The following is a 72,089-nucleotide window of genomic DNA, read 5'->3' on the forward strand; positions in this document are numbered from 1 at the left end:
TTAATGTACAAAGTATCTCAAGAGATTGTCATTTTGTTGCCAAACAGTTCGGTAACATGGCAACATTGACCAAGTACAGACTCAGTGAGCACAGCCTGGCCATCGAGACAGGCCGCTACAAACAATCATGGCTCCCCAAAGAGGAGCGCTTCTGCCAGCTGTGCAAAAGAGATGAGGTCGAGACGGAGCTGCACTTCCTGACAGAATGCACATAACTGCAGCCAGTCCCAACTAAATATTTCCCCAAATTCAAACACCCGACATTTGACCAAATAACCAACATCAATAAAATGCCGATCTTGCTGGGAGAAGACCCAGAGAGCTGCAGTCTAGCAGCAGAATATGTCTTTACCTGCCACACTTTGAGGAACAGTGAGTGACACCCCCACACACACACACACACACAACTGTAATATTCTTGTTTTCATGTTGTTGCTGCTCCATCAGTTTTGTTCATATTGTTACATTATGTTGACATGATTGTTGCTTTTATACGAATGTTAACTTAATGTTTTATTGTCTGCATCCTACTGTACAACTGGATGTAAATATGTAACATGTTTCCCTGTGTATGTGCTTTAGCAATACTGTATGTCAATATGGTCATGCTAATAAAGCCTCTTTGAATTGAATTGAATTGAGAGGGAAAGCAACTTCCTATTGCTACTAGGGGTTAAGTGTCTTGCGCAGGGACACATTGGTTGATGTATCACAGTGGGAATCTAACCCGGCTCCCACACCAAAGGCGTGTGTCATATGCACTGCGCCATCACCACCCTATAGGTGTAGATATAGAGGAGGTGTTCCTTCAGCTCTAATCAAGCCTTCTTTGAGCTTTAATCACCACACCTGTTAATAATCAACATTATAACACACTGAGAACCAGGGTGACAGATCCCTTCAAAGAAGCCTTAATAAATCCAAAACACTACATGCTATCAATACAGTGACTTCACCGTCAGAGACACGAGGCCTTTGCGAACCTATTGGTATATAATTTTTGTAGATAAAAATAAAAAAATGACCTAAATCGCAGTTTCAAAATATTGTCCATTTACGTTTGGCTCACAAGAGAAAGAGGATAGATAACATTATGGTGAATGAGAGATTTACCGACGGTCTTGTCGCTCTGAGGCAGATCATTCAAAAACTATAAATGATAAAGCTTACCTGGGCACATTAGCTGAAAGTACACAAAAATACCTACGTTTTGATGTATATATTGTGTATGACAAGTAAATACTGTGGGTGTAAGTGCAATTTATAGAGAAGGGACAAAGATAATTCTTTAAGGCAACACACTCTAGTTGATGACATCACCCACTGTAAGTCACGCAATACACACCCATTATAAACACAGAAGAATCCTGAAACGAACACTAAACTTAAATAGCTTTTTCACAAAAACTGTAAAAGATATCAAACTGAAAAGCAATAGCCTAATACCTGAAGTTTTTGTGAATGGTTTAAAACGGAATAATAAAAAAATAAAGAACAGGATAACAATAGTTGGAATTATGCTGAATCAGCATTCCCACTAGATATTAATGTACATTGGTTGGGACGTTTTGCCTATCTTCTGTACTCATTGCCCCACTACTTGTTGAATGCCCCTCTGCCGTCTGATTTTGAATGAGGATATTTTATAATTAACTGACTGTAACCTGTCTTGGATTACATAACTCTATCCTGCTGGGAGACGTGTTATCAATAGTCACATTGTTACAACTGAAAAGTATTTTGCATATCTCAGCTGTCACTATATCCTGGTAAACTGCAAACATCACTATAAATACTTGTTAGGTGCAGAGTCAGAAATATTTCTCACATGTCAAATTTGAATTGAAGCAAAGTAGAATATTGCATTTTCATTTGCAGTCTTTAGAATATCTCAGCTGTCATCATTTTCTGGAAAACTGCCAACATCACTATAATACCTCTCAATGGAATAATATTGGCTCAGAACAAAATACATAATGATTTGTAAAGAAAATGCCCTAGATGTATGGACTCCTTCCTAAAATGTCTCAACAGTACTACTTTATTATTTATTGATGTCCTATTGATTGTGCATGCTCTCTCTCATCTAATTTCTTCTTTAATTCTTCCTTTACCCAGATTTAATTAAAAATACTGTATCTCTTTGCATGTTTCTTCTTTTAAGCCATTTTCTCAAATTGCTTTTTTACACAAATACATACTTATAATTCTCACAGTAAAACACCCAAATGAAATAACACACAATTGGTTTCAACACCTATACTGTTTTGCTACAGTAAAAGCTGTCTGCTTGATACAGTTTGCATATTCATTTTGACTGGTTGCAGTTCTTTTGTTCTTGTTAATAATATATTTTTCTAAGAAAAAAAGTTATATTTAACTTTTTTTTAATTAATGATTTATTTGTATGATTTAAATAAAAAACACAATGTGTAAGCCATTACATGTGTGAGGAAAATTAAAATAAATTGTTGAAAAGTGATAAGGGTATCTGTTTAATTTCTTGTGTCTCGCTGTGAGAGTACAGGCGTGGTAGAGGGTGTGGCGATGTCAATCTAGTGTAGCACTATGGTGGAAGATTATGCTACAAGGGCCCCTGGACACAGACATGTCAAAAGCCGGTCATTTTGAGCATCTTTGTAGTTGTTTTGTATCTCTTTGTGTTCAATTTGACGGAAACTTGTACCATAATCCATCCATGGCCCTCATCCTTGGCTCCAAGTTTGCAGTGCTCCACTAGATTGCCATCACCACACCCTCTACCATGCCTAATGATAATAATAATATTTTTAATTTATTTAATGTATTGTTTCTGTATGTTTTTTCTTTTCAGCTATTTTCTCAAACTGCTTTTTTATGTTTTACACAATCACATACTTCTCACAGTGAAACACCCAAATGAAATAACACATCATTGGTTTAAACTAGGGCTGTCAGCATTAACACTTTAATCATGATGCGATTAAGAGCCGAGCATAACGCGTTCATTTTGTTTTTAATCGCATTAATCACATGCCGCCATTAATTCGTTTATTTTACACTTCACTCAGCTTCGCGTCATGCCTAACAGGCTACTATTTCGACCCTGTGCCACACTGTTACTTATCATCAAGCTGCCATACTTCCTCGTAACAACTCCTGCTGCTGCAGGCATGATGGAGAAAGCAGCAACACAATTCTGAATGACAGTTTTTATTTTCCAAAACTCCCGAATGGCTTGAAGCCAAATTAAAATATCACGAAGCACGTCAAGCTTGAGCTACCACCTACAAGCTAATAAGCATAGTACAGTTAACGTGACTCAGTTTGATGCTAGTGGGCTCAGGCAAAGCACTATTTTGGAGAGTGCTACTCGCCGACCTGTTGATGAAACCAAATCCCAAAAAATTACTACAGCTCTTGCAAAATGGGTGGCAACTAACTGCAGACCTGTAGCATCGTAGAAGACCACGCACACACAGCCTACTCCACGGAGAAAGCAGCCCAACTGGAACTGCTGCAAAGTACAAACGCTGTCTCATTAACCTGTGATCACTGGACGTCAGTGAGTTATCAAAATTATTTAGAAGTTACTGCACACTATATTGACTGGTTAGTAGGGTTGGGTACCGAAACGCAGTGCCAATAGGCCACCGGTGCCGATGTAAACGGTAGTAACAAAACCGAATAAGGCCGGTTACACACTGGACGCTTCGCGCAAGTGTAGCGTTTCTGTTGCATCTCAGCTGCGTGTCAGCCTTCGTGGATTTTTCTGTGTCCTACACACCAGAAGCGTGTCTGATGCGGCGCTGCTCCTGCTGCTAGGTACAGGGAGGGCTGATCTCGGGACATAGCGCCGACAGATTCAAACTCTGAAAAATGGGAGTGGGCTGTCTGTTTATAACAACGTTGCGTAGCTGTAAAGAGCCTATATAGCCTAGCCAAAACCTGGAGACTTTCAAACATCAAGATGTCATTTATTAATATGCATTTGTGTCTAAATGACATAAACATATTTTCTTATTCTATTTTGCCTGGAAACGCTTCCAAAAATGACAACAAAATGGCTCGAGCCGCGCCTGAGACGTGCTTCTCACACAGGCAGTGTGTATGCTCTAACCTGTTAACATGGGAGCCGAAATATAAACTGACACACCACGCGGCTGACACGCTCGCGCAACACGTCCAGTGTGTAACCGGCCTAAGAATGAAAATTTTGGTGCCTGACTTTACACTACACCTGACAGCAGGTAACGTTAGCCTACCTTTAGCTAGCAGCTGGATTAAACACGGTTAAAATGCTGACAGCTTACGTTAAACAGTATAAAGTGTGACTGTATTTCACTGGAGAGGATTCCAACACCGGGACGTAACAGTCTGCTCTCCAGCGCAGCAGCTACCGTTGTCGGAATTAAACAGCACAGACGGTGCGTTCACTTAAAACAGGTAGCCTTGTGGTGCATTCACAGTAATTGTAAAATACCTTTTGACAGATTCACACATTTTTCTTTTGTTTACAGTAAATAAATAATAAACAAATACAAATCTTAAAGTCAAGTTCATAAAGTAACTTTCCTTGCATTCATTTGATTCCCAATAAAGATACACTGGTAAGAATTACTTTCCATTGTTAATATGTACTTAAAAACAGTTCTGAAATCATGTGATAAAACATGCGATTAGTCGCGATTAACTATAGCAATTCAGCGATTAATTGCGATAACTTTTTTATTTGACAGCCCTAGTTTAAACACCTGTTCTGTTCAGCTACAGTCCAAAGCTTGTTACAGTTTGCATATTCATTTCTATGACTGGTTGCAGTTCTAAGAAAAAAATCTAAGAAAACTGTTTCAAAATGTACCTTTAAAAGCTGCAAGACCACCTGAATGAGTTCCTTACACCAGTGTCTGATGTTCTGTCCTCTGCATTCAAACAGTCTACATTAAATATGGTGACATGCAGTCGGTTGATTGAAATCTACATCTCCTCTTTCAAGGAAGAGAGATAAAAATGGTCAGGCATGAATTTGCATTAGTCCTATGCATTACATTTGCGGTTGGTTAGGGTGAACAGAAGGTATTTCCATGCCTGCGCCGGTTTCATATCTTAGTTTTGCTATGCGCCATTGATGGGAGAAGAGGCGTGGTAGAGGGTGTGGTGTCAATCTAGTGGAGCACTGCAAACTTGGAGCCAAGGATGAGGGCTATGGATGGATTATGGTACAATGGGCCCCTGGACACAGTGTATCTGTGTTTCCTTATAGCCTTTTTTTGTCTCTTTGTAGTTGTTTTGATTGTCTGTGATTTTTTTTGCATCACATTTTGGCATTTATTAGTCTATTTGTAGCTGTTTGTGTCTCTTTGCAACTCTTTTGCCTCTCTTTGTGGTCATTTCGTTTCTCCTTGTAGTCATTCTATTGACTTTCCAGTAAGGGTTCCAACAATGTTAAAAATAACTTCAAATATAAGCTCATTTGTGTTGTATGAGTGGTGGGTCAAAATGGTTTTCTCCAGCTTAAAAAACTTTAGGCACTGTACTGAAGGTCCAATTTGTTACTAATATTTTGCAGCGTTAGTATTCTGCAGCACATTTTATATATTACTGGTAAATTAAATAAGGCACCAACTCAAGGTTTTGAATGTTTTATTGAAATACTGTATATTTAGAATGTGTCTTGTAGATGTTGCAACTACTGATTGTAGGACAGCCCTGTCAACCTAAGAGAAACACATACACTCAGCCACTAGTTTTGTTACTTAAACATGTGCTCAGTATGGTATAATCATTTCCTGATTTATTGAATGCAGGTTAACTCTAATATAATTTGAACCTCAGTCCTAATAATAAAAATAAACAAGTAATGTGTTGGGCTACGGGCACCGCGTTGGTGACCCCTGCTCTAGGGTGTTTCTCAATCTCAGGATGCAAAGAATGGACTTGTGTTCTTGGGCAGAACGTTCTTGCTGATTGTTCTTGGAAGAATTAACTTGCAAGTTCACTATCATACAAAACACTGTTGACAGTTTGAAACGATGCATTCTTGATGTTATTTTGCAACACCCCGAGCACAGATCCCGCCTGCAGTGCTTAAAAAAAACAGCCAAAAATAAGAATCACAACAATATAGCCACCTTACGTTTAAACAATCTCCGGACAAATAACGTTACCACTATTGCAACAATATTGAAAAATAAAACTTTATGATTTGGCTCAAAGATATGAGGGGCCATCAGGGGCAAAATTGACAATTACCTCATTCACATACAAGTGAAATGCTCTCACACACACTAATGAAATGCTTTCATATAAACTACTGAAGAATTATATGCTCACATACAATACTGAAACCTCACACATACAAGTGAAATGCTCTTACACACTATTGAAACACTCATTTACACCACTGAAATGCTCTCATAAACACTATCATGTATGTAACAGGGGAGGGGGTAAAATTCTACTGCTCAAAATATGGGGGCGTCAACGCCACCTAGGTTTTTGTCGTGAGGCCTAGGACCTGGAATTACGAGTTTCATACATGAGGGTTTTACCGTTCTTTTAAAAATAACACCAAATATCCATTCCAGTGATGCCCCTATTCACTCTCAAGGCATGTCAGACAGTTGCGTCTTATCTGGTAAAGTCAGTTGAACAGGTGAAGATCACGTTCTCGGTAGCATCCACATCCAGCCTTCTGTAGGTGTACTTATTCTTAGTTTTAAAAGAGGGAGGATTGTAGTGGGAGCACTAAGGTGTTAGTAACTGTGTCAAAGGCAAATGGCTCATGGGTCAGGTAAGAGGGCCCTTAAGCAGAATTTTGCTTAGGGCCCCATGGTCAGGACCGGCAGTGTCCACTGGGGATGGCGCTGTAGTCTCACATTGTTATCTCCATCTCCACAGCGCTGCGGAAGAAGGTCTGGCCCTTCCACACAACATTCCTGGATGGGAGAAAAACTTGCTCTGGGTTATTGCCATTTCTTTAAACCAATCACAGTAGTCTTGGACAACGCTGGAGCCCTGGATGCAGCTACTGTGGCTCTTCAATATGGTCTCAGGAAGGAACTTGAAAATCATTCCCCGAAAGAACCAAGCAGGCCTGCCTTGTTGCACGATCCAAATTTTCCTTAAAACTTGCCATTTTCAGCCTGTAACATTGCTCAGAGGTACTGGTTAATGTTGCTCGATCCGGAGTTTAAAGTTAACTCAAAAAAGCAGAAACAAGAACGAATCATGCACTTTCTACAGTTTTGTTGCAACCTTAATTTAATTTATTTTGATTATTAAAAGTCCCATGACATGGTGCTCTTTTGATGCTTTGATATGGGCCTTAGTGGTCCTCTAATACTGTATCTGAAGTCTCTTTTATATAGGCCTTAGTGGTCCCCTAATACTGTATCTGAAGTCTCTTTTATATAGACCTTAGTGGTCCCCTAATACTGTATCTGAAGTCTCTTTTATATAGACCTTAGTGGTCCCCTAATACTGTATCTGAAATCTCTTTTATATAGACCTTAGTGGTCCCCTAATACTGTATCTGAAGTCTCTTTCCTGAAATTCAGGCTTGGTGCAGAATTACAGCCACTAGAGCCAGTCCCACAAAGAGATTCCAGATCGGCCCATCTGAGCTTTCATTTTCTCAAAGGCAGAGCAGGATACCCAGGGCTCGTAAACCTAATTTATATGACAGTATACCTCATTTTTGAGTTTGAAAAAAACAGAAATTATTTATAATAATTTATAATTATTATTATACCCAGGGCTCGGTTTATACCTATCACCATTTCTAGCCACTGGGGGACCACAGGCAGGCTGGGGGAACACATATTAATGTTAAAAAACCTCATAAAGTGAAATTCTCATGCCATGGGACCTTAAATTTATTTTAGGCTATGCATATCTTTTTTTAATTCGTTCTTGTTTACTCTATTGTTAATGTGCCCTAAACGTGTCACCAACACACAGCATTTACACAACAGACCTATGCTGGTTGGCAACACAGGTACATACAGGTAGGTGCTGTAAAGGGGTATCTAGCTTTCTCACTTTTTTGAATAGTTGGTTTTTATAAACTACAATATTTGCCTACCTTATTTGCTATGGCCTGTGGTTTTGGTCTTAAAGCTACATTGTGTAACAATTACTCCCATCTAGTGTTGAGATCATATCTCGCAATCAACTCTCTCTCGCAGCTATGGTAGCCTTCACGCTTCAAAAAGCGAAGGTGTAAAGGCTGTCTATCAGCCGTCATTGTTGGAGTTCATGCGTTCTCTTAATACATCCATGAGTTCATGTCGGAGAGTGGCACGAGCGCCACCCGACGGAAAGGGGAGAGAAAGAAAAGGAGACTGCAGCGGTCCAGAGGATAATTAACTAGTTCGGATTTGGTGTGTGCCTCCAAAGCAGCTCCAATGTTCACTCTTTTTCCGGTCTGTTGCTCTTTTCAATATATTTTAATATTATTAATAATTTCAATATTTTCTTTTTCTGGGTGAAGAAGAAGACTCCTGTTCCTGAAATGTGGATTTTGAATATGTGTGGTCCTCCATGTTTCCTTTTTCAAACTTGCCGGGGCCGGGAAGCTACGATACCCATTAGCAGCAGCTGTGAGTTGAAAAGGCGAATGGTGGAGCAGTATGTCCTGTATGTCCCTTACCGGCTAATGGATTTCAAGGTGGCGCATCATTATGGAGCGTCTACCCCAGTTCATGCAAGCGCAAATGTAAAATTCCAAGCTAATAGGAATACTTGAAATTTATGGTGGTGGTCAATATTCATGAAAAAGTTTGTGAAGGGCAATACAGATTTTGATAATGAACAACTACAAACGTTACACACTGGTTGTCATGTTCCTGCTTTTATTGTGTTTTGTTTGTTCATTTGCACTTCCTGTTTTATTTTGAAATCATCAGTCACTCTTATCCCATGTCACTTTTCTTCCTCCCGTTGTTTACCGTCCCCGCCCCTAATGTGTTTCACCTGTTTGTTTTCAGCCTTCCCGTTCCCCATTCATAAATACTCACCAGTCCCACTTCCCAGTGCCAGATTGTAGTTGTACAAAAGTCACTCTCTCCAGCGTTTTTCCCCAGTGTTTGTTTTTTCCAGTGTTTCTAGACCTTTTGCCTTGGTTCTCGACTACGATTTTTGCCTGCCGTTTTTGTACCTCTGCCTGCATTTGTTCTCGGAACAATAAAGACTGTTACTTGTGATACCTCTCTGAGTCGTGCATTTGAGTCCGCCACTGTACCTTGACACTGGGGCTTTAAAGGAACACGCCGACTTATTGGGAATTTAGCTTATTCACCGTAACCCCTAGAGTAAGTCGATACATACCCTTCTCATCTCCATGCGTGCTGTAACGCTGTCTGACGGCTCCGGCATTAGCTTAGCCCAGCACAGATCCTGCAGGTAACTGGTTCCAACTAGCCTACTGCTCCGAATTGTGACAAAAGAGACAAAATAACTCCAACATGTTCCTATTTACATATTGTGATTTGTAGAGTCACAGTGTGTACAAAAAACAACGTAACATGAGACACAGCCATCTTCTAACCGTAAACAAACCGGGAACTATATTCTCAGACAGGCTTGCTGCGAGGATATCACTCCGCCCAAGTACTATATTCTTCCGCCTGAGAATTTAGTTCCCGGTTTGTTTTACGGTTAAAAAATGGTGTATCTCATGTTACGTTGTTTTTGTACCGACTCCTAAATACTATCTTAAATAAGGAACATATTGGCGTTATTTTGTCACTTATTGGGAGCAGTAGGATTACTGGAACCATTCACCTGCCTGTTCTGTGATGGGCTGATGCCGCTGGAGCCGTCAGACAGCTTTACAGCACACACGGAGATGAGAAGGGTATGTATGGACTTGTCTAACTCTGGGGGTTACGGTGAATAAGCTAAATTCCCAATAAGTCCGCGTGTTCCTTTAAGAAAACAAAAAAGTGTGATTAAAAATAAATATCAAGTTTCAACACCACCATAAAACAGAAACAATCTCAAAACATAAACTTAAAAATATAAATTCAGCAAGTGGCACTCCTCTGACATCTAGTAGAATTGGCAGGTATAGTGTCACCTTTAGACCCCAGCCGACACAAATATTGAGATGTTTTGAGATTAGGCTGTTTTTCGAAATACACAGTTTAAGATTCACACCACTGAACTGTGTCAGTGTTATCTTGGTCACTTGCACCCCCCTGTTGATGGACAATTGAGGCCGATAGTTTGCTGGCTCTGCGAGTGCCACAGATCGCCTGCTTATGGTTGCTCTCGCTATGGATCCATTAAACAGAAGGTGCATTTTATGCTCCCCTTAACAAATAGTAAAATTGAAAAGTGGTCCATGGAGTTTGTCTAATTTAAAGGGGTGATAGAATGATTATATAGGGTATTTCACACTGTTCCTTATGGTCTCCTAATGGGGTATGTAACATTGGTTGGGCTGAAAATGGCCTGGTTGATATTTTATTGGCCCTTATGCATCCCTGTGTTTTGGCCCTATTTGTAACAAGAGCTTTTCCTGCAAATATGGTATGGTCATGAATATTTAGATGAGCTGCGCGCTGATTGGTTGAGCGACTTGCCATACGCACACATTAGAGACTCGCGCTGATTGGTTGAGCGAATCCCCAATACACATACATTAGAGAAGCGACAGAATCTCATATTCCAGACACTGCAATGTTTCATTACCAAATTCACTTATGAGACTTTTTTAAGTGAGAAATCAACTATATAAAGCTGAAATATGGGCCGTTTTACAAAAATTGATGGCTAATTGCAAATTTGGTAAGACGTGTCGGACTTTAGGAGCTCCACACAGTCTGACGAGAAAGCGGCAGCCTGCTGGGCTCCATACCCAGGGCAAAGTCACCCTTTGTGGATACTGCACTACGGGGCTCCGCGGCCAGCTGCCGGCATAACTATAATATATTTACGGTTTGAATTTCCTCCGCCACTTATATAACATCATTCCCCAATGTCTTATAAAGCTAACAGTTGTGTCCGATTTGATTTGTAAAGGCATTTTTATGAACGCGAGGCGTCTTTGTAGGACGAGCAGCTGCTTGCTATATGTCCCATTCATTACAATGGGGAAATTCCGCAGCTAGCTAGCTACACTGTTGCCATAACTAAATTATATTTACAGTTTGAATTTCGTCACGGCACTTATATATCATCATTCCCCAATGTCTTATAAAGCTAACCGTTGTGTCCGATTTGATTTTAAGGCATTTTTATGAACGCAAGGCGTCTTTGTAGGACGAGCAGCTGCTTGCTAAATGTCCCATTCATTACAATGGGGAAATACAGCAGCTTGCTCACTTTCGCATAACTAAAGTATATTTACAGTTTGAATTTCGTCACGGCATGAATATTACAGGTTCCTCATGGTCTTACAAAGCTTAGCTAACACTTGTCCGATTTCGGATTTCAATTGAATGTATTTTTGTGAATGTCAGAGTTAGGAGGAGGCTAGCTAGCTCTCATTGATGGACTCAATCTCACCGCGGCTCTATCAATGAGACTCGCGGACAAGAGGCTTTATTTCCCCGATTGTTTGTTTAAATAACTCAACACACATACCCATTATAAGATTAACTGGAACCTGCGGGCTGCGGTAAAAGATTGCGGCGTAACACGCTTCGCTGACACTCGGTCAGGGCGGCGATGTACGAACCCAGGCAGCACCAACACCGGCACTAAACTCCGACACACAGTCGGAGAAAATTTGCAATTAGCCATCCATTTTCGTAAAGCGGCCCATATTTGAGCTTTATATGGTTGATTTCTTGCATAAAAAAGTTTCAGAAGTGAATTTTGTAATGGAATAGCAGAGATCTGCGTGACCTAGCTAGATTCAGAAAACTACCTGATCTCAGGTCAGCTGTGTAGCCTATGTAAATGTTGGGGCGTGTCCGTTCTCTTAATACACCCATGGCTGTGACAAAGGTTCCGGTTTTTGGGAGGTTGACGTCAACTTCCAGCTTTGTTGAGATTCGCCCGTTTTCAGCGGCAGTTTCAAAATATGAGATTTTCATAGTAAAGGGGTGTCAATGGGATTTTGAGCTATGAGAGGCCGTATAGGAGGTAATTCATACTTCTGTCTTACACACACTATCATAATCTTGCATATACACCACTATACTCATACACACACACTATTATAATCCTTTTACATGTATGTATGAGAGATTATAGTAGTGTGTGTGTGAGAGTATAGCATTGTATGTGAGATAGTATAGTAGTATATGTGAGAGAGTATAGTAGTGTATGTGAGAGAGTATAGTAGCCTAGTATATTTGAGAGAGTATAGTAGTGTATGTGAGAGAGTATAGTAGTATATGTGAGAGAGTATAGTAGTATATGTGAGAGAGTATAGTAGTATGTGTGAGAGAGTATTGTAGTATATGTGAGAGAGTATAGTAGTGTGTGTGAGAGAGTATAGTAGTGTATGTGAGAGAGTATAGTAGTATATGTGAGAGAGTATAGTAGTATGTGTGAGAGAGTATAGTAGTATATGTGAGAGAGTATAGTAGTATATGTGAGAGAGTATAGTGGTGTATGTGTGAGAGAGTATAGTAGTATATGAGAGAGTATAGTAGTATATGTGAGAGAGTATAGTGGTGTATGTAAGAGAGTATAGTAGTATATGTGAGAGAGTATAGTGGTGTGTGTGAGAGAGTATAGTAGTATATGTGAGAGAGTATAGTAGTATATGTGAGAGAGTATAGTAGTATATGTGAGAGAGTATAGTGGTGTGTGTGAGAGAGTATAGTAGTATATGTGAGAGAGTATAGTAGTATATGAGAGAGTATAGTAGTATATGTGAGAGAGTATAGTAGTATATGTGAGAGAGTATAGTAGTATATGAGAGAGTATAGTAGTATATGTGAGAGAGTATAGTAGTGTATGTGAGAGAGTATAGTAGTATGTGAGAGAGTATAGTAGTATATGTGAGAGAGTATAGTGGTGTATGTAAGAGAGTATAGTAGTATATGTGAGAGAGTATAGTGGTGTGTGTGAGAGAGTATAGTAGTATATGTGAGAGAGTATAGTAGTATATGTGAGAGTATAGTGGTGTGTGTGAGTATAGTAGTATATGTGAGAGAGAGTATAGTAGTATATGAGAGAGTATAGTAGTATATGTGGAGAGTATATGTATTGTAAGTATTGTGTAGTATATGTGAGAGAGTATAGTAGTGTATGTGAGAGAGTATAGTAGTAGTATGAGAGAGTATAGTAGTATATGTGAGAGAGTATAGTGGTGTATGTGAGAGAGTATAGTAGTATATGTGAGAGAGTATAGTGGTGTGTGTGAGAGAGTATAGTAGTATATGTGAGAGAGTATAGTAGTATATGAGAGAGTATAGTAGTATATGTGAGAGAGTATAGTAGTATATGTAAGAGAGTATAGTGGTGTATGTGAGAGAGTATAGTAGTGTGTGTGAGAGAGTATAGTTGAAAAGGAAGTTGGTTTGATCAATCAGGAAGACATTGGCTAAAGGGGCCATTTTAAATTATCATTATCTGGTGGGCTTGCTGCTTTGAAAGTACAGCTAGCACCAACTCAGAGGAACAAGGAACATTTAAATCAAGCAGCATAAACTTTAAGGAAAAAAACAACCTTTTTGGACGAAAACATTTATTCTTATTTTATTTAGTTTCTTTTTCAAGGTCAGTTTTTGGTTCATGGTAATGAGGAAAACATTACTATCTTTTTCACTGATACACTGCGGTGTGTTCAGAGAATTGTGAGGGAAACTGACAATTTGGGACATGACATTTTGGAAAGATTAATTTCTGAGCTCAATGGTTATAATTATAATAATAATAATAATACATAAGTTTTATATAGCGCTTTACATGGAACTCAAAGACGCTTTACAAACAAAAGAAACAAACAAACAAACATACTCGGACGATCTCTTTCTTGCTATTGATTAACCAGCAGTTTGAAGAGGATGACAATCAGGGAAGCTTTGGTGTAGAGCTGAAGATCTTTGACCGAACCCGACGGGACCCGACAGGACCTGACGGGACCTGACGGGACCCGACGGGACCCGACGGGACCCGACAGGACCTGACGGGACCTTAGTTTCTATCATTTTACACGGGCTCGCGATCCGAGTTGCGCGCAGCAGTGCAGAACATTTTAGTTAGGAGTGACAACGCTGAAATGAATGAAGTACATTTTGAGACTTCAATGTTGTTGTTCCAGAAAATGACTTTATTTTCAATTAAACAGTTATGAACAGAATTCTAGAAACTGTAGACCCACTAGCCAATGACGGTAACCATGGCATTCTATTATTTTTAGCCTAGTGATCTCTATCAGTGAGCAACTTCATTAGTGTCAAGGCAATTAATAAAGGGTTAATAAAAGGCCAGTGAAAAGTTTTCTTTTAGTCAAATGATTATTCTATTCCATTTTATAAATAGATTTTATTGATTGTTATCGAAATAGAACATAACCAACATACAAGTCAGAACAGGAAGGAAATAAACCACCATTCACCCCAAAATGACTTCAGGTAGCCGCGACTGTCCTTACCCCAACAAGTTAAAGAAGAGGAGAGAAAAGATAAATAAATTTAAAAATAAATAAATAAATAATAAAAATAATTAAATTAAAAAAATAACAGAAAAAACAAAAATTAAATAATACAAAATATATATATATATAAAATAAATAATAAATCAAAAATTAAAAAGGAAAAAAAAATACACATACATACGCACACACATATCCATATATATATATATATATATATATATATATATATACACATACATACATACAGATATACAAATAAACATATATATATACATACATACATATACACATAAACATGTATACCTACATACATACACATGTGAATTAAAAACCAAGTAAAAATAAAATCAGTCACCCTATACACATACCTTGCCTTCTCTCAACCATGTATAGTGGAGTTAAAATATAAATTTTACCAGTACACAAGACAATAGCAGGGGGGATGATTATTCCATTTTTAATTGTTTAAACAAGACATTAATAATGTATTAGGAAAGGGTGAGTTATTGACAACGATGCCTCTTCAATTTAGTCAAGTTCAACAGGCAACAGATTTTAATAATGTATATTAAGAGTGTTTTTTAATGCAAAATCCATAGTTTCCTTAAAATCCTCAAATTTTTTCAGGACTGGCAACCGCAGGCAGTTAATGCATGTGTTTGCGGTGGGTAAATGACGGCCTTGTCTGAGGGGCAGCTCATGGAGAAAAACCACTGAAGGTAGTGGGGAGAAGCCCAGGGGTGGAATATCATTTGCTCCCATCGTAAAGGCCAGGATACCCCCAAGTTGCAAGGGTCCCTCTTGCTCTGAAAAAGAAATACACCAAAAACAAAAATTAAACCTAGCATGTAGAAAACTTTTAAAAAGGAGGGAAAGACAAAGACAGACAGAAGGGCATATGAAAAGATTTTTATTCCATAACTAGCAATAATACTTACCCTCAACATCCAGCAGGTAGTCCCTCCAAAATGCAACCACACATTCCTCTGCCCTTCTTTTGTTGCTGCCCACTGCTGACAGTTCTAGTACATCCGCTGCGAGTGGGGATGGCTCGTGACAAAACAGCAGTCTGAAAGCATCTGGGTGCATTCTTATTGCATCAAGAACACCAAGAGTCTTCATCCCCACCCTGAACCTGTAAAAATGTATCATGAGAAGATACAAATATAATTTTTCAAATTGGATAAATTATCACACAGCACATGAAAGGGATGACTTATAAGACAGTTCAGTGTTTGTTGACTATGCAAAAAGGCCTTGTCTTTGACCACTATCTAAAACGTGATGTTCTTTAAGTTATTTTATATGATACATGCAAGCCTTTATTCAGAGTGTTTGGTTGTACATTGACTTTTAAAAATATGTTAAAATCTTTCATTATTCTTAATCCTTGTAAGCTGTTCAGGTCTGCGGGACCCGTTTTCAATGTTTGCTAAAATAAAAATGATGATTTATTATTTCTTCTAACTCAAACTCATTGGCCTTGGCTCATTTTCTTTGAAGAACATAAAAAATAACTTATTTTCAATTAGTGTACACGGTACACCCCCCTACACATAACTAATACAAATGAGGTGTTCGGGTCTACTAGACCCAAGTGTAATTATTACAGTGTAATAATTGTAGGTGCTATGAAACTTTGTACCTGCTATTCTCACACAAAGTTAAAAAAATTGTTACATTTCAAGTACTTTCACCTGTTCTGATTAAGTTCTAAGAAATAAGCACCAATAATGATTGATGATAATGAATGAAAAATCTTGTTTCTATTTTATTTATTTTTTTTACCTTTTTTATAATTGGAGTAAATGGCAAATATGAACCATAAATGATGTATCTATAATTGTTAATTGAGCTTAATTAAACCTCTGTTTAGTATTTTTATATACATGTTTATGGCTGTATTGATTTAAAAACCTAATAATGTGGTGGGTCCAACATTGGCTGTGGAACAAAAATATGAACACCTTAGAAGGGTTAATTATGTTTGCTAAAAAATGGAGTTACACAAACCTTTGAAGTGCTCCACTAACTCGATGAACCAGCTGAAACATGATGATATCCTCCACCAAGAGATCTTTGTCTTCTATGCGTTTCAAAGGCCTTAGACGCCCAGCATTGGTCAGATAATCTGTAATAAATCATTGTATAGTATGAACAACACAAGATTAGATATATTAAACAAACTGTTCTTTCCTGGAGGCCAGGCCTGTATGTGATGATGAAATTAGGTGATGCATGAATTTATATGAATGACATCTTTTATTTAACTCCTTTAATCACAGTAGTATATTTAGCACTGACCAAGCCTGGTTTAAACATTCATATGAAAGTCAGAAACAAATCACACAGATTGCAGAAATATAAAAACAAATATGTGGCTTCACCACACAAGAGTGACATTCTAAAATGCTTAATAAGCACTTGAGAGCCCTGCTTAGCAGTATTTAGATTATTATTCACTGTAATAAACATATGTAAACATGTATATTGCACTCTTTAATAATAATAATAATAATAATACTACAATTTATTTATATAGCGCTTTTCATGGTACTCAAAGACACACACAGGCTAAATATCGTCACCCAGTCAGATGATTGCAAGACCGAGCATTCTTATTTAACCTATCTTTGCTGTAAAACGCCTACGCCTACTCTCTCTTTACCCAAAGATAGGTGAAATCCAATAAATGCAGAACTACGTTGCAATAAGCTGCGCACTGATAACAAATTACAATGTGTTTGAAATGTAATAACAGGAGCGCAGCAATGGGTACTACAATTACCAGTATGCTTCCATAACTGCTGCTGCTAGCTGCTAGCTTTTTCTCCTAGTCAAAGTCAAATGTACATTGTACAGTAAAATATACTGTGGTTAATCAAAGGGCTTTACAGACAATGTGTCGTCTCTCTCATGTAAGCAGATTTAATTCGGAAACCTGATTTCTGAAATTATTTCACACAGCTTGATCAAACTTGCTTGATCATATTAACTAGCACTAGCTAGCTAGTGGAGATATTGCAAAGTTTTCAATGGAAAATGGCTAGCCCGTGTTATGTGGGTAGCAACTAGTTAGCAGCGCTAACGCCACGACCATGCTAACATGAATTTGGGGGAACACTGCAGATAGAATGACGTTAATAAAAAAGGGGTCCTATGTCAATGGTCCTTGGCTATTTTTATCATCAACTTACCTCTTCCTGGATTTCGACGACGATCCACCGAAACGCTGTCTCGTCTGGTAACGGGGTCCTCCGTGTTGCATTGAGCTAGCTAGAAGTAGCAGTGCTAGCCTGGAGCCAGGTCTGACTGGATTTGCAGTTCCACCCCTGAATAATCTCTGCATCTCCGAATCAGAGCTCTGTTGGACTTAATTTAATTGTCGAGACATCGTTGACAATAGCTCACCATTTCCTAAAATATTATTTAGCAGACCCACAGCTTCAGTTAGCCTCTTTCTATCCATTACAGCTCCACTTCAGCCAAACTATTATAATGACAGTGCCGGAATTTGACCGTCAAATACCGCTTCTTCTTTGTCAACCAATCAGGAGCTGAGTAATCAAACTGCCTTCCGTTTCAATCAAACTCCCTTCCGTTTCAATCAAACTCTCACACACACTACTATACTCTCTCACACACACTACTATACTCTCTCACACACACTACTATACTCTCACAACACTACTATACTCTCTCACACACACTACTATACTCTCTCACATATACTACTATACTCTCTCACATACACTACTATACTCTCTCACATATACTACTATACTCTCTCACATACTACTATACTCTCTCACATATACTACACCTCCTCTCACATACACTACTATACTCTCACATATACTACTATACCCTCTCTCACATATACTACTATACTCTCACATACACTACTATACTCTCTCACATATACTACTATACCCTCTCACATATACTACTATATCTCTCACACACTACTATACTCTCTCACATATACTACTATACCTCTCTCACATATACTACTCTCACATACACTACTATACTCTCACATACACTACTATATACTCTCACATACACTACTATACTCTCTCACATATACTACTATACCTCACATACACTACTATACTCTCTCACATACACTACTATACCTCTCACATACACTACTATACTCTCTCACATATACTACTATACTCTCACATACACTACTATACTCTCTCACACACACTACTATACTCTCTCACATATACTACTATACTCTCACATATACTACTATACCTCTCACATACACTACTATACCCTCTCACATATACTACTATACTCTCCTCACACACACTACATTCTCACATAAACTTATACCTCTCATATAGGCCTACTACTATACTCTCTCACATATACTACTATACTCTCTCACACACACTACTATACTCTCTCACACACACTACTATACTCTCTCACATATACTACTATACTCTCTCACATATACTACTATACTCTCTCACACACACTACTATACTCTCTCACATATACTACTATACTCTCTCACATACACTACTATACTCTCTCACATATACTAGGCTACTATACTCTCTCACATACACTACTATACTCTCTCACATATACTACTATACTATCTCACATACAATGCTATACTCTCACACACACACTACTATAATCTCTCATACATACATGTAAAAGGATTATAATAGTGTGTGTATGAGTATAGTGGTGTATATGCAAGATTATGATAGTGTGTGTAAGACAGAAGTATGAATTACCTCCTATACGGCCTCTCATATTGAGCTTCTATGTATGTCCTATTTACCCACCGAACTGTCCTCATTCAACTATGAAAGGGTAAAATCGGTTTTGCATTCTATCACCCCTTTAAGAGAGAAACAAAATTACAATGTCATCCAAAGCATGTGTTGGGGTTTCATGAACTTTAGTTCAGGCTTTCATGGGTATTCAATTTGTTTTCATCATCATCTCTGTCTTCACCTGTTTAGTTGATTAGGTCAGTGTCTTCACCTGTTTAGTTCATTAGTTCAGTGTCATCACCTGTGTCTAGTTTTGTTAATCATCTTCACCTGTTCTGTTCTCGTCACCATCTGTGTATTTAAGTTCCTGTTTCTCACTCCTCAGTTGTTGGTCAATGTATGAGTATCACATTCACTGTTTTGAGTTTGGATATTACCTTTTTGAATAAACCTTTTGAGTTTTGCTTCTTCGTTGTGGATCTAATCTTCGTTCCTCCCCTGTGATGTTACAGCATGTTACATATTCAGTTACTGTCTGAAAATACTTTGTGTGATTTAAAGTGCCCATATTATGAAAAAATCACTTTTTCTGGGATTTGGGGTGTTATTTTGTGTCTCTGGTGCTTCCACACGCATGCAAACTTTGAAAAAAATACATCCATGCTGTTTTGAGTGAGATACGGTTTCTGAATGTGTCCTACCTTCAGTCTCTGGGTGATCTGTTCAAAATCTGCATGGCTTGTGACGTCACAAGCCAAAACAAGCTGGCTAACTGCAACCGTTTGCTATTGAGAACGAGGTAGCATGCTAGCGTTAGCCGCTAGCATGCTACCTCATTCTCAATAGCAAAGCACGGCTACAACACACACAAGTTCACCGTCATCTACAAAAGAACTACTTACATGTGCGCCCTCGTTTAGAGGAAGTCTCCCAGCTAATCCTGCCTTGTAACTGACCGAAGTTGGAGAAACAGCCTTTCTTTTACTGTCTATGGAGCTAGCTAGCTGACATGATCTACATCTGAGCTACGGCGCATGTGTGCAATCAAAGATAGTACAGAAGAAAAGAGGTCTCACTCTGTAGCTACCAGGTGACCAGGTGAAAAGAGGATCTGCAGCAGTAAGAGCTGTGCAGTACGACAAAAATATGGTGTTTTTTGAAAATATTCTTGTACAACCTTAAAATACAGTTATGAACCTGAAAATGAGCATAATATGGGCGCTTTAAAACCCAGTATTTATTTTTGTAAAATTTAATTTTTCTTTAATTGACCTTTTTGAGAAACACAGAACACATACCAGAGATGTTAAAAAAATACTTCAGGTTGTACTAGATCGCCATCGGCTGGACAGTTAAGTTAGGTTCAGTTCCAGTTTATTCAAATAATATATCTGCTCTACTTCTGTGATTAAAGGATAATAACGATGGACAGCCAGTTACAGCTAACAAACTAATAAAAACATATTTGATTAACATCTGTTGAAGCCATCACAATAAACCAGAGCAAGTTGACCAAAACATTCCCAGCAGCAGAACTCCCACATACGAGGCTTCCATTTATCTGCAGTTTTATTGGAAATCATATCACTAGGTGACAGAATCTGTCTTTTTTTTCTATATTTATCCTTGTGTTTTCTCCTCTTTTTTTATCTCCCCATCTTTTTTAGATACATAAACATACATGTTACGTATATCATTTTATGTAATTAAACACAAAAAAAGTCTTTCTACCTCATTTCAGTTTCCAAAAAATAAAGATAAAATACATAAATCAACACCACAATACAAATAATCTGAATAACATTAACTTTTATGTTTGGCTTCAAACCTCTGCATCTCAAGTTTTAGATCAGTCTCTCACATTCAATTTTCCTCACATTTTTGACTTTACCTTTCATAATAATTTTCTCTTTAAGATAAAAATCTTTAAGAATAAAAATCCTTAATATTAACTCTTTTGGGGATTTTAATATGTACATTTTCCCAAGAGTTACAATAATATGCAAGAACAAATCTTGATCTTCTTGACACACAAAATAATACTACAAGGGGTTAAATGTGAAAGGACTGCCTGTGTAGTCTGCCAATCTACTGACTGGTGTCAGAATGATACAACAGGATAATGCCAAAATAAGGTCATAATGGCCTCTTCTACATCTGTTTTCCTCAGTTATTTTCCATATTTTTAACATCTTTTGTTGGGAGAATTTTATAAAGTAATTATTATTATTAAAATAATTTTTATATTTTGTATTATATATTTATATTAAATAAAGATAAACAAATAGTATGTAGTTTAGTTTATTAGCTGTACAAAAAACAACAAAGAAGCAAAAACAAACCCAGTTTTGGATCGACATACATTATTAAAACTGTTAAAAACTAACTAACGATGTGTATGAGACCAAAAAGACTTGCAACAGACATCTCAACTCTCAGCACAAAGAGGGCTAAGATATCACACCATTTTACTTGACCTGTCTAACATCACTGTAAAGAGATATAATGCTCTTAATCCTGCAACTTTATTTCCAACTCCAGCAGATTGATGCATCAGGGGCTGTTCATAAGCCACCTACAGGCCATCCACCACGTGACAAATCATTTGATCATTTGATGGATTTAGATGCTTAAATTCATACCGAATATACACATTGCTATATTGGGAAGTACAATGTAAATAATTGTACAATTATTATAGACATTTTTCAACAATTTTCTTTTATAAATGTATCATTAATTCCATGAACTGTATATAAAGATGGATGACACATCTCCTGTTGATGCATATTTGTTTTTGGTCATATTGTAGCGTCTGGCTCCGGTGTAGATGGTCAGCTTCAAAGAGTTCTTTTGATCCAATGCTGTCACCCAATAATTGTTTTATAACTTATATATGTCAATCAGTTTTTTACTTCACAAAACTCTTCTCAAAACCCACTAACTCAAACACCATGCATACTTTTTATATTATATGTATATTAAATATAGATAAACAAATAGTATGTAGTTTAGTTTATTAGCAAAAAACAACAAAGCAAAAACAAACCCAGTTTCGGATAGACATAGAGGTACATTAGTTAAAACTGGGAAAAACTAAACAACTAAATTAAAATGTGTATGAGACCAAAACCGTAAAAAAAATTCCTTAAGACCTGCAACCCATTCTCATGAACAGGTTCATATGAAATCTTACAAAAACTTATGCACAACAAATCGTATGATAGCTTATGAAATTAGGGAGACCGCCGGCCAGTCACCTGATGACCAGTCACATGATAGTTAAGTTTAGCGTTCGTTACAGTTAAGTTGAGACACCAAAAGGTGACCGTCATGCAGCGACGTCAGTTAAGTTGAGACACCAAAATGATTGGTGATGGTTAATATTAAAAATAAAGCTTGTGGTTTGGATTTAAAGTGGAGCTTAAGCGAAAATTCCTTAAGGACGACGACTTAAACATAATCACTTCACACTCCCCTGAATGGATCAGCTGTTGAGGTGTTCACTTTAGTCTTAACCAATCAGAAGCGGCCATGAAAATCACGAGCCAATCACTGCACGACATCCCTGTTTTAAACAAGTCTCTCTCTCTGCTGCTCAGTTGTCATTTCAGGATACGAGCCCCTCACGGTTCCTGGGCCCTCTTCCGGCAGGCCTCTCCCGGCGGCCTTCGGCTTTGGTCTTCCGGCTCCTCACGCCACCATCAGTGTCTAGACTCCATCGTGGGGTTCATACTTCGGCTTCTACCCCTTTTAAAAGTTTCTCAGAATTTTTAAATGATGGTGGAGTCTAATCTCCAAAGACTATACTGTACATTTCACGCACACGTACAATAAATCATTACATATCTGCAATGAAGTCTCTCCTGATTGAAATAAAACATCGCCCCGCCCTTAAGTATTACTTCCAGGACACGAACACCTGTTTCCTGGGCGAAAGTCTTGTGTTTTCCCTTTAATTTGTTCCGGGACATGAACTCCGCCCCCCATGCTTGAAAGCCCTGTGTTTTAGGAACCACTTTTCAACCCCGACATGGATTTCCGCGGTCTTCTACAGAAGCAGTCAATGTGGTTCATACAGTAATAAATACGTGGAATACATACAAATAAGTATTGGTAGCTATATGTACAAATAGTTCATTAGAACAGCCTGAAACTTGTTAAGATGCTCTTTCTGTTTAAAACATACAAATTAAAGGTTTAGGAATAAGACGGCCTGGCGGCTTCAATGATCTCAGTGAATCAAAATATATCTGCTCTGCTTCTGTGATAAAAGGATAAAGGATAAAAATGATAAGCACAACCAAATTCAAAACATGCAGATAAAAACATGCAAAATAAAATCAGTAGGTGAGAAAATCTGTCTATTTTTCTATATTTCTCCTTGTGTTTTCTCCTCTTTCTCTCCTTTCTCAGCCTACATGAAGCTGACTGTGGACATGTCGTCATGATTCATACTGGTATACTGATGACATCAATGCTTTCCATTCTGCAACAACACACAGAGGCCAAAAGCTTGTCTACGGCCCCTTTCTTCATGAAAATATACAGAACTAAGTCTGCAAGAGGACTCAACCTAACAAATACAAGAGACAGGTACACAAGAATATGTGAGGTGTATACGTTTAACCTGTTAAGCACTGCCAAAATGGTGTTGGGCAGGAACAGCAGTGTGTAAATTAGCAGCACCAGGACCAAAGTTCCTACAATTCGTCGTTTTTCGTCAGCTGGGACCGAGATGGAAGTAGACAGGGCTTTGAGGGTCCCAACCAGGAAGAATATGAGCGGTGGGAGGGGAAGGAGCAAAAAGACAATGTCAATAGTTTTCATAATATTATTAAAACTGAAACATTGAGCGATAGGATGGAAAGCAGACAGGGCCCAGGCCATGACACAGATCACCACAGAGGTCTTGATGGTTCGTCTGCAGCGGTACCACACTGGGAAGACGATGACCAAATACCTGTAATACAAGATATACAGCTTCAGAATTCTATAGCCATACAACGATCAGACACAGAAGTAGTTACACACATACTGGATAGTAGAGTTGTTCCAATACCGATACCAGCATGGGCGTAAATCTCATCTAACAGTTGTGGGTGGGGTGGGGGGGGGCAATAAACATACAATTTCTGAAGAGCAATTTTTGAAGGGGACACAAATAATACAGCCAAAATTATACTTGTAGAGGATATGTGTACACAGAGGAAAGCCTTAAAGGAGAACTCCGGGGAAGTTTTACGTTAATCTTGATCGCTATATGTATATGTCTATGAGTACTGTCGATAGCGAAAAAAACGAGCCGAATTGGTGCTAGCAACACGGAGCTGCTGCAGCTAATGCCGAGAGCTCCCACTCAGCTAAAACGGCAGTTATGGGGGCATAAGATAAAGAGTGCCTTTGTGCCTCTTAACAGACACAAAATGCAATTAAAATGTCTGTGCAACATGAACAGGGCCCTTACATGACAACAAGATGCGTTTAGCAACTTAGCCATTGTTGAAATTCACCTACCCTCTTAGCTGCTAGCTGCCGTCTGGGATGAGTGAGTGTGTTCAGCCAGGCTCCGGTAATAATCATCATAATTAGTGTAGCATGGAGACTGTACCATTATCTTTTTTTTCAGTGTTTCTCTTGATTCAATGAAAGAAATATGTTTTCCATACTGTAGTAACTACCTCATCCAACCAAATAGCAAGACTTCTAGACTCTTGTTAAATTAGCTGATCGTAATGTAAATTAGTGAGCCACTGGTAAAGCTCATCTGCTAACCCTGACAGCCACACACCTCCAAAAATATGAACTGAGCTCAACACACTTACCTGAGACTCTACACCTGACGTACACTACAAAATCTCTTCAGTAAAACTGTGATGTGTACAGTATGCAAAGCTTTAGTTACGACAGGTGGCACTAGAGTTACCAATTTTATTTTCACTACTGTTTATACTGTTACTGTACTATTTAAATAATAAATGTATTTCATTTACTAAATTGTGGATGCACAGTTTTTTGGAATTGTTATTTATTTCTAGTCTTTTTCATATGGGACTGTAAACTAGATAATGCAAGAAAGTTCTATGGCATTAATTCTCTGTATGTATTTGTTCATATATTCATATCACATCCATACAGGGCTAGTAGAATACAGCTGTTACATTATTTTAATTTATTTTATTTTATTAAAGAGTATTGAGGAATATTTTGGTGTTTGATCTGGGGCCCGTTTCAGGAAGGAGGTTTAACAAACTTTAAGTCCAACCCTGAACTCTGAGTAGATGTACCCTGAGATGGAAACTCTTGAGTTTTCGGTTCCAGAACAGCTGATTAGAGTTGGTTCAATCAACTCAGAGTAGGTTCACTCAGAGTTAAGCACGTGCACCACCGCTATAAAAAGGCAGCATGAATGGAGCCATGATACTATGATTCACCATGGTAATAACCACAAACAAACTGGTCTGCGGAAATACTCATGCGCACATACAGCGAGTTTGAACATGTATTTCATCAAAAAAGCAACACAGTGGCTGCTGAAAAATGAGAGAGAATTTGCGTGGGAGAAAATTGCTGCTGGAGTCAATGCGTAAGTTCCAATATAGTGTATTCATTTCATATTTAATCATACGTATAATATTACTGGTGAAATGGTATTGAACCTACAATCTATTTCATTTCGGTGGAATCATGCGGGCGAAAAAGTCCTAGGCCTACTAATCCCATTCTGAGGCTGCAGCACCATCATTTACATAATCATAATTCATAATCTTTTATTTCAAAGGGTTTACATGATTCACCTGCAATAGTGTGGAGCTCCTTTTTAATCGCTCTTACTGGTTTGTGTCCAGGGAACACTACAAAAACGTTTAAAAACGTTTCAGAGCGAGTAACTGACTCTGAGGTTAAGTTACCTCTCTTTCTGAAACGGCTGGAGTTACCTCTCTCTCTCAGGTTCGATTAACCTCCCTTTCTTAAACAGATAACCCAGAGTTTTCCTCATCTCAGGGTTAACAAACTCAGAGTTTTCACTAAACCTGCTTTCTGAAACGGACCCCAGGGGCCAAGTTCAGGTATCGGAATCAGTATCTGGAAGAAAAAAAAAACGGTATCGGAACATCTTAACTGGATATTACATACCTTTCCAGAGCGATGCCCACCATGAAGCAAACACTAGCTGCCAGACTATAGAGGTAAATGTAGTAGAAGATTTTCAGGCTCGCAGGTTGTGCCACGTCAGCGATCATGCAGCAGAACTGAAGGAGGTCGGAAATGAGAAGGTTGATGACGTAGATCGAAGCAACATGTTCATTTTGCACCTGCAGGCAAACACATTGGTCAAAGTAAAGAAAGCTGTTGTAAACATGTTCTGAACTTCACCTCCTTCAAAATATGGGAGGTACAGTCCAAACTTACTACCTTAAAAGTCCAATATGTAATATATTTACCGTATTAAAATTAAAAAAAATACCACAATATGTCACCAGCTATTAAGGTAACATGTTAAGTTGAAATACTATCTTCTCTGACAACAATGCTTCACTATCTTCCTAAACAGTTGCATGAACAGAGAAGTGGTATAAAACAAAAACTTTTTCTTTCTCTGTAGCTGAATGGTTTAGGAGAAGGCTGGAATGGAGTCATGCATGTAAACTACATATGATCAGGGTCCAATCAGCTTTATGTACATTTTAATTATGGAATAAAGTATTCCTGTAAATGTATATATCAACACTTCATCCCCCTGACACCTGGTGCCCAACCCAGATCTAGCTCCTTTACAGACAGACTGTACGAGAGACACATAGAACATACAATAAATACATCTCAGGCATAATGTTCATACCAGAGAATAAAGAGCAGGGATGGCCACGAGAGTCAAAAGAAGGCCGATACCAATGATCATGCATTCCACCCCATATATGAATTTAGCTACATCATGATAATGGGGACGATGATGCTATTGCAGTAAACATTGCTGTTGTTCTGTGAAGTGTTGTCAATGTCCATTCTTCAGAGTGAAACCTGTAGTTTAAGAGATCAGGTAATAGAAAGGGAGCATGTTGTTTAATATCTCACTAACATTGTTCAGTGATCTCCTTAAAGCTGTGAGGTGCACATTCACACACATGAAGTAAACCTTTAGTATATCCACAATTAGAGCGGCAACTAACAATTATTCACATTGTCGATTAATCTGTCGATTTAATGGAATAGTTGTTTGGTCTCTAAAATGTCAGAAAATTGTAAAAAATGTGGATCAGTGTTTCCCAAAGCCTCAAATGTCTCATTTTGTCCACAAGTCAAAGATATTCAGTTTACTGTCACAGAGGAGAGAAGAACATATTCACATTTAACAAGCTGGAATCAAAGAATTATTACATAAATTACTCAAACGGATTAATCAATTATCCAAACAGTTGGGGATTCATTTAATAGTTGACATCTAATTGATTAATCAATTAAAATGTGCCGCTCTACCCACAATCACATTGAATCACAACATGCTGAAAAAGGACTATAGCTCTCATCTGGATCAGTGTTCCCAAAGTCCAAGATTACGTCCTCAAATGTCTTGTTTTGTCCACAGCACAAAGATATTCAGTTTACTGTCACAGAGCAGAGAAGAAAGTAGAACATATTCACATTTAATAGGCTGGAATCAAAGAATAATCACTTTTTTTTCATAAAACAATTACTCAAACCGATGGATCAATTATCAAAACAGTTGGCAATTAATTTCATAGTTGGCAACTAATTGACTTGTATACAACTATAAACATTCACATTAAAACATCAACATGCTGTTTTTGTTTATATATTCATTTTTTTTTTATTTTATACAGTTATTTATATTTACAGATTCAGACATTTGTTTCAGACAATTGTTGACGTAGATGTGTGTGTTATTTGATTTGTTTTTACTGCACGCAGAACATTGCCCAGTTGTTTCAGTGATTTACTGTAATGTTTATTTTTAATGTACAGTACATTTGTTTGAGGAGTTTTGCCTGTCTTCTGTACTCAATGCCCCACTTCTTGTTGAAGCCCCCCCCCCCCAGTCCTCTGATTTTGAATGAGGATATTTTATAATTAACTGACTCTAACCTGTCTTGGGTTACATAACTCTATCCTGCTGGGAGACAAGTATCAATTTGTGTCTAATAACGTCATCACAATCGCCACATTAATATGCAAATTAGGCATTAACTAATCAAAATGAGCTAATTTGCATACATTTGACAAGGCACTGCAGGTGAATAAGATAAACAAGGCAACTAAAACATATCACCCCAGAACTTCCCCAGTTAAATGACTTACATCAAAAGTATTTTCCCCTGAAATGTTATGTTTAAATATGCACATAAGCTTGTTTGGTTAAAAAAATCTACAGATGCAAACAGATGGAGATTAGTAGGTCTCAAACAAACCCCAACTAAATGTGTATTTTGGAAGTTTTCTTTCCATTAGATAAAAAAAAAAAAATTGACCAAAAATCCAAATTGACCACTACATGAAAAAAACATCCTGTGTTGAAAAATAAATTATGAAGTTACTGTTTATTATTGCAGCACTGTTTTTTTCCTGTCAAATTAACAAAATAGCAGCAACAGCCCTTTCAGGTGAGTGTGAAGATTTTTGTTGATTTTGAAGTGATATTTATTCTAATAATACCAAAAGAATTAAAATGATTTATTGCCATTTGCTAAATAAAAACCTATTGTTGAAACTATGTCCCTCTCCTTGGTGCAGTCAGTTATTCTAAATATATACTTTAAACTAGGAGCATAGAAAACATGAACATTGGGGCAGAGAGGTCTCTGTGTGAATTGATTATTTAAAAATGTGACTGAGGGAATCAAATTAAATTCCTGCTAGAATACCTCGCATTGGATTAATATCTGTTCAGAACAATAATAATAATAATAATAATGCTTCCACTACTACTACTACAACTACTACTACTACTAATAATACTATTTTGTAAAGAAAATGCTCTAGATGTATGGAATCCATTCCTAAAATGTCTCAACAGTACTACTTTATTATTTATTGATTTCCTATTGATTGTGCATTTTCAGCTTCTTCCTTTACCCAGATTTATTTAGTTAAAAATAATGTATCTTTTTTTGTATGTTGCTTCTTTTCAGCTATTTTTTCAAAAATGCTTTTTATTTTATTTTATTGTTTACACAATGACATACTTACAATTCTCACGGAAACACCCATATTAAATAACTCATAATTGGTTTCAACACCTAAACTGTTCAAATACAGTCACATCTCTCTGGTTGTTACAGTTTGCATATTCATTTTGACTGGTTGCAGTTCTTTTATACTTGTTAATAATATCTTTAAGTAATGTTTCAAAAATTACCTTTAAAAGCTGCACCAGTGTCTGATGTTCTGTCCTCTGCATTCAAACAGTCTACAGTAAATATGGTGACATGCAGTCGGTTGATTCAAATCTACACCTCCTCTAGAGAAGAAGAAGAGAGATAAAAATGGTCAGGCATGAATTTGCATTAGTCCTATGCATTGCATTTGCTGTTGGCTAGGTTGAACAGAAGGTATTTCCATGCCTGCGCCGGTTTCATATCTTAGTTTTGCCGTGCGCCATGATGGGAGGAGAGGCGTGGTAGGGGGTGTGGTGATGTCAATCTAGTGGCGCACTGAAAACTTGGAGCCGAAGATGAGGGCCATGGATGGATTATGGTACAATGGGCTCCTGTACACAGACATGTCAAAGGCTGAGAAGAGCATCTTTGTAGTCGTTTTGCATCTCTTTGCGGTCAATTTGAGTATTTTTTTGGCCGTTGTGTCTTCTTGTAGTCTATTTCTGTCTTTGTAGCATTATTTAATCTCTTTGTAGTTGTTTTGAGTCTTTATTGGTTTGTTTTGTGTTTTTTCGTTGTTGTTGTTTGTGGTCATTTTGCATTACTTTGTAGTTTTTTTGCATCTCTTTGTGGCCATGGTGAGTCTGTTTGTATATCTTTGCATCTCTTTGCAACTCTTTCCCCTCTCTTTGTGGTTATTTCATAAAAATAATTTCAAACATAGGCTCTGGTCCTCAAAAAAAACATTTAGAGAGTAGATGCCTTAAAGGTCCAATATGTAATATATTTACTGTAATAAATCCAAAAATGACCCCAATGCGTCATCAGATATTAAGGAATCATGCTAAGCTGAAATACTATCTTTTCTGAGAACAATGCTAATGCCAGTATTTTCTCCTTTTGAAATTTCTGTTCCATGATGGAATGTCTGTTTATGTTTTGATCTGTGTGTTGTTATCAACGGCCCAGTTTGTCAGCCAGGCCGGGTTGCCAGATATTACCTGTAAAAAGGTAAACCCAGCGCGCTACAGCTGTAAGGTTAGTACAGCCATGAAAGCAGCAAACAAACAAACAGGATCAACAGAGATAGATTCTACCCGACAAAAAAAAGGCATGTTTCTAACAATTGCGTGATCAGAGACGTAACAAACCCATCTGGGTAAATATTGGAGATGTATTTGAAAGATGGAGACAGCTTAGAGCCCAAAAGGACGCCAAGTTGGCTAATTTCCTCCTGAACAGGTAAGCATTAGCTTCAGGCTAATTTATCACAGCCACTAGGGACGGGCATTTTATGTCATTTCAACATTCGTGTAGCTACTCACCAAGTTGATTACTCGCAAAAACAATTGAGACACAGCCAGTGAAGTGAACCTGACTGGTCGGCATGCTAACCCTGCTAACTGCTAACGTTACAGGAGGACCAGGCAAGCGGTCCACGGCTGTTTACAACGTGTAGCCTGTTCAGCGGCCTTAGCCGACAATGGTGAGTTATTTTAAGCCATGAGAGGGGGGCTGTAAATCAGGAAGAGAGGACCTTGAGTTTGCAGTGTGTTTAGCGATTGTTGCCGTAATTCTAAGCCAATAAAGTGTGTTCACTCAGGTTGAAAAGGTGGGCAAGGTAGTGATATTTTTAGCGGTTCCTAACGTAATTCTATGCCGAGGAAGTGTGTCTGTCTGGCGTGTGGAGAGGACGGCCAGGTTGTGGGATTTTTAGCAGTTTCTAATTCTAAGCCAAAAAAGGTTGTCTGTCAGTTGGGTACAGGGCTCCGCGTGAGCATGTGCTTTTATGACTGTCTATATAGCCAGCATCTAACGTTAGCTACTCCGCTGTGCTGTGAAGTAATGTCTGGCTATGTGAGACAAGCGTCTAGCAACATTGTTGTGGATGCTGCGGTCTCAGCCTGGCACCCAACGTGAACTCCAAGTCTGGGGAGGAGGGGGCGGGGGAGACGACTCTCTCCAGTATTTTGAATTTGTACTACAGTAACTATTTTAAACACTAGCTGTCAGTATTACATATTGCACCTTTAAACATATTCTTTGTAAATCTTTACAATCATTCTCCGAAAGAACCATGCAGGCCTGCCTTCTTGCACGATCCACATTTTCTTCAAAACTTGACATTTTCAGCGTGCAACGTTGCTCATAGGTTCCGGTTGCCTCTAGCCATTACAGGCTTTAAACTTGGTGTCCGGTACGTTTAACTCTCTGGCTATTTCTAGAGCTCTTACATGGATGACAGATCGAGTTATGGGCAGTCCCTCATTTCGTTTTTCAGTCACATATTCACACACCATTGGTTTAATCTCACTGAAGCGGCCAGTTTGGGGACCGCGGTATGGTTTTATTCCTTCAACCCATTTGTACATGTGCAAAAACCTGTTGATATCAAATTGTTGATATTTCATAATGTTTAAAGGTTCTGAACTGAAATGTGGAGGGGGCTTTTCTTTTAATGCATCGCTACCGCAGCCTTGCAAACTGTTGGCTCTGATTGGGAAGGAGATTCTGAACGCATTTTATACATGTAGCCTACAAAGAATGCTCCTAAAACACACACACACACACACACACGCCACACACACACACACACACACACACACACACACACACACACACACACACACACACACACACACACACACACACACACACACACACACACACACACACGTTTTTCTCCTTTGAGGGGTCCACATATGTTATGCCCAATTGTGGGGTCCAACCTTTCCAGTGGTTCTACTCCTCAGTAAAAAATCAGAATTTCAAAGTTTTGTCTCCACACCACTTTTTTTGTCACTTTATATCTTAGCAAGGGACACAGTTACCATCTGGCCACATAAATGTTTCCATGGTTTGTCCTTGATTACCAATGAAACTGCAGGACCGCATCAGAGATTTACATTCTCTATCTTGTCCCTTTTCCCTCTGCACTAATATATTCAAAAGGTTACCTCAGTCACTGTGGTTGGCCTTATCTTAACAAAATATTATCATTAGGTAGACAGAGCAGTACTCTATATCCTTGACGTTCCATTTCCGGGATCGCTCCAGTGCCGCAGGAAATTCCGCTGGATGCATGTATTTTCTCCGATGTCTGTTTTCCTTCCGCTTTCTTTGTGGGTTTTTTGTGATTTATGAGGACTATGGTTAACTGAGTTTTCTCTCGGACGACTATTTTACAGCGTCTCCGTGCTGAGCTAAGCGCCGCCCATGACTATTGGTATTGGTTTAACCCTCATGCACTCTTTTTTTTTTTTTTTAATTTTGTGATAATTTTTGCTGTGTTACTGCTTATGGCATGTAATTTCTCAGAAACTTTCTTTTGGGTCAACACTCAACACACCCTCTGGACACCTTTGTGGCAAAAATTTACATGTCCAAAAAACTGATATTAAAAAAATGACAATCCTTTGTGTAAATTAATTTGAAACAGTTCTTTCCTCTTCTTTGATTCACTGCAGTTTTCCAAGTGGCATCATCAATATATTTAGCACTGTGGACTGTCTGTAGACCTGCCAGGAGATGGCAGCCAAGGATCACAATAATCATACCTCCTCCTGCAGCTTGTGTTCAGTCTACTCGCTGAGTATGGAGGGAGGTTTTGCGTAGTAAAGGATGACAACTTTATTATCCATTCAAGAACACAATAAATGTATCCTTTTCAGAATGTAACTCCTATTGGATCCTTTGATTTAGATAGATAGGCATTGACTTTCCCCAGGTGATCACCTGTTTGGATTGGTATCACAAATATGTCGACAAGTAAGGAATTCCACATTATTGGATAGATTTTGTTTGTTTTTAGTTAGTAAGAAAATCCTAACCTTTGGATCTGAGTGTTGCAGGACACAGAAACAGCCACAAATGAGTTCCCAGATGATGTCATGAGAGGAGTGTTTCAATGTCACTTTGTCCCATTTCTCCATTCACTGTATGTAATTATTGTTCTGCACTGTTCTGTGTGTGTGTGTGTGTGTGTGTGTGTGTGTGTGTGTGTGTGTGTGGACCAGGTCAGTGTGTAATTCATGTTCTGATATAAATAGAACGGCTGTCTGCCTATAATTACTGCATAGTTGGGGTCCAATGTGGGCTTTACATTGGAAATGTGTGTGTGTGTGTGTGTGTGTGTGTGTGTGTGTGTGTGTGTGGCGTGTAGGCAATCACCAACCAATCACCAAACAAGTTACTTTTAATTTGGAAGTTAAACATGTATTCCCAATTAAAGTGGCCTTGATTGTTTTCTGAACATTTGTATTCCAGGGAAATGTTTAAACAATAACATTCACGTTAAATATAATTTTTTTTGTTTGCACTTTTATGCCTCCATTCGATAGGTCAGCCCAGACATGACGGGAGAGACAGGGGGAACGACATGCAGCAAAGGGCTGCAAGTTCGGAACCGAACCCACGGCTGCCACGGCGAGGACTGAACCTTTGTACATGGCCGTGCGCTCTACCAGGTAAGCGATTAAGGCGCCCTGAATCATCATTTTTTGAACGAAACAAAGAAAGAACACTCATTCATTGCAATATGGATACAGACAGGTCCACTGCAGTATATGGACGTCCCCTGTTGGCAATTTCTTTAAAAAAAAATTTAAAAGCACATATGCAGTACTATTATGGAAAAGGACTTTAAAAGAAAATTTTCGTATTTTTCTCTTCATAAATGACCACAAACAGAAGTACTTGGTAGGTGTAGCCCGATAGTCCCTTTTAGGGAATATAGGAATGTGTGTGTGTGTGTGTGTGTGTGTGTGTGTGTGTGTGTGTGTGTGCGTGTGTGCGCTATGAGAGGCTTTTCATTGTCTATGAGATGTCATAATGACGTTGCATTGTTGACAACCTGAGGGGAACAGAGGACAAAGTAGGACAAGAAGGGAATAAAGTGGGAGAAGACACAAGGAGAATGGAGAGGAGAAAAGGAGAGAGGTGAGGAGGATGGGACAGGAAAGGAGGAGAGAGAAGATGGAAAGTGAAGATGGAAAAGTGGAGAGAAGAAAACGTAGGAGGAACGGAGAAGAGAAGATGGGAGGAGATAACCATCTCAGGTTGTCTATAATTACTGTTCAGATGTAAGTAGATGTGTTGACTATATAATCACTGTGCACTAATACCTGTGTGTGTGTGTGTGTGTGTGTGTGTGTGTGTGTATGAGAGAGAGAGAAAGAGAGAGAAAGAGTGCTGATGTGTCAAAATGTCCTTCCCTATATATTATTATTAATGTGTTCAGAATTACTAATTACTGTACACTTGGTCTGAACATGTATTGAGGGACCACAGACCTTCTATACATAACATGGGACATTGGGCAGAAGATGGTGGGATGTACTGTATATATATATATATATATATATATATATATATATACACACACACACACACACACACACACACACACACACACACACACACACACACACACACACAGGGTACTGATGTATGGGGTATTTGGTTATTAGGTATTAAAGTTAAAATCAAAGCCTGTTTTTGTTCATATGACAGAAAGCTCACACAGGGTAAACAGTTCTTCACAGTTTATTCACAAAGTCTATTAAAAAACACATGCAAAAGTACCAAAACACAGAGACAGGGATCACAAAGCAGAAGACGAAGCAGGGTCATAAAACTCACAAGAAGCCCACTGGGAAAACAGGTAGACGAACTGGCATAGACACAGGGGGAGACAATTGGACACAGGTGCAGCACAAGAGAGGGGCAGTAATCACACATGGTGGAAGTGGAGTGACCTAAAACGAGACAAGACGGGGAGTATCAAAATAAAACTTGCCTGCTCCTTAAAACATGGCTATTAGTGGTGAGAATGAATTAAAACAGTACTTGAGGGCCATAAAAGCAAATTTGGATTAGGGCAGCTTTTTTAAATTCATTTTATTATAACAGTTGGATATGCCAAAAGGTATTGACAGTGTACATTATGGGCCTGCTTAAATAACGGTAAAGTCATGTATGTAGCACTTTTGCCAGGTGCCACTGTTTGCCAATTGTTTTCGATTGCCTTCACGCTCCCAGGGCATTCACAGGTAACAATGCAGCATGTAATCCAGCAAAACTGTTTGTAATTTTACATTCTTATCAACCTCAATTTGTTAAAGCAAAGCCAACATTTTCTTCTGCTACTGCTTCAGTGCCTGAAATGGGCCAGTACTCACCAGTACCGAGTACCGATTTTTGTCCACATGAGGCCCTTACTTCTAATTGTTATTAACAATAATTTAAGTAGGTAGATATTTATACCAAAATTGGCTATATATCAGGATTTATTGTGAGAAACCAAGCAATTCTATGTAAAAACCGACATTCAGCACCCCCATATAGGCTGAATGGAATGATCCTTTGTTTCATACCCACTTTTTCAGATACTGCTGTGAGATGGCATTCGAATCAGGCTCCTTACATTGAATCGTCGGAATAGTCGGGGTCACCCCTACAAGATATACATATGACCTTAAATATAAATATATATATATCCAAGACACATGCAGTGATCATATCATGCAACTGCTGAATCACGGTACTGGCACCTTTTTTGGACCAATTAAGGCACTGTTAGCTACTTCACATCAAAACTAATGAAAACATGGGGTGGCGTTTATTGTGAAGCAGTCACAGAAACAAAATGTGTGTGTAGAAAATAAGGTAACAGATGATTTTATATTTTTTCCAGGAAGTAGGTCGTAATGGAATGGAAGAAGAAGAAGCGACCGCAGTGAGCTGTTAGATTAGGAGGCGACAGGCTGCATATTACAACTTAGCAAGGTAGCTAAGGTCTCCTACACACTGGCTGCGTGGCGTGAGCGTGGCGTTTCTGTTGCGTGTCAGTTGCGCGGTGTCTGCAAAGCGTTTTCTGTCTTTGCAAACCAGAAACATATCTGACGCGGCACTGCTGCTGCTAGCCTTGTCTGTACACATGTATGTTTCCCATTGATAAAATGAAATAATTGCATGTTCTTTAACTTTATTTTGTCAATATTTTTTGGGATTACAGAATATTTCGTTCTGTATTGACAGGTGCAATATTTTTTTTAAATAACATTTATATCTGCATTTATGTCAAAACCTAGAGACTTTCAAACATCAAAATGTCATTTATTAAATGTATTCATGTCAAAATGACATATAAACATCTTTTCCTATTCTATTTTGCCTTGAAACGCTTTCAACACACTTGCGTGTGGCGTGAAAAATAGACGTCGGTCTTATTTCTAGCATGCACACTTTTCCGCATGTCACGCAGGCAGTGTGCCAGCTGTAATCTGTTAACATGGGAGCTGAAATGTGCTATGCTGCTGTGTTGAAAACTACTCAAGGCTGCAATTGTCATTGACTGACTTCTTTATTCAAACTGTGGACTGTGTAGTGTTTGCCCATAACCAAGGGTTAGGGTTTGTGTCTTCAGTGGTAATGTTGATGAACTACATTTTCTTTTTCTGGATCAGTGTTTGCTTTTCTCTTCACTTTTTCCCTTGTTAGTTGATAATCATGGGTCCTTAGTTGGTTTGCAATTTAAAAAAAAATCTGATTATAGAACCTTGTTTTATCCCTATTGTTATACTCTTTTGGTTTGTGTTTTTTGTCCACGTGCTGAGTACTTTCCCACTCAACCAGCATTGACTCAATCAGTCTTTCGTGCCTTTTCATTAAATGAAGAGGCCCCCCACAAGTATCAGTTTGGAGTGAGAACTCTCCAGAGCTTGTGTGGTTAATAAAGCTGCTGAATGGACCACTTTGACATCATGAAAAAAAAGCTTTCCCACTCTCAAGATTGCTGGTGAGCCCTTCAAATGAAATAATTTCTCTTTAAATCCATCTCAAACTGATGGCCTCTGTCATGTAATGAAAAGCTCAGACATCCTCAGAAGCAATCACAGTCTAACATCATATAAGCTATCTACTGCCACACCACAGAGTGATGAGCCTTTTTAAAAGCCTGAATTGGCTTAGAGACTCCAGTGCCCCAATGGTAATATTACTAGCGTTAGAGCTGCTTTTTATAAAATATCTGAATAATAAATATCTGTATCCCTAGGATGCAAGACTAAAACGGGCGCACGCCCTTTAAAAAAAAAGTAGTCAAAAATGTTTTGCATTTCAGAACCTTAGGAAATGGACAGCGGCCAACATGAACACACACGCCTATTAACTCGATAATAAAGCCGTAAAGTAGGCTATCTTTCAACTCAGGACAGCGCCACTGTATAGTGGGGGGATTGAGGGGGTCACTGAAGAGGAGTTTTCATCTGAGAGACGCTGTGATTGGTGGATAGGATATAGAGCAGGGGACTGACAGCGACATAACCAATCACACTATGACAGACTCCACTCAGCACCAACTGCAATGTTTCATTTTAAATGAATGGAGCCTACTGGTAGTCTGGCACACGTGGGTGCTCAGTATTTTCCATGGGTGCTCGAGCTCCGGAGCACCCACGGTATCGGTGTCTATGGTCGGGACTCTTGGCGTCACTTTTTGGCGCTCTGGGTTGGGAAGTATGTTTATCTGACATTTGGCACAAGAACGGGACAGTAAGGTTTAGGAAAAGATAGTGGGAGGGGTTATAAAATGTAGCTTTCAGTGACACGCGGGTCAAGAACAGAACATGAACCCTGGTCTCCTGGGTGAAAGTCCTGTGTTGTTCCACCCCCCCAAACAACCTCCTTATGCAGATTTTCGTTCTCTCACACCACTTTCTACCATTGTCTCTTCATACTACATCATCTTACAACGGCGCGGTCAAGCTACTGCCCGGTGCGTTCCATACAGACGCTAAATGGTGATTTTTGCATCGGTATCTGACGCTGAGAGACACTGACCAAGCGTCAATATCTGACGAGTTGGGAGTGAGTGCAGGCTGAGCAGGCACGCCTGGTGGAATTTAGGGGTCAGAGCCTACAAACTGGTTAGTTTCTCTATTAATGAAAAGTTATTCAACTCAGCCAATCTTTGCATGTCATCATCCTGAACAGCACTGAAGTACCGAAGGCCAACGCTGAGAAGACAAGCTAATGATTAAGGTCATGGTTTTCCACATCACTGAAGACAGTTTTATTTAGCTTCTATTTCCGGCGGCTTGTACTGAAGTTGATCATATAGAGGACTGAAGGAGACTCCTACGCTCGCTGACTCACTCACTCACTCACTCACTCACTCACTCACTCACTCACTCACTCACTCACTCACTCACTCACTCACTCACTCACTCACTCACTCACTCACTCACTCACTCACTCACTCACTTGTCACAGTGATGATGATTGAATTGTTTTGGATTTGGCTTCCTTCATCCATCTGCTTCTCTCGCTGTCTCTGCGTCAGTCACATTGATTGTGTGTTGAAGGTTTTTACCCTGTGATTTTTGCTCATTATCTTGACCACACATTGTTCTTCAGACAGCGATCTGATTACAGCGTATGTCTGCGCTCCGCCTCGCAACAAAGTGCTTCAAAACACCTTTTCATCTCCAAGAAAAGCTCCACTCCGCCTCCGGCAAATAAACACATTTATTGACAGTGTAATCACTCAGTGCTCTCTCAGTCTGCAGTGTGCACAGAGTCTCTCTCTCACACACACACACACACACACACACACACACACACACACACACACACACGCACACGCACACACACACACACACACACACACACACACACACACACACACACACACACACACACACACACACAGTGTGGAGAGGGGTCAGAGGTCAGCTGGGAGTCATAAGGTCTATGATTGGATGTTTACAAAGAAGTAGGCGTGCCCAGTTGGCCCCCCGCTAAACATCGACCCGAGGAGACACCTTCACTAATGGAGAGATGGAGACAGACAGACAGACAGACAGCAGAGAGATGGAGACAGACAGACAGACAGACAGCAGAGAGATGGAGACAGATGGACAGTAGAGAGACAGAGGGACAGACAGATAGCAGAGAGACAGACAGACAGCAGAGAGATGGAGACAAATGAACAGACAGCAGACACACACGTTCAAAAGTAGTTTTAGTCGTGCAACAGAAAACTCAGATTGGACAGATAGTCTAGCTAGCTGTCTGGATTTACCCTGCAGAGATCTGAGGAGCAGTTAACCATAGTCCTCACAAATCCACCGGAGGTTAGAACGCCAACACAAAGGAAGAGGAAGGGGACGGACATCGGCGAAAAGACATGCATCCGGCAGATTTTCCTACGGCACCGGAGCAATCCTGGAAGTGGAACATCGTGGATATAGACTTATGTTTAAGTGACTAATTTGGTCCAGTATTTAAGGAAGAACGCTGTAACAGGCAGCCGCAAACCGGGCTGCAATGTAACCCTATAAGACAAATGTTCACCATCAATCTCCGTTTACTGAAAGTGCTGTTTTTGCCACTGACAGGCTCAGATTATGAAGTGTCTGATAACATTATGGAAAGGATTCCTACAGAGACCTTTTTGTTAAAGAGTAAGATCCTTTTATTTAACATGAAGCAGCTCTGACATTGCCATCAACAATCCCACCAGACTTTCAAAGTGTAAGAGCCAGCATATATTTTACATGTAAATGGGTGAATTAAGGGTTTTCTTGTGGAAAGACAGTGGAAAGACGAACCATAACCAGGCTATCCCCAGCCCAGTGGTTAATTAGCGGAGCAACACACTGCTGCCAGAGGGCCTGACTGTGCTCTGATCCCTTTCCGGTCAGGTCTCTTAAAATTAAAAAGTATGCACATTGGGTTTGGGTTGTTTGACCCATGACGACTTCTCATCTATGGCACAGAGGTATAAGACAAATCAGGCTTGGATATGCATAAAATACTTGTAAGTTGGATCAATTCATTGGTGGTTTGGTTACACAAGTGGAATTCGTTGACACAAGGAAAATTTAAATATCACAATATTTGGGGCCCTATCTTACACTCGGCGCACCGCAAAGCCCGAAGCAAGTGTCTTTGCTAGTTTAAGACCGACGCAATTTCCTGTCCAGTGCCCACGTCGTTTAATTAGCAAATGCACCTGCGCCCATCTTTGCGCCCATGGGTGTGCTGGTCTTACAGGGAGGTGTGCTCAGGTGCATTCTGGGAGTATTGCTATCGTGAGGCAGCTGGAAGTGATCGTGACCAACAAAAACCTGGTCTAAAGTCAATAACGCAGCATTTCATTGTTATTTTAACAGCAAATTAGTAAAATGCTCCTAGGCTCGTGCACAGCGCACGCACACTATGCTTGTTACACACACAGGGACACACAGCAGCACACACACATGCAGAAGATTACAAATAAAAATATTACGGTGCAAATCCTCAATCATATTAGCAATGCTCCAAGGTCCAAACGCGCCTGGCTTTTAAAGGGAATGGGAGAGGACCCTCTGATTGGTTTATTGCATGTTACGCCCAAAACACAATTATGATTAATGAAGACACTAAGTACAACCCTGCCCGGCGCCCGGACCCTTTTTTCCGCACTAAATGCCCCTGTTAAAATAGGGCCCTTATCCTTTTTAATTGAATTCATGAGTTCTCATTCCACAGGTAATAGTATTTCAGATTCTCTACATTATATATTTACACTGCACTTTATTAATGCAAATTTAGCAATGCAATAGTACAAGCACAAGCACAACTACTGGTGCTTTGCCTTTTGCACGTGTTCCTTATAAGGAATAATATGATCTAATAATGCAGACTTCATTTTTCATGGGGCACAAGCCATGTAGAAGATGATCTGTGTTCACAAAGCTTTGAAGTACTAAAAGTTGGTCCTGATAGTAAAACTTTAAAAAAATATATACTTTTATTATTAATGTGTTCTTAAAATGTTCACTTAAGATGGAATCCTAGCAAAGATAAAAGTTGCTGGACGATGGCCGATCACTGCTGTAAACGTGTGTGTATGTGTGTGTGTGTGTGTGTGTCATAGATTGTGAATGTCGACAATGATGATGATGATGATGATGATGATGGAGACAGGGAATTAGTTTTCGATTAGCCACAGTGTCAGGTCATAGTGTCACGTCGCACCTCTCTGTCTGTGGGACTGATCAATACCAACATCACACACACTATTAGCAACTCTACCTCTTCTTTCTCTCTCTCTCTCTCCCTCTGTCAGACACACAATTATCAACTCCCCCCTCCTCCTCCTCCACTCTATCTACCATTCTCTCCCATCTGTCTCCATTCTTTACTTTTCTATCACTGTTTCACCCTCATTTTAGATCACATTACTTCTCCTCCTCCTAAGTTGTTCCCTTTTCTTCATTACTCCCCCTTTGTACAGTATGTGCACTAACACTGTTCTCTTTGTCTCTTTTTTTGTTTTCTACCAGTAACATGCACTGTTGACTAGAGGACCTGGCTCTGATGGAAGACAGATTTTGTTACAATAAACCTTTAAAAAACATTTTGGGAGCAGAATGTCACCACAGATGTAGCTTATATGTGTGCAATTCTGATGACCACACAATCAGAGTAGATAAGAACACAGCCTCAACAGTTATCCACATTATGCAAACAAACAGGGCTACAGGCAGTCACTGCTTCAGGGGCCATCCACACGGAAACGCTTTTCGGTGTAAACGCACGTGTTTTGCATTGTTGTGGCCGATCGTCCAAACGAATCCTGTAAACGCTCTGCCTGAAGACGCACTTTTTTTTCCGATGATGTCATCGCCACACCCCTCGACCTCTAGCCTTCGACCTCTTATCCCACGAAGACGTCTCATAACAACAACAACAACAATTCACTATCGGTCCACACAAACTATTCTGGTTTCCTTGCACTAGCCATTTTCATCCAACCCGTTTGGTTTCTTCTTCTACTGTCTGTTTGTATACAGCGCGCAAGCTTTATGCGCATGCTCCGCCTCTTCTTCTCAGTTTTTGGTGAATTTCTGTAGCAGAAACAGCGCCACCTATAGGCCTAGAATATGAATATGAAGTAGCGTGTTGAGTCATTTACAAATGGATCCGTTTGGACGCAACTATTCTTGAAACGATGCCAGGGAAGACGGGGAAAAAAAAATTGGTTTCATACGTGTGGACGTAGCCTCAGTCTGCAACCCACAGGTCTATCCTAATATCCACACTTTTAAGCACTCATCTAATTGTGTGTTCACATGCAAACCGGTAGTACACAGGTGTATCCCACACTTATCTTAAAACAGAAAGTTCTACAAAACTAATTCACAATGGTCTACTGCAGAACAACTGTCAAGCTGTTGGTAATGTGTCTATAAGATAGGATTTCAAATCTTTTCTATAAAATTCTCTCAATCCTCTGCAAAATGGTCTCAGGAAGGAACTTGTTTTGTTGGACCATTTGCATCACGCAAAAGAACACGGCGCATAAAACTGTTCACACAATACAGTAACGTGACCTATTTAAAGTAGCTGGATACATGGTCAAACCTCATTGGCTCTTACCAGTTAGACAGTAAATGCCGTAAACATATTCTTTGTAAATCTTTACAATCATTCCCCGAAAGAACCAAGCAGGCCTGCCTTGTTGCACCATCCAAATCTTCTTCACAACTTGACATTTTCAGCGTGAAGTTTGTTGTTGTTTCCCGAAGCAAAGGAAGTTTGAGAACGGCAACATACAAAGAGTAGAAGGGAAGGGGCAAAGCCTGACAGCTCGGGCTTTGTCCTGGAAATTGTTGATCCAGACTAAGTTAGGCTTAAAAGGCCAGTTTGGCGAACTTACAAACGAATGCAATAACAATCAGCACAAAATCAACTCTTCATATGGCAGTGTAACTCATAAAGCATATGCCAGAGTGCCAAATAATCTGCTATAATCCTTAATGTTTTGTTGAACTTTCTTCAAACCCCATGGTCAGACCAAAACGTCCTCATGTACTATAGAAATGTAATGATGGGATTGACATGATACAGTTCTGTTTTCTAGAGGATGAACTGTTTCCATTTTGGATACTTCTTACAGTGTGACCCTCAGGAAAACATGTCATCTGTTCACACAATGTATTTTATAATACAACTGGAAGTTAACCGTGAACATTTCTCTGCACATTCATGCTTTCAAGGGGATAAACCCATTTGATTTTAGTGACCCTATTACCTTGTGTAGTGCCACCGTCAGGCTCTAATAACAGTAAAATGCTCAGTATATTTGTTCTGTCACCACTATTGGATTTTTGATTGTAATGGCACTGGACCCCCTGAGCTGTTAGTGTGTCTTTAGACTTTTAGTCTTATTTTATTTTCACACAGCCTGACTGCACACCAGCGGTTTTACACTCACTGTCGCTAAAACTTTCTCATCTCCCAAGCTCATCGTGTCTGTGTCAACGGACATGGATTCACAGGTCATCTAACATCAGATATTTATGATGTGGCTTGTCACACAGATGACCAGTCATTACAGAGAAGGTCATACACACAGCTCATATTCAATGCAGTGTCTGCTTTCAGTGTGTGCTCATTAAACTTAAACATAAGTGTGCTGTAAAACACTTTAAGCTTTTTCACAAGTGAGGCTGCCGAGCTCTGCCACCTCGATGATGGAAGTCATGTAACCTTTTCAGATCATGTGACTTAGCTGTCAGACTGGTAACTCTAGACTTTGCTCTTACTGGGACAGTGCTGACAGCCATACGCTGTAAATTGGGTTAATATATTAGTTGTTAACAAGCTTGCAGCTATGCCAACGTGCGCTCCATTCACAGCATGGGACACTACTGCTGTATTATATAGGTATGTTGTTAGGTTTTCTTGTAAACAAACAACTGTTTCAGTGATTTTTTTAAATGGAGTCTGGTGAGTTTGGCATGGCGATTTCGGTGCTGTTTCTGGGTAAAGGGTTTGGGTTAGTTAGGGTAATGTTATCATACATTTAGAATAACAATTAGCGTGTCACTGGTAAAAACAACACTTTCAGTGGACTGAAATTGACGATGCACATTTGTCCTATGGGTACATTTAAAGAATATGTCTGGTGGAGACAGTCCTTCTCCGAAAAACGCTCCCATAGGTTGTTTGTTCAGCAGCAATTACGACTCATATTTCAGTTTATAGTGGCAGCGCCCTCTAGTGGCTGTAATAGTTAAAAAACAGCAAAACAGGAAGTAAGGTGACAAAGTATAGGGGCGCCAGAGAATGTCTAATAAGGGGGGAACTTCCACTCTTGGGAAACTTCTGGCTTCTGAACTGATTGCAGTTCCACTCTGGATCCATATGAGGGCGCTCACAGGCGAGTGCAGAATGAATGGAGGTCTATGGAGCTATACCCCTCAAAATCCATTTTTCTCAGGATATAATTTTTTTGTCTAGTAATTTGAATGTTGCATTCGAAACACACTGCTGGGTGTTAGATTTTTTTAGCTTTTTTGTTCTAAAAAGCCTTTTAAAATGTCAATGACGTCATACACATTGTACAGCCAGAGATACTGCTTTACGGCAATCTCTGAGTTGCTTCCTTTTCTCTCTCTCTCATCGACAACACAGCTAAAGGTTGAAGCCCCCAGAGCCACCAACGAGTGGCCGACCGTTGGAGAAAAAGCAGCCGCTGACACAGACGTTAGTCGGTTCAAAAGCGCTACGCAAAGTTCAGCAAACAACCAAAGACCTGAGCGCCGGTCACGTAATACTGCGCGCCCGTATCATCTCCATAACAGCAGGCTGCACTAATCTGTATTGTCGCCCAAAAAATTAAATAGAGTAGAGTCCCATTCAATTCAATTTTATTTATAGTATCAAATCATAACATGAGTTATCTGGAGACACTTTACAGATAGAGTAGGTCTAGACCACACTCTATAATTTACAAAGCCCCAACAATTCTAACAATTACAGTAATTCCCTCAAGAGCAAGTGCAGTGGCGAGGAAAAACTCCCTCTTGGGAAGAAACCTGGGACAGACCCAGGCTCTTGGTAGGCGGTGTCTGACGGTGCCAGTTGGGGATATGATGAACAGTGGCGATAATAGTCACATTAATAATGGAACAGTGACTTCAAATGGTAGTCGTAGTAGTTCATGTCATATCAGTGCGTTGCAGGGCGTTACAGGATGTAGCGTGGCCCAGCAGAGCATGGATGGACGTAGCAGGAAGCAGCAGGGTTCAGCAGGACGAAGCATAACATTGCAGGGCACCGCGGAGCTCAGCAGGGAGTGCAGCAGGACCACGGCGACAGCTGCAACCAGGATCTTGGTGCCAACGTTCTCCAAGGAAATACGCTGGGGGAAAAACCATAAGGACTCTGGGGAGTAAACTCCCCAGAAGCTAGGATTAATAACAAGCATTTCTGGGACGGGATGCACACAAATGGTAATAGAAAGGGAGAGGAGAGAGCAGCTCAGTGTGTCAAAGGAAGGAAGTCCCTCGGCAGTCTAAAACTATAACAGCGTAACTAAGAGAGACAGGTCATAAGGAGAGGTAGCTTGTTCGGGCTTGGAACTCTCCCCTGCCGGATTGGGCTGTGCTGGCCTGCCTCCCTCTACTTTTGTTATATATTATTAATCTAACAATTATGAAGAGAAGCAGGTGGGCCAGTTATGTGGAAACTGCAATTCCTCACTACTTAACTATAAGCTTTATCAAATAGGAGATTTTTAAGTTCATTCTTGAATGTCTTGACAGTTTCTGCCCCCCGAACCCAGATTGGGAGCTGGTTCCATAGGAGAGGAGCCTGATAACTAAAGGCTCTGGCTCCCATTCTACTTTTAGAGACTCTAGGTATCACAAGTAACTCTGCATTCTGGGAGTGCAGTGCTCTAGTGGGACAATAAGGTATTAGGAGCTCTTCCAGATATGATGGTGCTTGACCATTTAGAGCTTTGTAGGTCAGGAGAAGGATTTTAAATTCAATCCTGGATTTTACAGGAAGCCAATGCAGAGAAGCTAACACAGGAGATATATGATCTCTTTTCTTAGTTCTTGTGAGAACATGTGCTGCAGCATTCTGGATCAGCTGGAGAGTCTTAAGGGACTTATTTGAGCAACCTGACAGTAGGGAATTACAGTAGTCCAGCCTGGAAGTAACGAATGCATGGACTAGCTTTTCAGCATCGTTTTGAGACAGGATATTCCTAATTTTGGCAATGTTACAAAGATGAAAGAAGGCTGTTCTTGAGGTTTGTTTTAGATGGGCGTTAAAGGATATATCCTGATCAAAAATAACTCCTAAGTTTCTGTTAGTAGTGCTGGAGGCCAGGGCAATACCATCCAGAGTAGCTATGTCTTTAGATAATGAGGTTCGGAGGTGTTTAGGGCCCAGCACAATAACTTCAGTTTTGTTAGAGTTTAACATAAGGAAATTATAGGTCATCCATGATTTTATATCTTTTAATGCACGCTTGAAGTTTAGCTAGCTGACTGGTTTCGTCTGGTTTGATTGACAAGTATAATTGGGCAGCCCAGTCTCATGCCAGTTCGTTATATAGTTACGTTATTGTAATCTATTAAGTCGTGGACAGGTTACGTAAATGCCGTTTTTTTCGTGTGGCGATTACGAAATTGAAAGCAATGCATTTTAATGGGAAGCAGATTTCGTGATCCCAGAACGCTGACGGTAGCGAGTAGTTGAAAACACAGGACTTTCACCCCGGAGACCGGGGATCGCGTCCCGCGTGTGGCAGTTCCTTTGTCGGCGTGTCCCGCGTGTGACGGTTCCTTTCCCTGTTCTTTTTTTTTCCTAACCCCAACCGTCTCGTTATTGTGGCGTTTCATTTCCCCGTTGTGGCGTTTCATTCCCCCGTTGTTGTGTGCCCCTGCGCGGGTCGCGAGTGGCGGCCCGTCCTGCTGTTTTGGCCGCCGTGCGGCGTTTCATTTCCCCGTTGTTGTGTGCCCCTGCGCCGGTGGATTGCGAGTGGCGGTCCGTGGATCGCGAGTGGCGGCCCGTCCCGCTGTTTTGGCCGGCGTGTGGCCGGTGGATCGCGAGTGGCGGCCCGTCCCGCTGTTTTGGCCGGCGTGTGGCGCCTCATTTCCCCGGTGTCGCGTCACCCAGAGCAGGTTCGAAAAGCGTGACCTGTACACGTTCAAAAGTCGTTGCATATACACGAAAAAAACGTCAAAATCGTAACCTGTACACGAATTTATGAATCAAAATAACGTGACTATTACACGACCTGGCGTGAGACCGGGTTGAATTGGTTGTCATCCGCATAACAGTGAAAGTTAATTGAGTTAATATTACCAAGAGGAAGCATATATAAGGAGAATAGAATTGGTCCAAGCACTGAGCCTTGTGGAACACCATGGCTAACTTTAGTGTACTTGGAGGATTTATCATTAACATTAACAAATTGAGATCGATCAAAGAAATAGGACTTAAACCAGCTTAGAGCGATTCCTTTAATGCCAACTAAGTGTTCCAATCTCTGTAACAGGATTGTATGGTCAATAGTGTCAAATGCAGCACTAAGATCTAGTAGAACAAGAATGGAGACAAGTCCTTTGTCTGCAGCAGTTAGAAGGTCGTTAGTAATTTTCACCAGTGCCGTCTCTGTGCTATGATGCTTTCTAAATCCTGATTGAAAGTCATCAAATAAACTATTGCTATGTAGAAAATCACATAACTGATTAGCAACTACCTTCTCAAGGATCTTGGATAAAAAGGGAAGGTTAGATATAGGTCTATAGTTTGCTAAGACCTCAGGATCGAGGGTCGGTTTTTTCAGAAGAGGTTTTATCACTGCTACTTTAAATGACTGCGGTACATAACCTGTTAATAAGGACATATTGATCATATATAGTAATGAAGTGTTAACCATGGGTAACGCTTCTTTGAGTTGCCTCGTTGGGATAGGGTCTAAGAGACAGGTAGATGGCTTAGCTGAAGATACCTTTAACATTAATTGTTGAAGGTCTATAGGATAAAAGAAATCTAAAAATATGTTGGGACTAGTCGTTCTTTCTAGCGGTCCTGCGTTTAAAGGTGAACCGTTAGAAGTTGAGGGCAAAAGGTGATAGATTTTATCTCTAATTGTTATAATTTTATCATTAAAGAAGCTCATGAAGTCATCACTACTCAGAGCTAGAGGAATACATGGCTCAGTAGAGCTGTGACTATCTGTCAGCCTGGCTACAGTGCTGAAAAGAAACCTTGGGTTGTTCTTATTTTCTTCTATTAGTGATGAGTAATAGTCTGATCTGGCCTTTCTTAGGGCCTTCCTATAGGCTTTGAGACTTTCTTGCCAATCCAAACGAGATTCTTCCACTTTGGTGGAACGCCATTTACTTTCGAGGTTTCGTGAGATTTGTTTTAATTTGCGAGTTTGGGAGTTATACCAAGGTGCTAATTTTCTTTGCTTCCTCATCTTCTTTTGAGGGGAGCAACAGAGTCTAAAGTCATCCGTAGGCAGGTCGTAGCACCGTCTACAAATGTATCAATTTGGGAGGGACTGAGGTTAACATAAAGGTCCTCTGTTATGTTAAGGCATGACATAGAGTCAAATGCTGATGGAATATCTTCCTTAGTACTTTGTCTGATTTAAAGTGATGGTTCGGAGTAATTCACCCTAGGGTCCTTTGAACCATGACCTCGAGCCAAACACCCCCCAGAAGCTTTTTTCACCTGGGTCGAACATTGGGAGAGTTAGCTAGAGTAGCGTTATCAGCTGCGAATAGAGGTTAGCTGATAAAAGCGCTACAGCTGAACATATTTGTAACTTAAGTTACACAACTAATAATGCCCGAAATGATACCAAACGTCTGCTAGCAAGTAGTACAAATAGGTTATGCTCTCATAAAAGCAGATGGATTGGAAAGTTGTGAAGTATACCAGAAGTTTATGAACACTTGCCTGCTCTCTTCAGCTCTCTGCTGCTGTTGCTGTTGCTGCTACCTGCAGTTAGACGAGTGCTTAGGGCCGTCTACAAATTACTACACCGAAAAGAGATACAACAAAAATATTTATTAATTTAATGATTAAATAAGGTAATGTCTCCAAACTTACCTCAATTATAACTTGTCTCCTGCTAGTTATACTACAGCACTAATTAAAAATAATTATTAAATATTAAAAAAATATTTTTGTTTCATCTCTTTCGGTGTTGTAATTTGTAGACGGCCCTAAGCACTCGTCTCACAGCAGCAACAACAACAGCAGAGAGCAGAAGCCAGCAGGCAAGTGTTATTTACATAAACTTCTGGTGTACTTACAAACTTTCCAATCCATCGTTTTATGAGAGCATAACCTATTTATACTACTTGTAGACGTTTGGTATCATTTCGGGCATTATTAGTGGGGTAACTTACGAGATACAAACATGGATCCATTAGCCCCTGCGCTAAGCTATTCAGCGGCTAACGCTACTCTACGCTAACTCTCCCAATGTTAGACCCAGGTGAAAAAAGCTTCTGGGGGGGTGTTTGGCTCGAGGTCATGGTGCAAAGGACCCTAGGGTGAATTACTCCGAACCATCACTTTAAGGACTAAACATGATAAAAACTCTGAGAATTCTGATAAAAATTCAGAATACGGACCTGGAGCCCTGTAAATAACAACGAATATAATTGGCTGTAATGTTTTCCATTTTGGATGTTGAAGATTAAGAACAAGACTCTCAAACGAGTTATAATTTAGTTTTGGTTTAGGATTAATTAACAGGCTTGAATCAAAGATGGCTGCAACTCCCCCTCCTCGGCCGGAGCCTCTAGGAATTTGAGTACTTTTCATTTTGCACTTGCACACAATCGCCGGTCGGTGTACTTGGCCGCCAACGGATTTTCGTTTTGAAAGGAAAAAAACAAAAACGAAAAACGGCCAGTTTCCTAATTACCATTGGTAAATAGGAAGAAAAAAACGGAAAACAACATTATTCGTTTTTTGTTTTGATATTAAAAAACGGAAAACGAAAAACTACCTCGTTATCCGATTGTCTTTGATGTGTTTGTAGATGGAACTCGGAAATTAAAATGTGTGTATAAATCTTATTCCTCATTCATTTTTTTCGTGACCCGGAAGCGATCGTAAGTAGTAAGCGGCTGTATACCCGGAAATCATTTGGACATCAATGAGACCATGGACAGTTAGAATGATACGGACCTAAAAATGTTTTTAGACGAATATGCTAGTTTTATTTTAGAAAACCGAAAGAATGGGATGTCTTGTGGGGATATAGCAGCTGCGTTGGGTTCACAGTTTGGAACGATAGGGGGGTTTCTGAGAGGAGTGTGCGGAGCTGGTGTGCTCAGCAGGGACTTGTGGTGAAACACGAGTTGACTTTTATTATGAAGTGGTCACAGGAGATTAGCGCTGACCGCTCTCATTCATCAAAAATGAGTCTACACAACAAGACAACCATCATAGTCTAATAATAATAATAATGAAGCGAAAACATTTTCAAAACTTCTCATTTTCACATTAAAGGTCGTTTTGTGCCATTGCTTTGGCCAAGTATCTGTCAAACAAACTAAAATCGAAACCATGATATGGCTTTCCCTTATCAAATCGCAAAAGACTCCGATTTAATACAACAATAGGCTATCTGTCAAACAAACAGGGCTAGAATAAGTATAAATAAGATATAAAATCAATATAAATGTGATTTTTGGAGGTTAAAAAAGTAACTAAGTAACTTACTCAGTACATTTTAAATTAGCTACTTTTACTAGTAATTTTACTTGAACTTGAGTAAACAACAAAGTAACAGTACTTTTACTTAAGTAGAACTTTTTTTTACTCTTTTCACTTCTGCTGATTTATTTAAATTAAAAGATTGCATAGACCTAGCCCTAGTCTGCATATATATATATATATATATATATATATATATATATATATATATATATATATATATATATATATATATATATATATGTGTGTTATTTCTCTGTATCATAGAGCTCCATTGTTGTCCAAAATACAAATTGAGGCAAAATTAAAAATTAAGTGTGTCCCAGGGACTCATCAGCATCAGCCTTCTGTCAATAAAGGCAAGAACAGCGATGAAACTCTCAACATTTTAATTTATAGAAATTTAATAACCCTTTTTGAAATGTTGAACTAAAAATGACCTGTTAGTGACTGAGTTCACTGACCAACTACAAGAAAAATAAACATTCCCCCTTCCTCTTGCACTGTGAAAAAGCCCTTGTCCTTTGTGGTTTTCTGCTTTGTTCTGAAATAAGTGCTTTCACAGCAATGTGAAAGATATTCATCTTTGTATTTATGTTTTGACATGAGTTTGGTTTGGACTGATGATGCTTGATTGTGGAGTGCTCTCGCTGACATGGCAGTGACATCGCTCGCTTCAGAGCGGCGTGTTGCGGAAGCAGGTACCAGGTAGATTGACAGGCACACAAACACAATGCATACAGAAGGGGAAGAAAAGGCTCCAGTCCAAATAGTCTAAGTACTATAAGCTGATACTGATGGGATGGAGAGCACTTTGAAATAAATAAAAAAAAAAAAAAACATAATAAAGGAATGAAATACAAATTACACATTTCAAAATATTATGTTGTCATCCATTTGTAAAGGTCCCCAATCCACTTTGGGTCAGCACCAGGGTTTTCCCGCGGAATTGAGCTACATTTTAAGTGTTGCTGCGGGTCGAGTTGTTTGTCTACTGGTTGGGTAGTCCAGACCCACACAGACATGACGTGCCCCGGGGCCCAGGGCCTGCCTCTCTAGTGAAGGAAGCAAACGGACCAGTACACAATTTACAACAAAACAGGTTAGTTTGTGCATCAGTGAATTGGTGTACATGTTCACAGAGATATATTTATGATAATATACTGTATTTAATTACACAAGGAAAATTCTGGACCTAGGTTTTAACTTTAGGGAAAACTGCTTTTAATGCTGGTACACTAAACGTGTGCTGTTACTTTGTAGATATTAAAATACATTTGGCGATTATAGTAATGGTAATGCTGTTGGACTTTAAAAGCATTGTAAGGGTTAGTGTAATATGTAATATGTTATTATAAAATTATGAGAATTACGGGTGCCCGGATAACTCATTTGGTAGAGCGGGTGTCCATATATAGAGGTTTACTCCTCGACGCAGCTGGCCCGGGTTCGACTCCGACCTGCGGCCCTTTGCTGCATGTCACTCTCCCCCTCTCTTCCCTTTCATGTGTTCCGCTGTTCTATCAGAAAAAAGGCTGAAAATGCCCAAAAAAGTATCTTAAAAAAATTCACTACATTATTATTATTATTATTATATAACATTGTATGTGATATTATTATATTATTACTATTATAATATTATTATCATACTTGAACTTATAAGGCATTATAAAAATGCTTTATAATGTGTTATGATTATAGTTATAAAGCATTACTATTATTCATGAGTGCTTATGAACACTTATAGAGCGTTATAAGCAGATTATAACACATTGTAACTGTGTTTATAATGCACAATAGAGACAGGCTTTATAGAAAGTGTTACTGAATATTTTGAGTTCTGGTGTTGGGAAGGTTTTATTGGCCGTTGGGTTGATTTTGGGCTGGTTTTGATTGCCCATTGGGCTGGTTTTGATTGCCTATTGGGCTGGTTTTGATTGCCCATTGGGCTGGTTTTGATTGCCCATTTGGGCTGGTTTTGTCTAACAGACCTGGCAACCCTGGTCAGCACCCATACTTTAAGAAACGCTGATTTCGAGTGACGTCTGTCAGACAGAAACATCACAGTGGCTACTAAAGACTTGAAAATAAACGGCGAGAGAATGAGGAGAGACACCGATGGGAGAAATGTCTGCAGAGGCACACAGAGTGTAAGAGTAAATGAGGAGGAATGAAAAAAGCTCATGAGCTAAAAGGCTCCTCTCTCGCCCTCCTGCTGCGACATGTGGCGGTGTGTGTTTGTGTCTCTGTATGTCCACAGGCTTTCATTCAAAAGGACAAAGAGCCTTGTCAAGTCAACATGCAGCCAGTCAAGCAAACAGTACAGGTCACGCACGCACGCACGCACGCAATCTCACACACACACACACACACACACATACACACACACACTACATGTTGTGTGTGTATTGTGTGACAGCGCTAAAGCTGTTTCCAAGTCATTTACCTTTAGATGGTGTTAGGCTGTCTGATGATTACCATTCTGTCTGAAATACAGACACAAACAGAGAGGGGGGTGGGTGGGGATCTGTAGACATCAAGTGTAAACAAAGTAAAAAACCCAATTCCAATGAAGTTGGGACGTTGCGTAAAACGTAAATAAAAACAGAATACAATGATTTGCAAATGTTTTCCAACCTATATTCAATTGAATACACTACAAAGACAAGATATGTAATGTTCAAACTGGTAAACTTTATTGTTTTTTTTTGTTGTTGCAAATATTCACTTATTTTGAATGTGATGCCTGCAACACGTTCCAAAAAATCTGGGACAGGGGCAACAAAAGACTGGAAAAGCTGAGGAATGCTCAAAAGACACCTGTTTGGAACATTCCACAGGTGAACAGGTTAATTGATCATGATTGGGTATAAAAGGAGCATACCCAAAAGACTCAGTCGTTCACAGGCAAGGATGGGGCGAGGTGCACTACTTTGTGAACAACTGCGTGAGCAAATAGTCCAACAGTTGAAGAACAACGTTTCTCAACGTACAATTGCAAAGGAATTTTACAGATTCATCATTTTTCAGAATTTTTTAGGATAAAGGTGGAGGACATAACCAGTGTATCCTTTGCAGCTGTGAAATAAAAGGATAAAAGTAATTTCTCCTCCATTGTATTAAGGTGCGGACACAGAGACAGACATAAAACCAACACGTTAGAATAGTTTTTTTTGTAGTTTGGGTGAACCGACCCGTCATGGTATATCTGTATTCAACACATTCTCATAATAACACGCACGCACGCACGCACGCACGCACGCACACACACACACACACACACACACACACACACACACACTAAGCCAGCTGTTCTGTGTAAGACCAGGAGGTGATAGTATGAGTCCAGCAATCATTATCTCTCTTCTCTGTATCCTTCTCTTTAAATGAAATACAAATGACTGCTTTCTTTCTTTCTTTCTTTCTTTCTTTCTTTCTTTCTTTCTTTCTTTCTTTCTTTCTTTCTTACTTTCTTTCTTTCTTTCTTTCTTTCTTTCTTTCTTTCTTTGACTGACAATGGCTCCTCTCTATATCTCCTTTCTGGGAGCCGTCAGGGTGAATATTCGCCTTGGTTACTGAAGCGGACAAATGACATCTTTTAAAGCTGTGAGGTTTTTGTGTGTGTGTGTATGTCAAATGTATGTGCGGCGACGGTTTCATAAAGTGCAAATTCCATTTTCGTAGCGGTGGTCCAGAGAGAATATATCGTTTACACTTCATTAGCTCTGTATGTGTGTCTGTGTGTGTATGTGTGTGTGTGTGAAGAGAAAGATGAGACAATGCCTCTATCAATCTGTGTGTGTGTGTGTGTGTGTGTGTGTCAGAGCACTTAGAGCTGTCAGAAAGTTTGTGTGTGTGATTGAACACAGCTCTAGTTTAGTAAGAAATGGTCGCTTCATTTGTCTCTAACATAACTGCAAAAACTAAGCAACCGCACAGCTGTGCTAAATCTATTCTACCAGGCTCTGAATAGCCTTCTCACCTTACTTTAAAATACATAAACTCAACCAAGGCAAGGGCTCGATGAAGGGATTTTATAATGAAGTTATAATGACATTTTTCTTGTTGTTACCACATACCAAAGTATTTTGTTTCAACAAGAACTTTTTCAGGGGGGGCCCTTGCCACCCCTTGCCCCCCTACTAGCCCCGCCCCTGCATGACAGTTAAGTTGAGTGGTCTTTACAGTTAAGTTTAGCCGAAATAAAGTGGCTGTGAGCTGGGTTCTGGTCACTGTGAGCTGAGCTGACAGAAAGATGACAGTCATGAGTTAAGAGTTAGTTAAGTTTAGGCACCAGAACGACTAGTTAAGATTAGAAAAATGTTTGTGGTTTGGGTTAAAAACACTGGTTCCCTTGAGTAGTACTCCCAGGACATGACCACCTGTTTCCTGGGTGAAAGTCTTGTGTTTTCTCCTTAACTTCTCCCGGGACACAAACTCTGCTCCCCCGCTTAAAAGCCCTGTGTTTAAGGGGCTTAACATCCATTGTCTTTGTGTATGCTTAGGCCTACTTGATGTATACAAGACATAAATGACTATAAATCTGTCTTCATCATCCCAACCTATAGATCCCAGAAATACAAATTACCCGTTGAAACTCTGGGATGTTGTGTACTCACAGCCTGTAACACTTCTCCACATTCAGTTTTTAAATTGTTTTTAACGCTTCCACATTCAGTTGTTAATTTAAGTTAATGCAAAATGGTTCTTGTTAAACAAGAACATTTTCATGTAACAGTGAGAAAGAAACTTAGCTTTTTTTGTCCAAGTGGCAGCAATTCACTGCCCAACATTTTTTTCTTTTTTTTTTTTAATTGGACTTTTTGAAAACGTATTAATTTTTTACAAAAGCATACAGACTTCACATATTTTAATCCTAATGTATGCCAGCGTATATTTGATTTATAAAGTTATCTAATTTATTTTACTCGCAAAAAAGAATAGATAGCAGTGCCACACATAACTGGGTAACTGTAAAAATTGAAATATTAAATAAAAATAGTATGCAGATGGAGGCTCCCAGTAAAACTGACAGTAGACCATCACAGCAGGGAGACAACAACCAAGTTAAATTTAGCGTCAATGTTTAAGGTATTTCCACAGAATCATTTAAAATGAATTGAGAATTCTTTAGCGTTTCCATCCATTACTGTTATGCAAATATTAGGAGATGGTTCATAGAGATAAACACTTCTCTGGGTTCAATGTTCATGAAATAAAGAAATATTAAAAGCTGATACATATAGGACAGGGTGGTATTTTTCTAGAGAAGGGTTAGAGTCAGACACTTAGAATATTAATCTGAGTCTGTCAAAATGAGCACTTTTGTGAAGGTAAACACAAGCTGCACAACTGTCCTATTAACTTGCTGACTGCAGAGATCTCGCTTAATACTGGACCAACGTCAAAGATTGTTGTTCCCATCAGTCACTTAGACACAAAAACATAGGAACATAGGGTTTTTCCAGGTTGAAAAAACACTAGTTGCCCTTAAAGTAGGTAAAACACAGTTACAGTAAATGTCCTTGAGTTGAGTTTTTCAGTGAGTCTTCATTTGCTCCGATGTAATCTGGAACCCTACTTTTCCATTAGAAAATCCTTAATGTAAGCAGTTAATAAAGTGTTTGTTCGAATGTGTTTAGGGAACTTAAAATAGAAGTATGAAATAGACACTGGAGGATTTCTGATCCACTTCACAGCACAAATTGATTAAACGTCAAATCGACATTTTCCACGCCTCTGCTCTCTGTGTTATTATGATGTGAAGGCAGGTCATTCACTCACAGTGACAATATTGCAGTCAGATAAATAATTAGAAAGTTGGACACAAACTTTTTTTATTTACTGCAGCTTCTAGCGGAGACAGATTCGTAATTAGAGAGCGACACTGTGACGCCACCTCACTGAACACAGTGATGAGACAACCGAGCAGAAAATTGCCGGTCGCAGGAGCAAGATGCAATAATCTGCTGCTTGACAAGTGCTTCATTAGATGGTTTGTAGTCCAACAGGCATTCTGAAGGGCTGCTGGATTTCAACACTTGCAGGACTATAATCATAATCAGTAGCCGTGTTTCCATCCACATGTTTTAAATGTGAATTAAGTTCTATCAAATCATGGAAACAGTCAAATTTGATTGAATTTCATGAATATCAACACAAAGTTTGTACGCTCGATCTCATTGGATTTTCTCTTAATCGGTGAACGTTATTTGCCGAATAATTAATGAATCGTGTGTGTGTGGTTCACTGATGGTCATATATTCATATTTATCACAGCTGATTTGGAGTTAGTCTAGTTGAAAATGTCTGGCTGGCGCCGTTAGATTTGCTCTCTGTTTTTAATGTGTTCATCCTGATTACACTGTCATGTTGTCATGTCGTTACGCGTGGCGCTGCAAGTGCAGTATTGCACACCACTTGTGTGTGTTTTGTTCTCTCTCTCCTCTCTCTCTTCCCAGGACATTTTCCCTAAACCCTTACATCATACGTCCTTTCCTCTGAAGGGTCACATGAATTTGTCAGCTGTTTGGGCGGAGTTAACAACTCCTTCAGCTGCACGGCTTCCAGGAAGGCTGCTCTCTGTATCCTCGCCTATAGCTCCTCGATGATCCGTCCTTGAATGCTCCCTCCTCGGCCCTCGGGGCAGAAATAAGAGTTTGAGACGCCCTTCACTGAGGAGGAACAGAACAACTTCCGATTCAGCCAAGGACCGAGGAGTCGAGGAGCTATCAAACAAGGGTTATGAGATGCAGCCACAGCCTGCAGCACAGCTTTTTGGGAGACTTTTCTTCCTGTTTCCCCAGCTTGTCTTTAAAGTGTTGGATTTTGTTGTTTTAGTATTTACTTTTTTTGTGTTGTAGACAACCGGTAGTTCAGTTATCAATTGCCCTGCCGTTCCAGGTGTGAGTAGGCCCTGTGCATCAGGAACATGATGGCATGTGCTGTATCATACAGGCAATAATATACACACTATCAGATGATGCCATGTTCATATTGCCATGGTAATTCAAAAGATGCAGCTATTCTTAGTTCTGAGGGGCGGTGCTAGAGGTAAGGTCATGGGGTTCATCATTAAAATCTAAAAGGTTCATCTTCTGGACAGAATGGACATTCAAAGTGAGAGAGAGAGAGAGAGAGAGAGAGAGAGAGAGAGAGAGAGAGAGGCCGTACCCTCTAATGTTCTAACGCTGGGTTTTATCGGCAGCTTTGTACAACTGCAAATCCGCTCAGCAAAAGTAAACTCAGAGTCAACTTTGGGGAACGGACGAGGAGGGGGGGGGATCTTCTCTGCTAATTTAGAGGTCCAAGCCAGACTCCTCTTCAAAGCCAGATGTATTATAAGACCAACCAGGTCAGACTCCGTCTACTGGCGGCTGCTCTGCACTTGTGACGGATATCGTGAGACAATTTTTACATTGACTAGAAGTCTCGTCACATTTTAATCTCGTCACACCTCTACCTATTATTATTTCCTTTGCATAAATAAAGACATTTGCAACCATAAAATGATGCAGAAATATTCACCAGAATGCAGAAAATGAAGTGTTTCACGTCCAATCGGCTGCAGCCATCACGGCTGTAGGAGGGTATAGACTGTTTTCTTTGCTTGTCAGTGGTCAGGGAAGAGAAACTAGTGTCAAGCTCACTAGCGTGCAATGCTGGTAAGCGGGGCGATACCATACATGAAAACAACGTGTATGGACACCCACCATTATACTTACCATTACCATACCATTAAACTGTCAGATTACTTCCTGTTTAGCGCCCATCAAAATGACTGTGGCCGCTAGAGGGCGCCGCCCCTAGAAACGTAAATTGAGTCGTAATTGCTGTTAAACAAACAACTTATTGGAGCATTTCTCTGAGGGGAGGACAGTCTTGTAAATGTCTTGTGTCCAGTGGATGGAAAGATTTCTTGCTCTGGACCAAAGTGTTGAACAGACGGACGATCTAACATCACCGGACCTTTCAGTAGATTCAGAGAAAGAGATCATAATACATTGCTTTGGAAAACTAAACCCGCCTGCCCATGCGCACCTTTTACATTTCCGTTTCAAATGTAAATCTTCCAAGATCTGAGTTTTCATTCAGTAGTTGGACATGAGTAGTTGAGTTTTAAAGTTGTTCTTTCTTGTTTGAGTTTGTATCAACTTCAGCTCCATTTGAATTCACACACACGTTCAATTAATACAGGCTATGCTTCAACACACACACACTTGGAATTAATTCACGGCATGCATGAACACATGCACATGCCCCACATTTCTGCTTCAGCACACACACTGACACATTCACGACACACTCAGTCTCGTCATTTTTACTAAAACACCCCCCCCCCCCCCCCACCCCCCCCCCCCCCCCCCCCCCCCCCCCCCCCCCCCCCCCCCCCCCCCCCCCCACACACACACACACACACACACACACACACACACACACACACACACACACACACACACACACACACACACACAGTAGCCTTTGCACACACTGAAGTACACAGTGACATTACACAAATATAGGCTACTGAGTGACGTTACAGGGACAAAAATACAGCGAGGCTTCATTTGCAGAGGAAAAGAAACACTGGCAGGGTTCAGGTCATGATGTTTGGGGGTTGTGTTTTCAGAAATCCGTTTTCGCATACAATTAAGCTCCTAATCACACACCCCAGCTATACTTGATCTTAATTGAAGCACTACAATCCTGAAGATGAGAGCGTTTACAGCATATGCGCACATCCTTAACTGCAGCAAAACTGAGATGTTGTTAGCTCTGAATCTCAACCAGCCCTTTTCACAGTCACCACATCTAAGGAACAATCCACAAAAACCCAGGTTTTAGGTACCACTCACTGCCTGTTGCCTGAAAGGTGGCTCTAGAAAATGTATATCTTGTTGCCTCATTAAGCAAAGCATCTGTAGTCACCTTAGATTTAGAGCATTTACAATGGATACCTACGGCAACCACATTTAATGCTAAAAAAATACTAAAAAAGTTGCCATGGCAGCCATGGGCGTTTGTGTGATGGTTTCCTTTTTGAAAATGTGTAGCAAGCCAAACTGTACAAAATTCCATGCTTTTATGAAAAAGTGAACATTTCACCTCAAATTTGGCCCATATCATCTGGACTTAAGGTGACTGAAAGCAACTTAGCTTTAGATTGCAGCTTACAGCAGGCTGGTGTTTTTTTGTACAAAACTGAAGGCAAAATAATCACAATTACTTGAAAATATTATTATTATTATTTCTTACAATTTCTTTTGATCATTGGGGGATTAAATTAAAACAGCATGTACAGTAGGTCTCATTTAGTGTCTGCATGGCTGTCCTGGACAGGAAACTGTTTTTTGTTACATATATAATATTTGCTTAAATGTAGTCTAGTTTGCTTTAAGATCATGGTTGGCTGCTTGTTAATGAGGTTGAGTCATTCTAGCTTTAACTGGCCCCCCAAATAAAGTTCAAGCTCAAACAAGCTGATTGAATCCACCAGCCCAGCATGACATGGCACAGAGCCGAAGTGAAGGAATGGGGCACAGAGCCAGCCAAAGAGAGTCAGATGGTTTTCTGAGTATCTGGTGGATCAAACTAAAGCAACTAAACAAAATCTTAATAATTTATTCATTGTCAATTTCTTACAAATATATTCTAGATATCCTTATCGCTACCTTCCCAAAGGCTTGTTGCATTCTGCTGTGCATCAGTACAAGTTAAAATGTGTACAATGGGATGATAAGTGTGAAAACCTGCTGAAGTAGTTGGCAGACTTGTCGGCTTTTGAAGTGTACCGAAGCTTTATTTAGGAAGCAGCTGCCTGGGAACTTCTGTTGACCAGCTGTGTTTCTCTGGCTCAAATTCACTGCGACTCACACACACACACACACACACACACACACACACACACACACACACACACACACACACACACACACACACACACACACACAGACAGCTTCTTGCTGGTTCAGCAGTTTAAATCAGTGAAGTGTTTCAGAGCACAGCAAGATGTGACCCATCATCAATCACACACACACACACACACACACACACACACACACACACACACACACACACACACACACACACACACCACACACACACACACACACACACACACACACACACACAGCTCCTTGACAACTGAGTGTGTCACCAGGCCAAGAGAAGGAAGCAGGTGGTGGGCAGAAAGTCTGCGAGTGTGTGTGTGTGTGTGTGTTTACATGCACTAGTAGTTTGCAGTCGGCTGTATTTACAGTATGTGGTGTGTGGTTGAATTTGAAGCGTGGGAGGTGGAGTGTCTGGCTGCAGTATAGGTCATAAGCCCCGCCCCCTCATTGTTAACGAATGGAACGTGGACCAAGCTAAAAAATCGGAGTCAAATAAATTTTCCTCAAAGAGGGTATCTGTCATTTTAGGTATTTCTGATCACGCTTCGTTTGTTCAGGTGTTCATTTTTTCGGATCAGTTTGATTTTTATTAGTTATGTGATGCTATAAAAACGGGGTGAAACATCATGATTGAGAGCTGGGATTTACTCGCAATTGGTTCGGGCGTGTGTATGGGAGGGACTTTTTATACCACGGCTTCACCGGATGTCCCTCATTTTCGGCCGGATGTTCGTTACCTTCCGCTTTCTTTGTGTTGGTGTTCTAAACTCCGGTTGATTTGGGAAACGTCCTCTGAGCTAGAACCGACAATCAAATTATATTCATCTTTTTCCACACAGCTCCAGAGCTTGCCTCCCTACGTGCACAGGTTCCACCAAAACAAGTTCCTTCCCGAGGCTAATTGGCAGAGGCACTGTGGCTCTGTCCGCGGCTTAGCACCACCCAAGATGATTGTGATTGGTTTAAAGAAATGCCAATAAATCAGAGCACGTTTTTCTCCCATCCAGCAATGCTGTGTGGACTAGCCAGACCCTCCTCTGCAGCGCTGTGGAGGAAGGTCTGGCAATGTGAGAGTAAGACCTGGCTAGTCTATATCGACGACATTTAATTTCCAGTATTGTTCCAGAAATTCCTCTGGATGTCCCTCATTACCTCATTGATGTCCGTCCCCTTCCTCTGTCTCTGTGTTGGCGTTCTAACCTCTGGTGGATTTGTGAGGACTATGGTTAACTGCTCCTCAGATCTCTGCAGGGTAAATCCAGACAGCTAGCTAGACTATCTGTCCAATCGGAGTTTTCTGTTGCACGACTAAAACTACTTTAGAACGTACACATGTTCCACCAAAACAAGTTCCTTCCCGAGGATATTTTACAGAAGCACCGTGGCTCTGTCCGTTGCTTAGCACCGCCCATGGCGATTGGTTTAAAGAAATGCCAATAAATCAGAGCACGTCTTTCTCCTATTCCAGAATGCTGTGTGGACTATCCAGACCTTCCTCCGCAGTGCTGTGGAGGAAGGTCTGACAGTACAAGACTATGACCTGGCTTACTGAGTGATCCTGCATGGTGCAGGATACCCACCTGGACTCTAGTTTCTGACTGATGGACATTATATTACATTTTATACAAAACCAAAGCTGACATTCTGCACTGTCCCATCAATAGTAGTATTTTATTTTGTTGATTTATGTGTGACTGATGAACAAGGGGACACTTTTTGCATAAACTCAATTGGCATTTGTTTGGCTGTCATGTGACTTTTTTAACGCTTTCATCACATGTACATTGTCAATTTGATCATTACTTTAACAAACTAGTAATTATACTAACTTTTAACCCTAGCTAACCCTAACCCAGTAAAGGAAAAATCACATTGACATCCATAAAGCCTTTTTAATTTGGTAACTGGTCTTAAATAACTGGGACTATTTTCACACTTGCTGCATATGAGCTTTTTCACTAAACACTAAAATTTCAAATGGACGATAAGCTATTTTTATTTTTTGGGGATGTGGGCGTTTACAGCGTGATTTTGTCTATTAGAAACAATAACAGCAGCAGTGGATTAAGTTAATGAGAGAGCATCTTATGCAGTTGTTGTTTTTTTATTGTTAATGATTATTATTTTAGTTAACACCTTTCTAATGAACAGCTGTTCTCCATTTGCTTTGTGTGTGTGTGTGTGTGTGTGTGTGTGTGTGTGTACGGAGTCAGACGGGCTGCAGAGGAGGAATCTGAAGTGTGGGTCAGTGATTCTGTCTGACTGACATGTTGTAGCTGCTTGTATTATTCTGCTTGTTTATCATGTTTTTATTGTCTTTTGTAATTAACAACAGCTTTAATATCACAAGCAAGTAGACAGGCCTGTGTGGTGTGTGTCGTGTGTGTGTGTGTGTGTGTGTGTGTGTGTGTGTGTGTGTGTGTGTGTGTGTGTGTGTGCATCGTCTCTGGTTGGTTGTTCTTTTCTGTCTTTAATGAGCCAAAGCTTGCAGTTTTTCACGTCTGTGTTGTTTCTTCAGCTCACACATTTCTAATGAACAGCTGCTCTACGTCTGAGAGTGCTAGTGCACACACACACACACACACACACACACACACACACACACACACACACACACACACTATACAAGTTTGACTAGGCTTTGTATGCCCTGGGGCAGTGGTGGGGGGCTTTTTGGACCACTCCAGTTTTTGTATGTGTGTGTACTACATCCATAACATTCCACTTCCGGGATTGCTCTGTTGCCAACGGAAATTCTGCTGGATTTCACTCATTTAGGCCGAATATCATGCCTTGGGCTTCCTTTGTGTTGGCCTTCTAACCTCCGGTGGATTTGTGAGGACTATGGTTAACTGCTCCTCAGATCTCTGCAGGGTAAATCCAGACAGCTAGCTAGACTATCTGTCCAATCGGAGTTTTCTGTTGCACGACTAAAACTACTTTTGAATGTACAAATGTTCCACCAAAACAAGTTCCTTCCTGAGACTATTTAGCAGAGGCACCGTGGCTTTTCCCGCTGCCCAAGACAATTGTGATTGGTTTAAAGAAATGCCAATAAACCAGAGCACATTTTTCTCCCATCCAGGAATGCTGTGTGGACTAGACAGACCCTCCTCTGCACTATGGTTTTTCAAACCATAGTGTTGTTTTAGATTTTTTAATGTTATAACCTCCATTTATCCCATTTTTTCAAAAAATTTGCATCTTACTGTAATATCGTTGAAGACATTTCGCTTTAAACAAGGCCAAAAAATAAATAAAAAATAGCACAGGACATGGTTATGGGTCTTTCTTGTACCCTGATTCACTGTGCCCATAAGGCACCTATTTTTCTAAAAAAACAACTTATTCTGGAGAAAATAGCTATGAGCAACATATTTTATTTAACCCCCTGGAAGGACAATATCCAACAAATTGGACAGATCGACACAGATCAGCCTGCTAAACCACTCTTCCTGACAGAACAGACAGAGGAAGATCAGCCAGGCAAAGCACATATTCTGAATCCTCCTTTCCCTAAACACTGGTGAGTCGGAAGCAGCTACAGTAGGGCTCTGTGTGTCAGCCTGGCTGGGAATATCCTGGGATACCTCCGACCTAAGGTGGCCGACAGAGGCAAACGCACTGCAACTTAATGAAACACGCAAATCAAGAAAACATATTCATAAATTTGACAACACATGTGCAGCATTTACAAAATGCGCTGCAAATACACACAACACAACCAAATACACAAAACGGCTGCAAATACACAAACGATGCAAAAAGAAAAGCACACAATCCTCAAAAACACAACGGAAGTTCTCGAGGCCTCTAGGGGGAGCGCTAAGTGGAACAGCTTGATTTTTGACCCCACGGGAGAGAGCGCGCTGCCTTTTTATTATCACGAGTTTACAGAGACGTCTCTGCTGATTGAGTATCACCTGTGACCTGAGCCAATAAATTAGAGACACGCCCACCAAACGAGAGATTTTTTGCATTTGTTTTTGGGGATTGTGTGCTTTTCTTTTTGCATCGTTTCTGTATTTGCAGCGTGTTTGCTAAATGCTGCGCATGTGTTGTCAAATTAATGAAGATGTTTTCTTAATTTGCGTGTGTTTCATTAAGTTGCAGTGCGTTTGTCCCTGTCGGCCACCGTACCGACCACTCTCATAAAGCTCCCTGGATGCAAGCAGCTTGGACAGGGGAAGGCGGCATAGCAACCCACACAGTACAAAAATCATCTCGAGACTGGTCTCAAGACCACTTTTTGAAAGGTCTCGGCCTCTTCTCAGAATCGACTGCATTTTTACTCTGTCCTGTCTCTTTCTCAGATAAAGAGGACTTGAGATTTTAAGACTGGTCAAGACCACAACTGCAGGGATATCAGTAAGTTGCCTGTGCAATGTCTGCTTTATGTGTTAACATCATTACTGTGGTTGGATGTACAACTTCCTGCTTCAAGTACAACCTATAACTGGACTCATTTCTAATTTGAAATTTGTTACTGTTAACCCCCGCTCCCTGCCCCCTTAACACAAACTCCAGACTCCAGCTCTGGCTGTTTGGGAGATGTCAGCCAAATCATCGTTAATAAAATCTGGCTAAATAAACTATAAGGAGTATATTTGTTTTCTGTAGGTATTTTTTATGAGAATGTGGACCTTTCAGATCAATTTGAGGAGTGCTTATGGTTAGCATTTTTACATTTTATTGTGTCATACAGCGTGGGACTCACACTGGTCTGATCTTGGTCTTGACTCGGTCTCAACCCTTCAAAGTCTTGGTCTTGTCTTGATCCCGATACACTCTGGTCTTGGTGATGACTTGGGGCCCCTTTCTTGCACCCGGCGCAGCACAGCACAAAGCCCGACACAAGTGTCTTTGCTAGTTTAAGACCGACACAGTTGTCAGTTTCCCGTCGCGCATGGGCGTGCTGGTCTTACAGGGAGGTGTGTTCAGGTGCATTCTTGGCGTATTGCTATCTTGAGGCAGCAGAAAATGGTCGCGCAATTGACATTGGCACTAAATTATTGTTAACTTTTTGAAAGTTTTCAAAGAACTAAAATGTCCTAAAATGAATTCAACGTATTTTTAGCAAATATAAATCAACCTGAAAAAAACTAATTAATGATATGCTTACTGGCTTATAGGTAAGGTTGTCACTAGCCATCAACAGATACAGTTCATCCTGAGGATTCACTGTGCCACATGTATGTCTAACATTAAAACATGATTTATAAAATCATGCCAACAATTATTATTTTAAGGCTTACAATTCTATGCCAGTGTTTCCCCCAGAAAAGTTGTTCAGCCCGGTGGCAAGTGTCTTTTTGTCTGTGGCCAGTCCCAGACTGATGGCAGCATTAATGTAGAGCCCAAAAGATTCTGGATAGCAGAATCATGGACAGAATCAAAAAATTGAGAATTTTAAAAAGCTATAAGACAGATTCCATAGAGCTCTCCATTAAGTCAGTGCTAAAAGATAACTGGAAATTAAAAAACATATTACTACGTCTAAGTTTACAATCGAGCCTCCCCACTGTAACTGTAGTTTGAAAAACGTCTTAAAAATAAATTTTATGTAATGCCCTACGAGGTGTCCATTGTCAGGTATTAATGGACGACGGCGAGGCGTGAACCGTCCGACGCGCCTCCGCCGAAGTCCATTAATACCTGACAATGGACACCTGGAAGGGCATTAACCATACCATGGTCACTTGCCAAATAACATATTTTTAAAACATTAGTTCACATTTTAATTAGTTTTACAATCAAAATCTAAAGTTTATCCAAACAATAACTCCGTTTCCCTGGTTACGGCTGACGGTTTGACTAATACCTGGAACAATCATTCCCATCCATCAGGTTGTTATGCAATGCAAATGTTGTTCTCTCCACCAGGAATTAGGAAGAACCTTAGATACGACTTGCCTCCCTTAGCAACCGGAGATATTTATATAGTCCGCTCAGCTGATAGAACCCTTCAGTTTAGCTACGAGCCAGAAAGCTAATGCTATGCTATGCTACCAAGATCCAAAGTCAATAACATTGTGTAGAGTTGGCAATCAGTAAAAATAATTTGACAGTATGTTGAACAACAAGACAAGCTAGCTATCAGCCATGTCATTGTCCCCAAAACAATATAACGACTTTTACGAAGACTTTGTGTGTAGTCTATGCTGTGTGCCCTCCTCAAGAGGCGAGAGAGAGACCCAAATGTTTCTATATATTTTTAAAACCTGCTAAACCATGTTTAAGCGACCTTTTATCAATGTATTGGTCAGTGCTACCCAATCGTAGCATACTGTACTGGTGGGGAAACACACCAGCATCTGATAAAAAGAAGTCAGCCAGCCAGCTGCTCCCTGACAAGAGCCACTCTCCGGGAGGGTCTGGCTCTGCCGACCGAACACCGTGGAGCACTCTGCTACCCCCTGTTGCGTGGGCGGTGTATTGCATTTCACGCATCGCCCGTGACTCTTGGGTCTAGTTGCGTCCGCTGTTTAGACTATGAAAGGGAGCGCGTCGCTCGCGTTGCTTGTTCGCGTTGCTTGTTCGCGTTGCTTGTTCGCGTTGCTTGTTCGCGTTGCTTGTTCGCGTTGCTCGCATTGACTCTGTAACGGCCCTAAGGCCCGGTGGGCCACCAGGCTTGCAATATACTGGGGGGAACCCTGTATGCACTAAAAGGTATGTATAAAGGCTTTAGGCAGCACACACGTTATTGTAAGCCCAGTTTAATATGGAACTTAATTTTATACAACTTAATTTTATACAATATATGTAGTAGGGGGTCCGTGATCCGGCTATATAAGTTATGGGGTCCTTGGCTTGATAAACATTGAAGATCCCTGGGATGGACTGCTTTTCTGCACTTATATTATGTCCTTCTCATATATGTTAATGTGGGAGGACAAAACATTCGAGCCATCTTTCATTCTAACACTAAACCGCCAGCAAGCTTCCCAAAGACGGCGTTTTGTTTCAGAGCAGATGTATTGAACTGCACGAGACTGTAAAGACCTGTGTATTTCATAAAGTGGTAACTACAGCCCCCCGCTTTGACGGTGAATATTTTGTCACTTGACTAATTGACCCTTAATTCACCCAAAATGAAGAAATAATTAACTGCACAACAATGTCAGTCAGTGCTCCCCTCCCCCCTCCCTCTGTGGTCTCGTTAAAGAGCCATAAGTGAGTGAGAGACAGGAAGTGGGATGGTGAAGGTGTCGTTGTGTCACCTCGTCTTTTCTGTTCCCATTTCAATTAACAGATCACTCCTGGTCTGCATTGGCAGGACCCGTTTCCCAGCGTGTGGTCCTGTGCTGCTCTTTCCTGGCTGCTGTTTCAGAACTAACACTCACATAGTTAGAATATATTTAAATGACATTATGGTCCGGGTCTCATTGGATAGTCTGTAATTCATTTTAACCTTTGCGTTGTCTTCCTGTCGACCATGCAACTCTTTGTTTTTCTGGGTCAAAATTTCAACATTTTGTTGATCTTCTTCTACAATTTTCTTGAAATTGGAAAGAATGTGACAAAATCAACAAAAAGTTGATTTTATTCAAAATCTTTTGTCAAATCCTTTCCAATTTTTTGTCACTTTTTTATTTTTTTAATTATGTTTTTAATTATGTTTTTGTCAATTTTTTGTTGCTTTTTCCAATGTATTTTTTTTCACATTTTCCAATTTGTTTGTCATATTTTTTTAACAAGTTTTTTTTGTCACTTTTTCACATTTCTTTGTCAAGTCATGTGCGTCATTTTTGTAGCTGTTTCTTTGACGTTGTTGCTGTTTCTCAACGTTTTTTATTTTATTATTTTTTACTATTTTGTTGCTTTTGGAAAATTTGACGCTTTTTGATGTATACACTCCTGTTTTTACCTCTTATGAGTTTCTCCTAATGTCGTTTTTGTATCTTTTTAAAACCAAACAAAAGTCAGCAAAAAAAGTTTCTTAACCATAATAGAATGAAGCAAATCAAGCAAAACTAAGATTACATTTTTAAAAAGAGTCAGCCAAGTCAGTAAATCTGCCAAAATTCTGCTCTGAGTGTGACGTAATGGCAGTTTGAAAAACCCGTCTTTTGGGGTTTGGCGCACTTTCTAGATAAGGATTCTATGCAATGGGACTCAGAGTGCAATATTGGATGCCTTGATAATGTTTTTTATATTTTCTTATTTTATATGTTGTGTGAGTGTGTATCTGAAAGTGAGTATTGTTTTAGAGGCTGCACAAACAAATTTCGTTGTATGGTTCTACTACACAATGACAATTTATATCTATTCTATTGTATTCTATAAATAAAGGTTGAATGATTGAATGAATGAATGAATGACTTTGGTTTTATATCTCAACAATCAGCTGTATGACCTGGAGGTCATGGATCTATATATTAACACAATAACTTCAGCCAAAAAACAAAAAAGCTATTAAAACCCTAAGATTGTTTTCCCTATTTCATTTTTTCACTTAATTTATTTTCTAGTATTCTTTGGTGACCTCTGGCACGTTCAGTGTTACTTTATTTCTTTTGCTTTGATGTATATTTTCTTATGTATTTGGTCAAAAAACAAAAAAATAATTTAAAATAAAAAAAATAATAAAAAAGAAGACCGGAAGTCTTCGTTCTCGGCAGCAGAACTCAGTCAGCAGGCGGAACTTTAGTTTCAGGGGGGCTCATTACATCGTTGCACAATATGTCGTCTCTCTGACAGCCAGACCGACAGCCTTGTTTTAAGAAATAAATCCATGGTTTTAAGGTATGTGCAATGCTTCACACACACACACAACTCAAACACATCATATGCGTAAAAGACAGAGCTTAATGTGTGTGTTTAATGCGCTGTAGTTATGAACACGTGAGCACATTTCCCGTGTCAATAAAGGGTTGTTTAGCTCGCAGCTAACCACGGTCCAGCCACCACACACCACTACCAGTCTAATATACTGTCTTTTATATATATATATATATATATATATATATATATATATATATATATATATATATATATATATATATATATATATATATATATATATATATATATATATATATATATATATATATATATACACACACACACACATACCTATTCGGTCTTTTGCACTTGCGTTGAAAATGTTACTTTAGTAAAAGTGTGTAAGTATCATCAGGAAAATGTAGTTAAAGTATTAAAGTAAAGAACTCTCCTCCCATTGTAGTGTGTGTAAAGGATCCAACCAGTTGTGTGTTTAATGGTCTCATCATCTCAGCTGGACTTGTAGCCGTTATATTGTCGGCTAGTTTACTTTAGAATCAAACATCAGATTTTATAAACTACATGTGTTCTGTGTGCAGAAATTTGAATGTGTAAAGTAACTAGTAACTAAAGCTGTAACAGATGATTGTAGTGGAGTAACAAGTACAATATTTCTCTCTGAAATGTAGCAGAGTAGAAGTAGAAAGTGGCATGAAAAGAAAAGACTCAAGTAAAGTACAAGTACCTCAACATTTGGACTGAAGTACAGTACTGGAGTAAATGTACTTAGTTACATTCCACCACTGACAACACTGTAGATAATGTGCCATTATAGGCAAAGTATGGGAAGACACCATAGTCCAGCTTCTGTTAGTGAGCTGCTCTCTACACTTAGATCAGTCCATAACATGTTTCAGTAATGTAGAACATGTATCAGTAATGTAGAACATGTATCAGTAATGTAGAACATGTATCAGTAATGTAGAACATGTATCAGTAATGTAGAACATGTTTCAGTAATGTAGAACATGTATCAGTAATGTAGAACATGTTTCAGTAATGTAGAACATGTTTCAGTAATGTAGAACATGTTTCAGTAATGTAGAACATGTATCAGTAATGTAGAACATGTATCAGTAATGTAGAACATGTATCAGTAATGTAGAACATGTATCAGTAATGTAGAACATGTATCAGTAATGTAGAACATGTATCAGTAATGTAGAACATGTTTCAGTAATGTAGAACATGTATCAGTAATGTAGAACATGTTTCAGTAATGTAGAACATGTTTCAGTAATGTAGAACATGTTTCAGTAATGTAGAACATGTTTCAGTAATGTAGAACATGTATCAGTAATGTAGAACATGTATCAGTAATGTAGAACATGTATCATATGCTGCTTGTCAAAAAAACTTCAAAATTCAACCTAGCTTTGCTGAAAAACTCAGTCATCATAAATGTATTTATGTATAATTGTGTAATTAAATAGTTTTTAATATAAGTATTAAAAAGGCTTATGAGCTGAATCCTAATTAAAGTTTCGTAAACCCAGACATTTGTCACTCTGCCCTGCACTTAAAAAGACTTGGAACATTTTCCACTTCTTTATTCATTTTTCATAAACATTATACAGTATATATATTACTTGTATACAGGGCCAGGGCGCTATTAACAACAATTTAATTATAGATTCATCTTTTGATTAATTCCTTGATTTATTGATGATTTTTTTAGTTTACAAAATGGTGTAAAATGCCCGTTAATAACTCAAACATCTTTGGAGTTTGGTCTGTTGATCAGACAAAGCAGGACCAGATGCAAGGATATTTGTTGTATAAAATATAATATGTGAATATACATATATTCACATTTGAGAAGCTGGAACCAGAGAAGTCATTCTCGACTCACAACACCTCATCAATGACCAAAATAGTTTCCGTTCAGTTTTGTTTCTATTGAAAAAGCCAATGTTGAGATGAGTGGAAAGAGCTCCAGCTGTAGAGGTGGTGTGTGTTACTGATGTCAGTGTTGTGTTGGCGCAGCGATGTGTGATGCAGCCGAGACGGACCTGTATGCTGTCCTGGGAGCCAGCCCCTCAGACTCGCTCCAGCAGCTCCGACACAGGTACCAGCAGCTGGCCTTGCAGGTAAACACACCACTCTGTCTGTCTCTGTATCACACTGGTTCTCAAACTTCTTTCAATAATGTACCCCCCATTTGAACTGTGTTTTTAAGCCAAGTACCCCCTGACCAGCGATAGATTTATCAAACAACAGCCATGTAACTGAAAAACATTAAAATGCTGAT

General features: G+C 39.7%; 3 protein-coding genes across 4 annotated transcripts in view; 1 reads left to right on the forward strand and 2 right to left on the reverse strand.

The window, feature by feature from the left end:
• Window positions 1–14,815: 14,815 nt before the first annotated feature.
• Window positions 14,816–16,687, reverse strand: LOC120563504 (G2/M phase-specific E3 ubiquitin-protein ligase-like). Its single transcript, XM_039807690.1, has 3 exons — window positions 16,556–16,687; window positions 15,481–15,677; window positions 14,816–15,348 (listed from the first exon to the last, which is right to left on the reverse strand). The coding sequence occupies exons 1-3, from the start codon at window positions 16,594–16,596 to the stop codon at window positions 15,098–15,100; spliced, it is 489 nt and encodes a 162-aa protein (XP_039663624.1). The 5' UTR covers window positions 16,597–16,687; the 3' UTR covers window positions 14,816–15,097.
• A 6,230-nt stretch (window positions 16,688–22,917) lies between these two features.
• Window positions 22,918–29,689, reverse strand: LOC120564385 (G-protein coupled receptor 4-like). Of its 2 annotated transcripts, XM_039809294.1 has the most exons (6): window positions 29,666–29,689; window positions 27,773–27,896; window positions 27,134–27,312; window positions 26,428–26,606; window positions 23,921–24,253; window positions 22,918–23,779 (listed from the first exon to the last, which is right to left on the reverse strand). In XM_039809294.1, exons 3-6 carry the CDS (start codon window positions 27,191–27,193, stop codon window positions 23,743–23,745), a joined length of 609 nt encoding a protein of 202 aa, XP_039665228.1. In that variant the 5' UTR covers window positions 27,194–27,312; window positions 27,773–27,896; window positions 29,666–29,689; the 3' UTR covers window positions 22,918–23,742. The 2 variants fall into 2 exon arrangements, with proteins under 2 accessions (XP_039665228.1, XP_039665227.1); XM_039809293.1 differs by having other exon boundaries at window positions 22,918–24,253.
• A 40,003-nt stretch (window positions 29,690–69,692) lies between these two features.
• dnajc24 (DnaJ (Hsp40) homolog, subfamily C, member 24) overlaps window positions 69,693–72,089 on the forward strand; it is a 6,673-nt gene continuing 4,276 nt past the window's right edge. Inside the window, exons 1-2 of the mRNA XM_039809947.1 lie at window positions 69,693–69,799; window positions 71,825–71,928. Coding sequence (XP_039665881.1) covers window positions 71,827–71,928 — 102 coding nt within the window. The 5' untranslated portion in view covers window positions 69,693–69,799; window positions 71,825–71,826. The remainder of the gene's footprint in view (window positions 69,800–71,824; window positions 71,929–72,089) is intronic.

This window comes from Perca fluviatilis, chromosome 8 (genome assembly GCF_010015445.1).
Source record: "Perca fluviatilis chromosome 8, GENO_Pfluv_1.0, whole genome shotgun sequence".
NCBI classification, from domain to species: Eukaryota; Metazoa; Chordata; class Actinopteri; order Perciformes; family Percidae; genus Perca; species Perca fluviatilis.

What these genes read in the sequence shown, in the direction of transcription:
- LOC120563504 (XM_039807690.1), bottom strand. Translation starts at nt 16,596, where the DNA reads ATGTTTCAGCTGGTTCATCGAGTTAGTGGAGCACTTCAAAG. An exon ending in GTTAGTGGAGCACTTCAAAG is followed by an intron (nt 15,678 to 16,555) that starts GTTTGTGTAACT and finishes ACATTTTTACAG; the next exon opens with GTTCAGGGTGGGGATGAAGA. An exon ending in CTACCTGCTGGATGTTGAGG is followed by an intron (nt 15,349 to 15,480) that starts GTAAGTATTATT and finishes TTTCTTTTTCAG; the next exon opens with AGCAAGAGGGACCCTTGCAA.
- LOC120564385 (XM_039809293.1), bottom strand. Translation starts at nt 27,193, where the DNA reads ATGATCATTGGTATCGGCCTTCTTTTGACTCTCGTGGCCATCCCTGCT. An exon ending in TCCCTGCTCTTTATTCTCTG is followed by an intron (nt 26,607 to 27,133) that starts GTATGAACATTA and finishes GTTTGCCTGCAG; the next exon opens with GTGCAAAATGAACATGTTGC. An exon ending in GTGGGCATCGCTCTGGAAAG is followed by an intron (nt 24,254 to 26,427) that starts GTATGTAATATC and finishes CTTGTATTACAG; the next exon opens with GTATTTGGTCATCGTCTTCC.